At 37.3% G+C, this 72,089-nt stretch overlaps 1 protein-coding gene across 1 annotated transcript; it reads left to right on the top strand.

Moving 5' to 3' along the window:
- The first annotated feature begins 44,967 nt into the window (after window positions 1-44,967).
- Window positions 44,968-71,857, top strand: LOC127659569 (homeobox protein aristaless-like 4). Its single transcript, XM_052149443.1, has 4 exons — window positions 44,968-45,611; window positions 62,992-63,305; window positions 68,853-68,981; window positions 70,294-71,857. The coding sequence occupies exons 1-4, from the start codon at window positions 45,299-45,301 to the stop codon at window positions 70,609-70,611; spliced, it is 1,074 nt and encodes a 357-aa protein (XP_052005403.1). The 5' UTR covers window positions 44,968-45,298; the 3' UTR covers window positions 70,612-71,857.
- Window positions 71,858-72,089: the final 232 nt, after the last annotated feature.

The following is a 72,089-nucleotide window of genomic DNA, read 5'->3' as shown; positions in this document are numbered from 1 at the left end:
GGAAACACAGCCAGAACTCTCGACGCCCTATTTATCCTGGCTTTTTTGGGGTTTCTCAGATGTGCAGAATTCACATGTAATTCTACCCAATCATACACCCCACTTTTTCCGCCCTCCAGGTAGTGGATAATTACACCATCAGTTTCAACATTAAACGAAGTAAAACAGATCAAAACAAGCGTGGCTATGCTCTCTTTGCTTTTAAATTAACTTCACCCATCCAGCCTTGCAGTCACTTTCCTCATATTTAGACTACAGAAGAACACAAATCAAAGCCATTTCCAATCTGCTCTTCGTAGACAACTCCAATAATCCAGTTTCTAGACACTGGCTCCAAAAACATCTAAAAAACATCCTTATATAAGGTATCCAGGAAAATCTTCCAACCATTCCTTCCTTATCGTGCAGCAACTTAATTTCATTTAATTCATACATAAGAACCAATTTATCGCACATTAAGCAAGCACACCAGGCTCTCATCTGCTAAAATCGGTAGGTTCCTTCCAAGCTCCTGCAGGAGTCTTTCTCGTATATCCCTAAAATTTCTGCCGCAACAGTAAGCTCACCCAGGTCCCACAAGAGCCTATAACTTTCATTCCTCAGAAACCTATTATTCCGAATATTTAACTGCTGAAGCAGTAAAGTTTACCCCAGCTTCCACAGAAGCCCTCTCCCTTACTAAAACTTTTGGGGAGTAATGCTAAATTAATCCAAGTCCAATTTAAACAACCAGGTTGCTGTCTCCTTTTCACTTGAACTTGTACTTAAGTTGGATTAACAATCGTATTTGCCATTTTTTCTCACTTAACAAAGCTGACTGAAAAATCAAAAAATTTGCAAGCTCCCATGCATGCATTTTCAGCATGAATAAATAATGAGGTTAGTGCTGTGGGCTTTTTTTTTTTTCGTTTTGTTTTTTGTGGACTTTATTTATGCTGTTTTTGTCATTACTGTTAGTTAATAGTTGTGTGGTGATGTTAATTGCTTATATTTTATTCAATGATATTTGTTGAGAGTCACCATTACAAAGCTTCGTTCAAACCACTAATGTCCAGCTTCAAAAAAATGCTTTAATCAGAACTTAAATATCTCAACTGTAGGTGCTGCAATGAATCCTGGATAGCCTTGTGTGACACAATTGTGACGAAACTGGACGAGATGGATTCAGTTGCAGAAAACAGGTTTAATCACAGACTGGTCATAGTACAGAGGGCAAATCCAGAGGAGTGTAGTTGAGACGAGAGCAAAGTCCAAGCCAGGAGATCAGTATACAAAAACAAAGCACGAGAACAAACAAACAGGTAGACTAAGCGAAACACTGGTGTTAGCAAAGCAAAGATTAACAAGCAATAACCAACAAAGCTAAAGTGAAAGGGTAGGGTATAAATAGAGAATACAAACAGTACAGGTGAAACTAATACTCGGGTGATTGGGAACGAGTGTGAGAGCTGGAAGTGGCGGGGTGGATTCGGGAACTGGAGTTCGTGACAACAATATTAATGTTATTTGAACACACACATAAACTGATACATGGCCATATATGAACAGTATATACAATTATAGTTCAGATATGTGGGCATATACAATACTGTGCAAAATTTTAGGCACTTGTGAAAATGTTGAAGAGTAGGATTTTTTTTTTCCTATTAACACACTAAAGCTGAAGATTTAAATATCCATCTTAAGAAATCTGTTTTTGCGAAACAAGTACCTAATACTTTTGCACAGTACTGTATGTGCATATTGAAATTCCACTGATCAGGGAAAATATGTTACACACTGTATATGAACATTTTCGTTTTTTGTTGTATTTTGTAATACCGATAATAAACGTATATGTATCTGATAATTTTTTATATCTGTGAAAACAAAAAGTAAACTTATATACTGTGTGTTTTACATATATTACCATATAATAAGATTTCTGTATGGGCAAGTTACTTTATCTGAGTAAGCCATTTTTCCCAATCCCACAAAATATTTAGGAAAGAAAATTAGTAAAAAACTACAATATGATCATTAAATATGTAATACAACTACTAGTATATGAGTGAGACATTTTTCCATTCCATAAGAACTTGTATGAAAGAAACGCAACAAAGTGACATCTCCAAGCAGACAAATTAATGATGCGTCATGGCACTGTCATGGCGACACAAACTAACGAAAAGCAAACAAACATATGTGCAGTCTCCCAGATCATGCTGCAAGAGAGGGATAAAAAGTGCATCATCTAGGAAAGAAAAAATTCCAGCAAGAATACTACACTCTCACACAGTCTGCTCACATTAATCTGTGTTATACATATGGGACCAGCAAAAACATCGTCACCATGAGTTCATTTTGGCTTTATGCCCTCATTGTTTTGTCTGAGCTATTGCTCTGAGGCTTTATGACTTATGATCTAATTGTTATGAAAATATTGTTTATATGCAGATTTCATTTACACATTAATCAGTGTATTACTATGAGGCCACTAACTAACACATATTTGAGAATCCAGGTTAATCGATAACAACATAATAACAACCTTTCCAATTTCTATGGTCTGGATGACGAGTGAATTGAGTGGTAGGGTGAGTATGAAATGAAAGGGACGAAGAATAATGTAAAGTTGAGATCAAACTATTGGTGATCATTATTATGTGTGTGTTTTTCTAAGTGTTTGTATGTCCATTTAAAAATGGGGAAATTATACTGCTTCATTCAATGATGTGTGTGGCAAAACTGCAGACACCTAAATGTAAATTATGACAATATTAAATATGCATGTTTAATTCAAGGTTGAAATACTTCACATTCTTTATTATAAAGCCTGTTTGATTTAGTTTATTCCCTAATGTTAATTAATGCATTAACTATCAAACATGTACTAACATGTAATTAAGGTGGCTATTATTAAAGCATGAATTCATATGAATCATGTTGTAGTTAATGTTAGCTCTACATTAGTTCCTGATTATTCCATGCCTTATCTCATCATTAATTTATGTGGAAGTAACTATTAATTCAGGTATTAATGAATGATTATTCATGTATTATTTTTATAAAGTGCTAGTTAATCTGCACATAAATGTCTAATCACTACACTTTCAGCTCAGGCTATAGCTTTCTCCAGACATCAAGATAAAATTGAGAGGGCCCCCAAGTTGAGACCCTAAGGAGTAGATGAGAGTTAATGCTAGTGGCAATCTGTGCAGCGTAGAGAATGCACAGGCTGACCCATTTGCAAGTAGGGCTTCCTTTCTTTGAAAGCGAAGAGAAGCTCTATGAAAAGCATAAACAGAGAACTTCCTCCCTCACTCTGGTTTTGATTCTCAATGCAGCTAGTCCCCTGACATATGGATCAGTTTAAGGGCATACTGAAGTTAAGTGACCTCTGACACATGAATACACAAATACACACCCTTGTGGTGGCCTTATGATGGCCCTATTGTGAACAAACAGAATGGAGAAGACAGACATGTGTCCCCAGACAAGAGCTTTAAAAATTGTGTTTTGTGCTTTCGAATGCCTAAAAAATTTCAGTACTATTCAGGATAAAACCACTAGTAAGCACATAACCACAAAAAACATTTTAATACGTAGATTAGCAAATGGCCTTTATTTTCCTGTACATATAAGCAACTCAAATCGAGGTTGCTGGTTGTTTTTCAATACAAATAGAGCATTGCAGGGCAGGGACATGAATTAAAGTTCCCAAACAAATCAGACACAGGAAGTGATGGCATGGGCTTCTGGGCCAGATCATGTTTTTGGGAAAGTGAGTTAGGCAGTGAGGTTTTCTGCTGAGGGAGAAAGAGGTTTGGCAAGTGATGTTGAGGGCTCCAAGACTAAGAGGTGTGAACTCAAGACTGCAGTGCGGCCCGGCACCATTTGCTATCCCATATCCGTCATGGGAACATCATCTCTATTTTCTTTTCATTACAATACCAATCCCTCCTCAAGCCTTTCAAACAACAGTGAAATAACAGCTTATTTGTTTTGTGTGGCCTCTGCTGAGGGCGGAGGGATTGTAGCGGAGCGCTAAGGTCCTGCCGGATCCACTTTGGTGTGCTGTTGCCTCATCCCTCGCTGAAGGTGAACACAATCTTTCCTCTTAGTGTAAACTCAATCAGTGCAGAATCAGTGAACCATTACAAGATGTAATTTTTTTCCCACGTTAATAATCCAAAAAGACTGGAGACTTTCAAGGCCAAATTTATGCTGATTTAACCTCAGCTGTCCGATTTAACTTGATATGAGTGTAATTATTTTTGAAGGAAGTTAAAGAGAAAATATGTTTTTAAAGTCAACAGAAACAATGTTGGTTTCTGAGCTCTTTCTATGAAGAAAGATGACACAGCAACACCTGTCTTTTGATTTTGAGGCCATCTATATGCTAGTGGACTCTTAAAAAGTTAACCTAATAACTGTTTCTAGCAGATAAGCATGTATTTACAATCTCAGTACAGTTACTGTAAATTTACAGTTTTTCTCTTCTGGGAAAACTAACCAAAACTATTAAAGGCTGATCTTGGACTCACAGGCGTATCCAAAGCTTTTCAAATAAAATGTTCTCTAAAATGAAAATGTCCCTCCCTTTAAAGGAATATTCTATTTGTGTTCAATACAAGTTAAGCTCAATCAATAGCATTTGAGGCATAATTTTGAATAAAATTAGACTTGTCCCTCCTTTTCTTTAAAAACAGCAAAAAAGGTTGTTTAAATCACAATTTTTATAGTCATTTTTGGGTTTTAGGACTTTAATGAAGTTATAAATTTAGATATAATTTTGCCCAAAAAAAAAGGTCAGTGAGCAATTTTTATGTTAATATTATGTTAACACTAGTGCTGTCAGAATTAACGGGTTAATCGCATGGGGTTAATTAAAGTTTAACTCACTCATTTTGCTTAATCATGATTAATGCATTTACTTTTAATACAGCATAAACCAACATAAACACTGGTTTGGAGGGTGGAATCTTTGTAATGTGTCTGCCCAGAGTGATTACAGTGATGAACACACCACAACAGCGCTTCCCTGTCAGTGATAAAATGATGGAGAAAGGACCTCTTAGCGCTATTATTTGATGTACAAAACAATTATTTTCAGCACATTTTAATTACCACAGAAGCATACAATCTTAACTATCACTCTTGTTTTTCTGTTGAGTTCAAAGCGGCAATGGATGCTTGTGTTGATGCTCTGAATCGAATCATGAATGCAGCTTCACGATTGCTGTAGGAAACAGATAGCCACAGTCTGCTGGAAGATTAATATTGTGGAAGGTGAGAGTTTAAGAGATTGCAATTAATACTAATCCAATGGGGACTGAAGCCATTTTTACACAGTAAATTCTTTCAAGTCAACCTTACAATTATACTTTGGGAATAGTTTAAATTTAGATGAATTGATGCTATTTTAGTGCATTCCTGTCTTAATACTGTGGAAGGTTTTGTTTGGAAAATATTAATAATGCATTATATTGTTGCATATTGTTTTGTTTTCTTTCCTAAGATGGGACTAAAAGCATTTTGTCAGGAATATATATATATATATATATATATATGGTGTCAAATTTCAGCATTTTCAAAATAAACGATTAATCGCAATTAAAATTGTAATTGACTGACAGACCTAGTTAACACGCATATTATTTAGATCTTGTGACTACACTTTTGAAACATTGAGTATTTTAACATTTGCAGATTTGCCCCATTCAATTCCATTGTAAGTACATCCCTGTCACCCAGATTTTTGCTATTTTAAAGAAAAGGAGGCACAAGTCAAAATTTTTGTGGTTGTGATAGGGACCAAGTCAGTCACAAGGAGAGATCACACCAGGAAGCAGGAATGGTGTTCCAAAGATGGTCTTACTTCATAAGAGGTGCAAATAATTAAGTGTTTAAAAGCAAGCATAAAACCAAGGTTACATTTTTAAAAAGAGTCTAAAAACTATACCTGTTTTGGGTACTAAAAGCAGTACCTACTCTCCTTCTTCAACAATGGAGGCCAGAGTATATTGCGCTCATGTAGCACTAACAAATAACCCTGGCCATGTGCTTTAAACACACCTTGTCCATCTAGTTCTCCCCCTAGTGGCAGCTGGTTTAAATTTGGACCATACCATTTCATAAATAAAATTAACCCTCACCTTCTCATTCTTAAATGCAATATCACTGAATAAATACTTAAGAACAAGAGATAAATCTACCACCCCTGGAGTCATGAGTTTGAATACACAGCATGCTGAGTGACTCCAGCCAGGTCTCTTAAGCAACCAAATTGGCCTGTTGGTAGGGAGGGTAGAGCCACATGGGTTAACCTCCTCGTGGTCGCGATTTGGGGTTCTCGCTCTCAACGTGGCGCATGGCAATTTGTGTGTGTGGATAGTGGAGAGTAGCATGAGCCTCCACATGATAAGCCATGCGATAAGATGTGTGGATTGACTGTCTCAGAAGCGGAGGCAACTGAGACTTATCCTTCGCCACCCGGATTGAGGTGAATAACCGCGCCACCACGAGGACCTACTAAGTAGTGGGATTTGGGCATTCCAAATTGGAAAATATAGTCTAGAATAAATAGCATAAATAAGAGACAAATGAGAGGTAAAACACCAATAAATACAAAAAATTGGATGGATAAAAACTTTTACAAAAACTCCAATAAATATAGAAAACAAATGTGAATAAACAATAAATAAGTCCTTGGACACATTCATCTTCCATGAAGGAGACTGACTTACAGGCTCTAAATCACAGTGGTAATCAACATTATGCCATAAATGCTGTCGATTGAACTTAACTTGTATTGAACCTGAAATACCTACCTCTGACAAGCAATAACAGGCGGCACATGGCTTTGACGTTAACTTAAGTCTGTTGGTTAAAAAAGGGACAAACCTTTTGATATATCATGCCTTTACTTTCTGTTTCAATAGGAAATACATCGATAAAGAAAAGAAAATGTGCTTGTCAAACAATTTCATGGGGTCTTTAATTTGTTTTAGCAAAACTCATTACTTGTTTTAGATTCAATTTAAGTGATGACAAATTAATTAATGATTTGTTAATATTATATGGTTTAGATGTAGTGTAGTGAACCACAGAAGCCCAATTGAATGAAGGTGAAGGGCAGGTCTTTGTAAACTCTGTTGCACTTGACACAGTGCTGTTATGAACATGTCTCACACCACTGACCTGCTTTAGATCAGCCTGACATGATGAATAAGCAACGGCTGCCACAGAAGCCTGTCTCCTCATGTTCAGTGTGCAAGGCCTTTGGAGATCTGCACAGTGTTACAGTGAGAACTGGTTTATGATGCGTTTAACTGTGCAGGTGAATAAGGCTTGAGCAGCACTAGTCTATTGAAAGAAGATGATCGCTGGAAGTGTTTCGCAGTAGAAGCAATAACTTAAAGTGATGTCTGCTGAACATATTTCACGAGACAGACATGGGGTTTGAAAGTTATGATGAAGAACAAGCAGAGAAGCATTATAATTTAATAATCCTGTATATTGTCCTGTATTTTTCAAATTACATACATTTTTGGCTTACTACTAAATAAAATGATACATTTTCCTCAGAAAGAGAAAATTAAAATAAATGATTAAGTTCTCGATTATCTAAGTTATATTTGAAAGCTCTTTCTCTCTTACTTAGTCACAGCTGTGATAATAATAACATGACTTACATTTCTGTTTGTTTCTCACCCAAACCTATTGTATGCATTCAGAAGACTTAAAATATGATGCACAAGTAGCATGGACTGCTCCTAAGACCATCTTGTGTGCATTTTTGAGCTTTAAATTGAGTCACAATCATCTGCCATTGTTAAAAGAATCATAGCAAACCAGCAGTCTGACATCATTACCATATATGTTGTTGTTTTTTAGCAGATTGTATGACTACAATCATAACAATTGTCATCTGCCAGGAACCACTCATCATATTCTCAACATGGGAAAAAAGTACAATGAAAATAAAGAGCAGATCTGGAAAATATCTTTTCAGAAGTACCACAGGGACAAACAGAGGCTATTTACCACGCTTTTAAAACTCCCCTCAGCATGCTTAGGTTTTAATATGTAGGCAATTACCACAACAAGATTTTTGGGGCCCAGCCTTCATCCTTTCAAATCCCGCCAAACGTGAGTAGTTTTGGAATTGTGGAATGCCATCCCAACCGTGAAGCCTCTGTGCCTCTCACCCGGCACTTCGCGGAGGGCAATTTTCCTCTGGCTGAGCTTCCCAAAGCTGCCTCACCTGGAACCAATCTGTAACACAATCGAAGTGTCCTAACTTGAAAGCCTGCTCCCTTCCTTTGATAGTCTCCTCCTGGTAGTCTGCATGGCGCTTCAAATAGTCCCTTTGTAATCTTTATATGCGAAAGACAGCAAAGATGGAGAGTTAATATCTTGCCATCAAAGTGAATTATGCAAATGGTAATGCTACAAAGCCCAGACACTCTCTATTTTTCCTGTGAGAGAACAGGAAATTGGGCTGACTGTGGAAATTCTCAAATTTGTTGTCATCCACAATGTTCTCTGAAAAACATCAGGGCTTTGCCTGGTAATTGCTGAAGTTACAGTCAAGGACGAGTCTCTATGATCTTGAATGCACTTTACAGACAGGTGTCAGTGCTCACATGCTAGGCCACTTTTTTAGTTTGTCCCCCTAGATAGTCTCTGCTATTTAGCCACAAGTGAACACGTGACAAATTTCAAGACAGGCGGCAATTAAACTTTACTAGCTGTCCATTGAGGGGTCCTGGGGGATTTTTTCCTGAGTCAACATGCCAAGCCCCATTTCCTTTTCCTCTCCTCGTTTTCTCCCAGCAACCTCCCACTAGAACTGTAGGATGCAGTGCTGTGGTTTTCAGTGTTTTCTGCTTTTCGTGAGCTTGATGTCCTCAGAGAGGATTTCTCAGTCATGCTTATATGTATAAAACATTTGTGAATTAGCATAAGCACAAGGTCAATTCATAAAGCTAGATAAAAAGGTGCAGGCGATAAGAGCATCAGAAATATGTTTTGTATTTTGTGTTAATTTTGCACTTATCTCTCTCTTACATGAAAAAACATAAAAAGGAATATTCTGGATTCCAGATTCAATACAAGTTTTTGGCATAATGTTGATTAACACAAAAAATTATTTTGATTTGTCCGTTCTATTCTTTTCTAATTGTTGGAGAGTTTAAAGGTAAAAATTGTGAAACATATAATTTAGCTTAGATTATTAACTATTAACTATTAACATTTGCATTGTAAAGTTTTTTAAATTTTAAATTTATGGTCGTTTTAGGGTTTTATTGTTTACAGTGTTGTGTTGTCATGGCAATTAAGTTGTAAAAATTGGATATAACTTTACCTAGAAAAGGTTTGTAAGAGATGTTATCACATTCAAATCATGTTAACATGCATTGTGTTTACATCTTGTGGCTATACTATGAAACAGTGAGTATTTTAATGTTTATGAATTGATTACAATCACTTCCATTGTACTGTAAGTGCTTTGTTGTTGCCCAAATTTTTGCTTTTTTTTTAAACAAACGTGGTAAGCATTTAGGGGAGCATTTATGTCACGATTCCCCGTTGTCTGCTCTGTCCCCTGTCACTTGTCATCCTGAACTACACTTCCCATAATCCCCTGCCCTCATCACTGCCAGTGTCATTGTTCTCACCTGTGTGTAATTTAGTCATCAACCCTGTGTATTTAAGCCTTGTTGTTTGTTCATTCGTTGTCGGTCGTTAAATGGTCATGTCTGTTTCTGAATGTGTTCCTGCCTGTGCTCTTCATGGATGTTTCTCTTGTTTATATTTTGGTTATCCCCTGGTGGATGTCTTATTTTTGTTCCCTATGTTTTTGTATATTCTGAGTTACCCAGTTCATCTTTTGTTTTCCCATTAAACTGCATGTAGATCCTCACTCCTCGTCTGATTTGTAACAATTTAACCTTTGTGCGTCAATTAAAAGAAGTTACTCAGAGGTACTTAGAGGACAAAATGGCAACATCAAAAAACTGCCATAATAATATTATATATTAATATTATTTTCCACTTTCAATTAGTACATTTTTTAACCAACTTCTGTCCTGATCATAACTACCATATATTAATTAATTTTCAGGATTCTAACCCTATAAATGCCAGTTTGTTTACATAAAGCCACTGTTGTTTTTAAACACACACACACCGTCAATGCGCGCATCTTATCTCGTGGCTTGTTGTGCGTGTTACCGCGGAGACATAGCGCATTGTCGAGGCTCACACCATTCTCTGCAGCATCCATGCACAACTCACCACGTGCCCCACTGAGAGCGAGAACCACATTATAGCAACCGCAAGGAGGTTAACCCAATGTGACCCTACCCACTCTAGTTGGTTGGTCCGGGCCAATTGGTTGCTTAGGAAGTTGCTTAGGAATGGAGTGGTGGTGGCATAGTGGACTAAAGCACATAACTGGTAATCAGAACGTCGCTGGTTCGATCCCCACAGCCATGACCATTGTGTCCTTGAGCAAGACACTTAATCCAGGTTGATCTGGGAGATTGTCCCTGTAATAAGTGCACTGTAAGTCACTTTGGATGAAAGCGTCTGCTAAATGCATAAATGTAAATGTAAGACTGGAGTCTCTCAGCACACTTTGGATTCGAACATGCGACTCCAGGTGTGATAGTCAGCATCTTTACTTGCTGAGCTACCCAGGCGCCCAAATATTGGGAAATTTTTGTCCTTAAGGTCCTGAGTGTAACTATTTTGTGTACACAGTGCATTATAGATGCATTATAGGAACTGAGGTTGAAATATCAAAATTCCCTCAAAAAGACACCTTTGGCAAAATGTATGCCGTTGGCATTAACACGGTATCCTGGCAAGGATTAAATATGAGGGCTAATGAGAATACATGTAAAACCTTAACAAAAGTGACAATAAACTGTGTTATCAATGACTTAACCACTCACTGATGATTTACTGTAAAGTATATATGCAGTAGATAATGTGTAATTTTTCATATTTACATTCTACATTCATGGCGCTAATGTGCTAACACGATGTATGTGGTCATAATAGGCGCCCCTTTCACACTGTTATTGTAATTTATGATGACACTGATACTACTGCAAAGATGGGTGTATAAAAGAGAGTTAGGTGGCAGAATACAGACAAAAGATCGATGAAAAGAGAGGGCAGAGTTAATTGGCATTGATGTAGGTAAGTACCAGATTGTTAATAAAGTTTATGTTGACTGATCTTAACTAACTGTACAATGTAACTGAAAAATCTGTTGGCCTCAAAACTGTTGGAGCTCTGTCACATCTACCACTGAAATGGACCAATGGAAAATGTGTTTAGCTGTTTACCTGAAAGTTTGCCCTGCATGCACCTGAGAGAAGCTACATAATATATGCCAGGTAAAAATGGATCAAATTAAAGTGTATATTCTACATTTAAATGGTTTAAACACCTAAATGTTTCTCATTTTTCAAACTGGTCTTAGAAGCACCATGCATAGCATGTGCAACCACATCATTATGTTATGTACTTGTACTCAGAAATATGAAATGATTACAAGGATTTACCCTCAGTAATGGCCCGATACGAGTACTACTGAGAGTAGCATCGGTGTATCTCTAATAAATATATATGTGCGTATATACTGTATATACACAGTGTATATATATATATATATATATATATATATATATATATATATATATATATATATATATATATATACTGAGATGTCTCGAATCAGCAGTGATGCAGAGAATAAGAGATGCTCCGGACCCAAGCGCAGAGATTAAAAAAACAAGGAATTAATTTATATACAAAAATAACAAAAAAAAAACCTAAAACTCCCACAAGGGGAAACAAACATAAACAACCCGTAGGGGAAAATTAATAATCCAGGGCTGGGGCAGAAGGCAGTGGGGATCAGGACTGACTGGACTGGGTTGGGAATAACAGGATCAAAGTGAGACAGGCAAGACCAACTGGACAGCAAACACGAGGAGACTAAAATAGAGACAGGTTAGCAAGACCAGGTCAGGTGTAACTAATAAACTAATAATGGGGAAACAAGGAGGTGGGGTATGATCTAAGATAGAGAGACACGTGCCGATACAGAAACAAAACAAAGCCACGTGCTCTCACTAGACAAAACACCTGAATGGCATGAGCGCACATCACCATGGCAATATACGCTCATGCCAACCGACAAAAAATAGGATAGAATGTGTAGCAATGCCAAACAAAGCAGTGCCATGCATTCTCACGCTAAACGAATTCTGGCAAACGCCATAGGTGACAAAAACAAGACAGGAACAGACATTAACAGGAACAGAATTGCACCGTTTCGGACCACAAAGCCCTGCAGAGGATAGTGAGGACAGCTGAGAAGGTCATCGTGGTCTTTCTTCCCTCCATCAAAGACATTTACAAAAAACACTGTATCCGCAAAGCAACCAGCATTGTGGACGACCCCACACACCCCTCACACAAACTCTTTACCATCCTGCCGTCTGGCAAGAGGTACTGAAGCATTCGGGCCCTCACGGCCAGACTGTGTAACAGCTTCTTCCCCCAAGCCATCAGACTCCTCAGTACTCAGAGACTGGTTTGACACACACACACATGTGTCCTGAGTTGCACTTTAATTACTGTCACTTTATAACTGTCTGCTACCTCAATAACTGCTATGTGCATAGAACACTATCTCATAGTATGTTATGTTTACGTTTTTAGAAACTGTCATCTTTTTGCATTACTGTGTACTGGTCGGCGCTGCACTGTCTCTCACTGTGCCTATTGTCCTGTTCATTGTCAGAAATTTCTTGTACTGTCCCGTACTTTTTGCACATGTTTGCACGTGCACTTTATATAGGTATATATATATATATATAGGTATTTTATTTAGTCATGTGTAGTCTCATGTGTTCCTATGTTGTTTTTATGTAGCACCATGGTCCTGGAGGAACATTGTCTTGTTTCTCTGTGTACTGCAATAACTGTATATGGTTGAAACGACAATAAAAAAAAACACTTGACTTGACTTGACATTAACAGACAGAACATGGAGCATGAGTGTCCGGACCCCGACACAGACAGAAACCGAACAAGACAGGAAGTCATGATGCAGATACCATGCTCCCGACATAAAACAAGACAGAGTGCATAGCAGGGAATACAACCGAAACTGTGCACTCACACAAAGACAGACCATGAAAAACAAGACAGACATGGAACAATGATGCCATGGTCCTGTCAGACAAAACCCCACACTGACAGAGTTACAGGACAGTGACAATAGATAGAACAATGACTTGAAGCTGTTCCCCTCACATTCCACTGACAGAATGTTTCAGAGGAAAACAACACAGTTTTCAGTCTGTGGGTTTGTGGCCAATCGAGAGGCCTTATTTACTGTACTATCTTGGTGCATGTGATTTTAATTGAGTGATTAGTGGTTATTGAATTAGCAATTGAAGGGCAGAGTGCATAGATGTAAGGCAGAAAATAGCAGAGCGCTGAGTGCAACCTTTGTCTCTCAACCCCAGTCAAAATCGTTACCTTTGAGTTCAAGTCACAAGTCCTGATTGGCACATGGCGAGGACATGTGCCAATCACATTCCTTCTACTACACACACACATGGCCAGAATCTCACATCTAAGCATGTCTTCTGTAATTGTGTTTCACACTCACAGGTCCAATTAACTTTGCGCAATGTATCAAGTAAATAGTTGACCAATCCTTGAACTCGCTAACGATCTTAGGCTTTTTTCCACACGGTCTCACATACAAATTCTCACAAATGCAAATTATGCCATTAAGATAATCTATAAGCCTTTATATTGGAAAAGAATAAACATGTTGACTTAAGGAGATTTTAAGAATTCAGAATTTATTTTAAAAAGGCATTAAGCGGAGTTAATTAGTGTGAGCACAAGCACCAATTCATTAATAACAGAATGTGTCTAATAAAATAAAACACTGAAAGACCATATTTTCTGGCCAAAAGTATTATTACAATATACATGGCAATTATTACTGTTTTGCTAAATAATAAATGTGTACAGTGAAAACATGTGTTTCTAGATACAGTATTACCTCATTACAGTAACAGGCAGCAAATAAAGTACAGCCCATTGTGTGTGAGTTCATAGGGCTAAGGCTTGCTATTTCTGATTGGCAGTAAAAATTTAATTTCAAATTACTGCTACTGATTTGCAAGCAGGAAGTGGGAATCATTTTTATAACAGTCAGAGGAGGAAGAGAGAACTTGTGCTGGGGCACCACATATTGTTTTTGTTATTTTCCTTGTTGCTGCAGACATGCGTAGACTGAAATTAACTCAGTATAAAATGTTTGTTGTTTAATGATGAAGACGTGACACACTCAATCATGTAACAACTGCAGGTATAAGCAAACACTGCAAAAACCTATACAAACACAGAATGAAGATTCTTTCTAAAAATGTCCTTAAGGGAAAAGATAACACATCACATACATCTCATATCATAAAACAACAGTAAAAACTATACAGCAATGTTCATTCTGGCAGTTAAACACAGGATAAGCTCGAGGCAGCTTTGCAAACTCTGCTGCTGAAATGCCTCGGGTGCGTGTGCGACTGCCACATCATATTCTGTTGTTGACAGGAAAGCATGTAGCCTTCAGCAACAGCAGACCCTCACCATGGCTTCCTCTCTCTGGCTATCCCACATCTCCCGCCTCACTAACGGAACTATGCTTGCTAAAACAAATTGATTTTTCTTGCCTCTTGTGCTCCAAGGTTCCATATTAATGTGATTAATTGGTCGACATTGTTCTGGTGATGTTTGGGAATGTTGGTTATATTTCAGCATGCTTGGAGGAGGATGTGGGTTTCGGAGCTCTTTGGGGAAGCAGGGGTGAAAGGTCAACTGAATATGGTTATCAGAAACTTTCCATTCAATGATGTTCTGGAGGATGTGGTTTGATCAACTAGATTTTTTTAATTTTTTTAAGTTTGAAAAGGATATTAAATAACATTAGTACAGAAATACTTTTATTAAGAAATTAATATTTATGATATGAAATGGAAATCTGATTGCAGAATCTATCTATCTATCTATCTATCTATCTATCTATCTATCTATCTATCTATCTATCTATCTATCTATCTATCTATCTATCTATCTCACAATAATCACAACAGCTTGCTATAATTCATACAAGATCGCAAAATTAGATTTTGCTCATGCAAAAAGGTATGACTTATAGACCAACCAATCAACAAACATAATGTATAATCAATACAATAAAGAAAACTAGTTTTAGCTATAGACTCCTTTCCAACACTTTGTTTTACTGTCAGAAAGTGCACATCTGGGAACAAATTTGGTTACTCGTTCCACATTTATTTATTCAATATTAATGACTAATCAATGTCAGTAACCTTTAAGATGCTTCACTCATCTTGTTCCAAACCCTGATATTTTCTGTCTTTCATGGTACACAAAAGTTGTTTTCCTATTAAAATCATGGTTAGGTTTAGTGTAGGATTGTCATGATGACACATTTTCAGTAGTTGGTACCAATACCAGTAAAATGTCATGATTTTTTTATACCCATTCTGATACTACAGCAAAAATGAATAATATGCTATCAAACACACTGCTTTAACCTATTTAAAAAGTTGATCAAAAATTTAAATTAAATATCAATGTAAATAACTATTTCAATGTACTATCAATGTAAATAAATACTATTTCCTCCAAGTGCTTTTCAATTAAGTAAACATTGCTTTTCAGTTTTCAATAGGGCCATTACGAAACGTAAAATTATTTCCTAAACCTAGTGTTTTCCATTTTAATTTTTTCTAAATTCCATGTTTTGAAGTTTAATTCAACATCAGCATCAAAATGGTGTTTAATCAAATTAATTCATAACATTTTAACAAAATGAAAATAGAACAATTGCTTTTTTAACATACCATTCCATTTATTTTATTTTTTTTATCAAATAAAGTGCTTCTGTAAAGAACCTCACAGCCTAATTTAGTGCTGCACAACAGAGCACAACATTATAAATGAATACAAATGTTTATTCAGTACAACAGCACTCTTGCTTGTGAGATATTGCTTATTCATGTGAATATACTTTTTTAGTGACTATTATTTTTTACATCCCACTCACAATTTGAATAGAGCTTTATTTTGACATGAAGGCTTCACATTTTGTGTGTTGTTGATGGTAGCTTCACACCTCCGGATGCAGTTGTTTAAACGGCCCAGTGTGGTTATTCAAGTAAAAAATTCTGCAAATGAATTATATTAGCATACAGTGCATTCAGAAAGTACACACAGTCATTACTTTTTTTCACATTTTGTTCTGTTGCAGTCTTATGATAAAATACTTTAAAAAATTACTTTTTCACATGAATCTACACTCCATACCCCCATAATGTCAATGCAAAAACCTGATTTGTTATAACTTTGCAAATGTTTTTAAAAGAAAAAAACATAAGTATTCAGACCCTTTACTATGACACTTAAAATTTAGCTCAGGTGCATCCTATCTCTCTGGATCATCTTTTAAATGTTTCTACACTTTGACTGAAGTCCACCTGTGACAATTGATGAAAGAGCCTACAGAGAGGAGGTGCACACTCTCCTGGTGTCAGGAGCACAACCTCTCCCTCAACGTCAGTAAAACCAAGGAGCTTGTTGTGGACTTCAGGAAGAAAGACGGAGAACACAGCCCCATCACCATCAATGGAGCACCGGTGGAGAGAGTCAGCAGCTTCAAGTTCCTCGGTGTCCACATTACTGAGGAACTCACATGGTCCGTCCACACTGAGGCCGTTGTGAAGAAGGCTCACCAGCGCCTCTTCTTCCTGAGACGGCTGAGGAAGTTTGGAATGAACCACCACATCCTCACACGGTTCTACACCAGCACTGTAGAGAGCATCCTGACTGGCTGCATCACCGCCTGGTACGGCAATAGCACCGCGTACAACTGCAAAGCCCTGCAAAGGGTGGTGCTAACTGCCAGGAACATCATCGGAGGTGAGCTTCCCTCCCTCCAGGACATATACACCAGGTGTGTGAAAGAAAAAGCTCGGAGGATCATCAGAGACTCCAGTCACCCAAGTCATGGGCTGTTCTCACTGCTACCATCAGGCAGGCGGTATCGCAGCATCAGGACCCGCACCAGCCGACTACATGATAGCTTTTTCCCCAAGCAATCAGACTGTTGAACTCTTGATCTATCAGGATCAATAATTAGCACTGCACTTTATTAATCTATAATCTCACACTGGACTGTCAACATATTCTCCTCAATACAACTGCTATATATATATATATACACATATATATTTCATATACTCCCACTTATTGTATTGTATTGTATATTCTGTTCTATATTCTGCATTGTATATAATTATTGTGTTGTGTAAGTATGTGTACATCTGATTTGTAAATTGTTTTGTGTAAGTATGTGTACATTTGATATGTAAATTGTTTTGTGTAAGTATGTTGTTTATTGTAATTGGTATATGTCTCGTCACTGTCATGACTGCTATGTTGCTCGGAACTGCACACAAGAATTTCACCTACTGTTGCACTTGTGTACATGGTAGTGTGACAATAAAGTGATTTGATTTGATTTGATTTGATTTGAATTGATTATTGATTAAATTGATTATATGTGACTTGGGCAAGCTATATTAGGTCTCACAGCTGAAAATGCATATCAGAGCAAAAACCAAGCCATGAGGTCAAAGTAACTGCATGCAGAGCTCTTAGACATAATTGTGTCAAGGCACAGATCTAGGGAAGGCTACAAAACATTTTTGGCTGCATTGAAGGTTCCCATGAGCACTGTGGCCTCCATAATTCTTAAATGGAAGAAGTTTGGAACAACCAGGACTTTTCCTAGAGCCAGCCAACTTGCCAAACTGAACAATCTGGGAAGAAGGGCCTTGGTAAGAGAGTTGACCAAGAACCCAATCGTCACTCTGTTTGAGCTCCAGAGATTATGTGTGGAGATGGGAGAAATTTGCAGAAGGACAACCGTCACTGCAACACTCCACCTATCTGGGCTTTATAGTAGAGTGGCCAGATGGAACCCTCTCCTCAGTGCAAGAGACATTAAAGCACACTTGGAAGGACTCTCAGACTGTGAGAAACAAGATTCTCTGTTGTGATGAAATGAAGATTGAACTGTTTGGCATCAATTTCAAGCATAATGTCTGGAGGAAACCAGGCACCGCTCATCACCTGCACAATATCATCCCAACGTTGAAGCATGGTGGTGGTAGCATCATGCTGTGGGGTGTTTTTCAGCGGCCGGGATTGGGGGACTGGTCATGGTTGAAGGAAAGCTGATTGCAGAAAAATACAGAGATATCCTTAATGAAAACCTGGTCCAGAGTACTCAGGACCTCAATCTGGGCCAAAGGTTCACCTTCCAACAGGACAATGACCCTAAGCACATAGTCAAGACAACACAAGAGTGGTTTGGGGACAACTCTGTGAATGTTCTTGAGTGGCCCAGCCAGAGACGTGACTTGAACCCAATCGAACATCTCTGGAGAGACCTGAAAATGGCTGTACACCGATGGTCCCCATCCAACCTGACAGAGAGGATCTGCAGAGAAGAATTGCAGAAAATCCCCAAATCCAAGTGTGCAAAGCTTGTCGCATCATACCCAAAAAGACTTAAGGCTGTAGTCACTGCCAAAGGTGCTTAGGGGTCTGAATACTTATGTCAATGTGACGTTTCAGTTTATCCTTTTTAATACATTTGCTAAGTTATCAAAAATCTAGTTTTTGCTTTGTCATTATGGGGTATGGAGTGTATATTGATGTTGGGAAAAAAATTATAATTTAAAGCATTTTAGCATAAGGCTGCAAAATAACAAAATGTGAAACAATTAAGGGGATTGAATACTTTCTAAATAAGTGAATAAGTACTCTGTTCTGTCATAAGTTACAACACGCACACCGCATGTGATGCTCTTAATACTGTGATTTTAGCATGGAGCGGCTTCACACATTCACATTAAAGCACACATCACATTCAAACAGTATATTTCTGTAATTAAATTGCATCCTCTTGCAGTTAATACTTGCAGTAGGACCTATAAGAGTTTAATTAGATTAATAATGCATTGATTTTTCCACCAAATATGTCAAATTGTTGTGTGAGCATTTGAAAATAGTCTTGTGTCAGTCAGACTGCGTGCTGTATCAAATTGAGTCAGTGTTCGGTACTGCATAAACAATGGTATTGTGACATCTTTTTTTTTTTAGTAACAACTTGGTACCAAAGTACTGGTCCTTTTCACTTTCCTAGTTTAGGGTTTTGGTCAGTGGATAAACATAAAAAACAAAAAATTAAGCACAAAACGCTTGTTCAAAACCCCAATAATTCTCTTCCATGATACACAACTGAAATTTTCCTATTAAAGTCATACCGGTAGTTAGATTTAGAATTTGGGGTAAGGAGTTAGTCTTTATGGTTAGGTTTTGGTTTGGATTAGGCTAAACTTAAGAAAAATAACATTGTTTGTTGGTTCATTTTCCTCTATGGGAGTAAAAGTTGTATGTTTTTGTACAAGCCAGCTCATAAGATTTCTTATGATTTTGCCTTAACTAAATATTATTACACCTAGTCATGAGACCAGATTGCACTATCTGTCTGTCACATTATATAATCATAATGATATTGCTGGCTTTTAGGAAAACTCAACAAAATAAGTTTCACATTCAGTGAGAGGGCAGACAGAGATTCCCAGTGTTCTTTGCTACTTTGTGGATCACACACTCACAAACGACCCTTTGACCTCAACCAGTAAACAGCACTCGTAGCTGTAATTGCATTCACTTACACCTAAGCAAGATGAAGAGAGCTTTATTGAAAGCAAGCCCTCTTTTAAATACCTGCATTATTTCAGCATGCAGATGCACCAGTCAAGGATTATTTTTAGCATATCAAAAACAACATCATCGTTCACTGAAAAAAGGAAAGATAACTGTAACTTCATACATTTCAGATTCTTGTTCTTGCATGTTTAAAATTCTGGCCCAGATCCTGTTTGATGCTTCTTCTGAAAAATATACAACAAGCACTCCCTTATACCCTTAACTCAATTCAACTTAAAAAAAAAAAAAAAAAAAGGAAATTATTTGGTATGAAATAAATCAATGACTGAAATGTCTGATGATGAACTGGTTATCATTTATGTGTGTAGAATAGCATGCGTAGGATATGTGTAATCATGTGGAATTCGTGGCAGCATCAGGGTAAATGGGCAGTTTTCAAATCAACTGACATTATTACTGTCCTCCCTTCTCAGCTTTATGAATGAATGGAGCTGTGAAGAAAGGACACGTTCTTCCATGCAAGTGTCCCACTAAATTAAATAAGGAACATGACTCTGATTAGGACCCCATTTGAAAGAGCTTCTTTCTGTCCATTCCAGGACATTCTGAGATGTTAGTGGTCTGACAGACTCTCTTTGTTTCTTGCTTTGGGTGACCTCTGCCATTGGAGTTGGAGCTTTTGCAAACTTGACAGCTCTGGTAAAATCCTGGCAACCAGGCACACAATAACTGCTTGAACAGTGTGGTCTGGGAGAGATAGGCATGGGAGCTTACAAACAACATAATTTCAAAACATTCAGGGTTAACTTGATGCAGGTGCAGATGATCCATGAAGCACAGTCTAACATTTAGAGCAGAGACTGAATTTCCTGAAATCTTAAAAAATAAATAAATAATGTTATCTACATTTTTCTCTAAAAAAACAGCTCTAAGTTCTAGATACTGTGATGTTTGAAAATCCCAGGAGATCAACCTTTACAGCAATACTCAAACTAGCCCATCTGGCACCAACAATCGTGCCATAGTCAGAATCACTGAGATATCATTTATTCCGCATTATGATGGTTGATGTGGACATTAACTGAAGCTCCTGACCCATATCTGCATGATTTTATGTGCTGCACTGCTGCCACACAATTGGCCGATAATGATGGTGCCAGACGGGCTGGTTTGAGTATTTCTGTAACTGCTGATCTCCTGGGATTTTCACACACATCAGTCTCTAGATTTTACTCAGAATGGTGCCAAAAACAAATAACATCCAGTGAGTAGCAGTTCTGCTGATGGAAACGCCTTGTTGATAAGAGAGGTCAAAAGAGAATGGCCCGTCTGGTTAAGTCTATGGTAACTTAGATAACCGCTCTGTACAATATTGTGGTGAGAAGAAAAGGATCTCAGAATACTATTCTGAGATGCAGGTTTTAATGTTGTGGCTGCTCTGTGTATATTGTAGTTTGTAGTGCATATGTAGCCTATACAAAAAACATTACTAACAGTCTGATAGAGACCTGGCTGCTTTTTAAAGGTTTTATTCATAGGAACATTTTTGTCAAAATTAAATACATTTTAGCTGATTTTTGCAATTGAGTGGCTCCTCAAAAGGTATTTGGACACTTTATACATTTACAATTAATTAAAATGCTACAATTAATTTGCGGTTTCTATTAACCAACTGATCCCAAGGTAATTTTTAGTGGTGGTATGAAGTCAGTTCCCCTCAAGTTCACACAGGTGTCGTAGCAGAGTGTAGTTCTAGTGCTATCTCAATCTTTCTTAACAGTAAATGCCACTTGGTTTCATATTTTGTAAACAAATGCAATGACATCCATACATGTTTAAGTGTGGACTAAGTGTCTAAATACTTCTTTCGTTTCTGTATGTGTTACGCACACTCGTGTGCCTTGTATACCATTTTATCTGCTGAATGGCTAACTAAGTCTGAAACATGAGAGACCCAAAGAGTATCCAGACAGTGTTTTGCTTAGTCTCAGAAATTTGTGTTGACATGATGGCAAGAAGATGTCAGCTCCATTTGCAGTGGATGACCAAAAAAGACTTGTGGTCCATTTTTTGTCACCAGACAACCTTGATGTCAGACACTAAACTCCCAACAAACAACAACAATTTAATTTTGAATTGTGAAATTTAACTGCTTTTGTTTAAGAAGGCAAGAGATAAACTGCAGCTAACCATGGCCAACAGCTTCTACCATCATGAAGATTTAAAAAGTACTTTTTTTTGTCAGAAACACACCCTCTATCATTAAATCACAGGCAAAGATATCCATAAAATTTGCAGCTTGTTGGGCTTCCTACAGATCCTAAAATTGTCACTCTGTCCGAGACCAACGCCTTCATCAAGGAGGAGCTGTTTTCTCTGCTTCACTCAGTCTTATCCCAATAATACCATTGCATTTGGTCCCCTGCAAACTGAGTGATGTGGTCTAATGCTTGTTAAACTAGTGAGTGACGTGAACAACACAGTGTTAAAGTACCGCAGTGTGATTCCACTTGGCCAAATCTTCATCTCCAACCCCTCACCAAGTACTGTAACCCCTTCCATGTGGCATCACGTTTGAAATGTTTAATGTGGAAAGTCATGTAAAATGAGACTGTCATTGAAAGCTTTTAACAACTGCTTCTCTTTTTCCAAATAAATGACTCTTGTTCTTTTTGTCATGGTAATTATCCAATATAGAATAGCAGGAGCAAAAGAGGGAGTCTGCAAGCCTTCAGTGTCACTACAAATGCAAGACAGCGTCTCTTTCCAGAGTCACCACCACACAAAATCAGATTTTTAAGCTTAAGCTGAACATTGACAAGGATCCTGTTTTAGCATCAGATATTTTTTGCTCTTTTACAATTTGTTATCTTAAAAATAGGATATGGCTTAATTCATAAGAAAATATAATTTTTGTGTAGGAATGCCAAGACTTAAAATATAAACGGTAGAAACTAAGAACACAAAAAATGTAAAATTTTTGACATGGTTTATGTGAAATGATACAGATAGATAAAAAGAAAAGTAAAGTAGACTTTTCTTTTGTAAATTGTATTATAAATATAATACAATTTAATTAGAATTAAAAAAAAATTTTGTGCGTAGACTAATAACAACAATAATGCAAGACATACTACTATAATGAGGAGACTATTGAAAGAAATCCAAAAGGTAATATTGAAATGGATCCATAATATAAATGCTATTCTCCAAAACTATTGAGGTCAATGGAATACCTACTAGGGGCATGAGCAAGGAAAATACCCTAACCATCATAGATGGATTGCCAGGATTCCCTGAAAAAAATTCAATAAAATCTGATTTTAGTAAAGATTCCAAAAAATGACAGAATTTCAAAGATAGACCATACTCTGACCTCCCGCCATAAGAGTAAAGCCAGGAAGACTGAGCTAGAAATTGATACCTAATTGGCTTCACTGTTACAATGTTTTAGATAGTACATTACCATATTATAGATACATAGAGAGGTATAGAAAATAAATGTAACTGGTTGTTCTAAACATATCTAAGAGATCATTTCAAATATAAGTTTTAACTTTCCACAATTTACAGAACATATTTTTCTGGGTTGAAGAATATTTGGTGAATTTAAAGAAGAAGGAAGAATCCTTATTGTTAATTTTATAGCTTAAAAAAGGCTCTTCAATTTCAGTTTGTTTCTATAGCCTGTAATGACAGCTGTCGCAAAGGAAGACCTCTACCACATAGACCTACTCCACCAGTAACAAGCATATCTTTTAACTATCAAACCAAAGTAACAAACAAAGGCTATCATTCTTCACAAAACAGCTGCAAAAATATAAATTTTATTTACAAAAATGCAATCTCAGTACACAATACATATTATTTACAGTTTGATAAAATACTGTGCACTTGCAAAAGAAGCTTTATTCCTCTACCAGAGGAATAAATTGAACCCAGAGGCTGTTCGTTTGACTGCATTCTTTTGCCCTGACCTGTCTGTGACCATTTGCTCTCTTCCAGTATGATCCTCTTAAGCGAATGTTTAATTAAATTATGACTGAGAGCCCAGGGGGAAAGCAAGGACAAAGGGGAGACAAAAACCCCAATGATAACGTTTCCACTTGCAGCCACAGTGATGGTGGCGGTTGGGGCATAGGAAGGGCATGGAAGGGAAGAGAAAGTGTAACCTGGTGTGTATTAATGCCACAGGGCAGGTGAGTGACCTGGCGTTCGTATAAGCAACCATGTGTTTATTTGTATGTATGGGTGCACTTATGTGTCTGTTCATTGGCCTGAGGCTATGTGACTGAATTGACAGTGCTGTGCACATTCGACAAATGTTTAACTCAGTTGTACAGGGGGTGCAGGAGGTAAGATCCTGCATAAACACAGGTGTAGCACAGATCTTCTGATGGGGAAAGCTCAGGGCTCAGTTTGATACTCTCTAGCACAACCTCTTCCCCTGATTCACTCTTTAACATGAGAGATTGCTATTACTGATCTACACTGGGAAATATATTTTAAGTTGGATTTACTTAAAATATATATGAAGCATTTATGCATCACACCTTTTAAGTCAATTCAACTTATGGTCATCTTGTACTAGCTTAACTAGAAAACCTTTGTTAGATATTTGCAAATCAGTTAATTTATTTACTTAAAAAGGCATGTCAGACAAATAGGATTTAACAACTAGTAAAAAAAAATCCAATTATCTTCAATAGTATTGTTTCTACCTAATTTAATTTGCTCATAAGATAATAATGACTGAGGTCAGCCATTAAACAACTGATTCCTCAAAGAAGTGCAGATAAAACTGCTCTTCTCTTTCACACGTTTACACAAGGAAAAATAACATAGATTGAACAGGATCCAACTTCACCAAAGGGAATACAGTAATCACCCTGATGGTGACTTTACACATAATGACTAATTACAATGAATCTGTATCGAATGTACCTAAAGGCAAAGACACTAGCACAACTGACCAATGATACACATTTGTTTTCCTAATAGAAGATACAGAGACCTAAAAATAAAAGTAAATAAATATAGACCATGTCCACTGCTCTTGATCTTTGACCTCACTACGAATTTCAGTCCTTGGTCATCTGCAGCACTGTTTCAGTCTTGGGAGTCCTGGGTCTAGCCATCAGCCAGTTCAGAGGTCACAGGGATGACAGCAGGCACCTTACTGTGAGAGTGTGACCCACCTCACTAAGACAACAGCAGCCGATCTGCTAACCAACTTCCAAGAGCAGAACTGAGGATCAGGCTTCCGCTTGTGAAAACAGAGACAGGGTCACAAGATGACCTTTGGGTTCACACTGAGCTTTCATCCTTTCCAAATACACTGAAAGGGAATGCTGCCTTAGCCTTAGCCTGTTTTTCTTGCAATGGAATCATGTTTGACAATGGCAAACATAATTATTTATCCTACAACTTAATTTGCATAGACCAAAAAACCCTGTTGAGGGCAGTGGTTAAAGTTAGCATGTTCCAAATTCATGAAAATCCCTTACAAAAAACGATAAATATGAATAATCATGTGAATGTTCAAGCCTCAAAAATCCAAGTAGGTATAGCTGTAGGCCAGAGATCTCCAAATGGGGGTGGAATCTCCAAAAGAGGGCAGGGTTACTCTAGAAGGGTCCAGGGTTACTCCAAAAGAAGGTTGCGCCAACTCCAAAGGGTTTTCGCCAACTACAAAAGGGGGTGTCACTTCTACACACAGTGAGGGTTAGGGAAAGGGTTAGGTTTGTGGCTCCCTATACCTTTACTGGTGGTTTGGAGCTACCGCCCCTTTTTGGAGCACTGTCTGCAGCTATTTCCCTATTTGAAAATCACCAGCGTTGCACCTTTAACATCACATCCCTTTTGATCTCCAGCTAGCAAGATACTACTTGTGCAAACAAGTAAAAACAAAATATGCAGTTTTGGTGATAATACTGTTAGGGTCAGGTATAGGGTTTGGGTTAGGAGTATATTACATTTACATTTAGTCATTCAGCAGACGTTTTCCAAAGTGACTTACAAATGAGGAACATAGCAAACAATTTGTCATAAAAAAGTAAACAATATCTGCAGTATTGCACTGCCAAGTTCTCAAACTGGCTGGAGTAGTGTAGAAGCATACGTAGAAGGAAGAGACAGACAAGATTTTATTATATATACCATTTATATTTTATTAAGATAATAATGTTTTAACTACTAAAATAAATGTTTATTTCGAATAATGTTTACTAATGTCTTATGCTTGCGCTGTACATTGCGCAGAAGGTGCGCATGCATTCAACTGTTGTTCCAGCTTTGGCCATCGGGCAGTTTTAACTGACAAAAAATTCTGCCTCCAAGGTTAGCCTGATTAATATTATAATTTAGATGAGTCCTTCATTAAATTAAATGGACATCACATTCAGGAAATGTAATCCACCAACAGTCTCTGAAATGGTTTGCTTGGTAATTTAAACAGAACATTCACTGGCAGCCAACAGTTTGGAATAATGTACAGATTTTGCTCTTATGGAAAGAAATGGGTACTTTTATTCATCAAAGTGGCATTCAACTGATCACAATATATAGTCAGGACATTAATAATGTGAAAAATTACTAGTACAACTTGATAGCTTTGCAGATCATTGGCATTCTAGCTGTCAGTTTGTCCAGATACTCAGGTGACATTTCACCCCACACTTGTAGCACTTGCCATAGATGTGGCTGTCTTGTCGGGCACTTCTCACTCACCTTACAGTCTAGCTGATCCCACAAAAACTCAATGGGGTTAAGATCCACAACACTCTTTAGCAATTATCTGTTGTCCAATGTCTGTGTTTCTTTGCCCATTCTAACCTTTTATTTCTTTGCAATTCTTCCCATAAGAACTGCACCCCTGAGTCTTCTCTTTACTGTTGTACATGAAACTGGTGTTGAGCAGGTCAGCTGAGGACATGTGAGGTGTCTATTTCTCAAACTAGAGACTCTCCGATGTACTTATCCTCTTGTTTAGTTGTACATCTGACCTTCCACATCTCTTTCTGTTCTTGTTAGAACCAGTTGTCTTTTGTCTTTGAAGACTGTAGTGTACACTTTTGTATGAAATCTTCAGTTTTTTGGCAATTTCAAGCTTTGTATAGCCTTCATTCCTCAAAACAATGATTGACTGACGAGTTTCTAGAGAAAGCGGTTTCTTTTTTGCCATTTTTGAGCTAATATTGACCTTCAGACATGCCAGTCTATTGCATAATGTGGCAACTCAAAAACAAACACAAAAACAATGTTAATCTTAATTTATCGAACCAAATTGCTTTCAACTGTTTGTTATAATGGCAAATTATTTTCTAGGGCCAAATTAGCAATTTAGCATGATTACTCAAGGATAAGCTGTTGGAGTGTTGGCTGCTGGAAATGGGGCATGTCTAGATTTTATCAAAAATGACTTTTTTCAAATAGTGATGGTGCTGTTTTTTTACATCAGTAATATCCTGACTATACTTTGTGATAAGTTGAATGCCACTTTGGTGAATTAAATTACCAATTTTCTTCAGAAACAGCAAAATCTGTACATTATTCCAAACTTTTGGCTGCCAGTGTATAAAAATAGATTTTATCTCGAGTGTCCTCCCACAACTGTAAAATTATGTAGCCTATGTTTGTATCATTCGTGTTTTCCAAAGGATGGAAGACAAGAAGTCTTCCAAAGATTTAAAATGGTTAGATGGGCAAGATTGTGTGGTGAGAAGGTTACAAAGACAAGATAGAATATGGTTGCTTTTACAGTTTTGGGATAAAAAAATAAAAAAAATAACTCTAAAAAAGAGCCTATAGTCTAAAACTCTGGACCTCAAGTGGATTTTCCACAGCAAGCTTTCAAAGTCAAATCCATGAAAGAGTTGTTCAAGACTGAAACAGTTCACATAATATATACAGTGGGTACGGAAAGTATTCAGACCCCCTTAAATTTTTCACTCATTTTTATATTGCAGCCATTTGCTAAAATCATTTAAGTTCATTTTTTTCCTCATTATTGTACACACAGCACCCCATATTGACAGAAAAACACAGAATTGTTGACATTTTTGCACATTTATTAAAAAATTGAAACTGAAATATCACATGGTCCTAAGTATTCAGACCCTTTGTTCAGTATTTAGTAGAAGCACCCTTTTGATCTAATACAGCCATGAGTCTTTTTGGGAAAGATGCAACAAGTTTTTCACATCTGGATTTGGGTATCCTCTGCCATTCATCCTTGCAGATCCTCTCCAGTTCTGTCAGGTTGGATGGTAAACGTTGGTGGACAGCCATTTTCAGGTCTCTCCAGAGATGCTCAATTGGGTTTAAGTCAGGGCTCTGGCTGGGCCATTCAAGAACAGTCACGGAGTTGTTGTGAAGCCACTCCTTCATTATTTTTGCAGTGTGCTTAGGGTCATTGTCTTGTTGGAAGGTGAACCTTCGGCCCAGTCTGAGGTCCAGAGCACTCTGGAGAAGGTTTTCGTCCAGGATATCCCTGTACTTGGCCGCATTCATCTTTCCCTTGATTGCAACCAGTCGTCCTGTCCCTACACCCCCACAGCATGATGCTGCCACCACCATGCTTCACTGTTGAGACTGTATTGGACAGGTGATGAGCAGTGCCTGGTTTTCTCCACACATACCGCTTAGAATTAAGGCCAAAAAGTTCTATCTTGGTCTCATCAGAACAGAGAATCTTATTTATCACCATCTTGGAGTCCTTCAGGTGTTTTCATGTGTCTTGCACTGAGGAGAGGCTTCCGTCAGCCACTCTGCCATAAAGCCCCAACTGGTGGATGGCTGCAGTGATGGTTGACTTACTACAACTTTCTCCCGTCTCCCTACTGCATCTCTGGAGCTCAGCCACATGATCTTTGGGTTCTTCTTTACCTCTCACCAAGGCTCTTCTCCCCCGATTGCTCAGTTTGGCTGGACGGCCAGCTCTAGGAAGGGTTCTGGTCGTCCCAAACGTCTTCCATTTAAGGATTATGGAGACCACTGTGCTCTTATGAACCTTAACGGCAGCAGAAATTTTTTTGTAACCTTGGCCAGATCTGTGCCTTGCCACAATTCTGTCTCTGAGCTCTTCAGGCAGTTCCTTTGACCTCATGATTCTCATTTGCTCTGACATGCACTGTGAGCTGTAAGGTCTTATATAGACAGGTGTGTGGCTTTCCTAATCAAGTCCAATCAGTATAATCAAACACAGCTGGACTCAATTGAAGCTGTAGAACCATCTCAAGGATGATCAGAAGAAATGGACAGCACCTGAGTTAAATATATGAGTGTCACAGCAAAGGGTCTGAATACTTAGGACCATGTGATATTTCAGTTTTTCTTTTTTAATAAATGTGCAAAAATGTCAACAATTCTGTGTTTTTCTGTCAATATGGGGTGCTGTGTGTACAATAATGAGGAACAAAAATGAACTTAAATGATTTTAGCAAATGGCTGCATTATAACAAAGAGTGAAAAATGTAAGGGGGTCTGAATACTTTCCGTACCCACTGTATATATTTTTTTACATTAGGTTGAGTGAACTAGCCTTGGAAAGTGTGAGGGTAAGACCCCAATCATGACAGTTTAGGGCACTGAACATCTGGAGTCAAAAGCAGTGCCAGTTCTAGACTGGGATGTGTCTTAAAAACATTGGCCTTCTAGCTTGAGCCTGACACAAATGCACTTGGGTTTTAAGCATGTCGTTGTGCACCCATCATTACTTGCAGATCAATAGGAATTTTTATGAGGACAGTTTCATACCGTGATACCACTGTAATTGTAGCGTGTATTAGACTTGCGATGGTTATGAATATGGTAAATGAAAATTAAAGAAAGAAGGAAAAGAGTAATCCTGAACATAGTCAACGTTGTTCATGACTGATGTGAAGTTGTTGAAAGGCAATTCCATAATGATGCTCATGACCCAAGGACAAATTCATTCCAACCAAAAAGAAAGCCCTTTTAGTGGTCATGGAAATAGCAGGGTAATATAATTTTGTGCCAGAATTCCTCTTCTCCACATTGTGGGTTTTTATTGAGCAGATGTGAAGGAATGTCAGAGCAGCCTGGGAATTATATAATTTCTCTGTTCAATATGCTCCAATGTATAACAACTCCTTTTTTAATTTTGACAAACAGAAAATACAATTTATAAATGTGTATTTTTATTTTAGAAATTTAGAAATAGTTTAGAAATACACAAATAATAATAAATGTTTTTTAACCAAAAATGTAATATTTTACAGATATTGTACAGTCTAACATGTTACTATTCTGAATAGAGTGGAGGGGTGAGTTTGTTTTTTCCGAACAAATCTTTCCACATGGCAGCCACACATCCACAAGAGAGGGGAGATGTATTTGTTTTACTATTTATAGAAAATACAATTTTTTAGGACACATTTAGGACCTAATATTTCACAGAGAGAGGACTAGTAAACCTAATGAAACAAATTGTCATGTTATTCTTCAGTGTTCAACAGAGGCTCTTAATGATATTTTCTCTCTTGCTTGACTCTCTTGTTTTTGTCTAGTGAAAAAAAAAACATTAGGCTACTTGCATCACCTAAAAAAATCTAATTCATGTGCTGTTTTCATAGGCTCATAGGCTTCAATGGCTTCAAGCCAGTTCAACATAAATAATTCATGAGAGTAAATTAAGTTTACTGAAATATTTAGGATGATCTTGGTTCCAATAAACCAATTTTCCAATAAACCATTATTCCATCTTTTCAGACTGAAAAAAGTTTATTTACCTGATTCCCAGCTATTTGAAACAAATTCATACTTATCTGAACATTATGGGCTTGTTTTTCTTTCTTAGACAGAAGAGAATTGGCAAATTGTTTTAAACAGTAACATCCTAATATAAGCTCAATGACAACCACTTTTTGCATTATTTCATAATCCATGCTTTCAGAATGATCTTTCAACAAAAGCAAGGGTAACAAGTATAATAAAGATTTTGCCTCAAATATAAAAATAATTGCTCTGAATAGTTGACAATTTCATTGGAGATTTTCAAGATTGAAACTCTCTGGGTGAAAACTTGTTGATTCATTGCAGTTGTCAACATGTTATATGTCACATCATACCAAATGCATTTCCATTCTTCTTATTGCAGGCCAAGTGTAGAAAAAATATAAATTATAATTCTTCCTGAACCACAGCTAAATGTATAACGAGACAGCAACTCTGGCAGCTGTCTGCACTAGACATAACAACAAACAATAAATACGAAGCTTAATAAATACAGACAGCAAAAAATGACATGTAGAGTGAAAATACGTGAAATTATAAAAGCCATCAACTGTTTATCCACGAATCAGATTTCAATTAGTGTTCAGTCAATGTTACTAAAAGATACAATATTGTAAGAAAGGTAACAGATGGATTTTTAACTTTTAGTGCTCAAAATTTTTTATCATGTTTAGAGAAGGCTGGGAAAGCCACATATGACATTTTCAGACTGAAAGCAGTTTGTCGCCAAAAAATTAGTTGTCCTTGAGATTGAATCTGTTTTTAAAGAAAATTCTAAGTGTTGGTGCTGCAGTTTGCAAAGCCTTGTCTTTTGACTACCCTCATGAAGGAATACTTTACTATTATTCTGAACAAAATTTATAATATATTCCAAAACTTCAAATGTTCCAGATAACACTGGTTCTGATTGGTTATATATAACAGATAACTCATGTAATTCTGGCCCCGGACATAGTTTTTTTACTATCACAAATTCAAACATAATATAAGCAACCACAGCACCCAACACCTCACATCTGGCTTTTACCAAACGAATGAGGGAAAGAGAAAAAAAGAACAAAATTGCTGGATATTTGAGTAATTTATTCAGAATAAATTGCTACCAAAATTGCTGTCTGCAAGGCATTTGCACAGCATTATCTGCAAGAGTTTCGCTTGTATGCTCAGAATGGCCTTGGAGTGTTACTGTACATGGTACTCATGTACACTACATATCAATTTTATTTTATCCAAGAACTTTCCAAGAGACTCTTCAAAAGAGGTTAAAAAAAAGTAAATGTACCATGTGTGTTCCTACAATCTGAGATTGTAGTTTACATTTCAAGACTTTAAACAAAAATGTGTTCGTTAATATTTTAAATTATAAAACAAAAGATATACTGCTCAAAATTAAGACAAAATTATTAATAGTTAATGTGATGAATTGTGGTTACCCTGTTAGGGAACTTGAGGGAAACCACCTTCTCACCTACTGGTTTTTCCTAGTGCAAAAATACCTCAGAAATTAGATCTGAGAAAAGGTCTAGCATTATTTGTTTGATTTGGTTTTATAAAATAATAATAATAATACAGTTTGAAAGGAATAGTTCACCCAAAAATGAAAAATCCTCATCATTTACTCACCCTCATGCCATCCCAGATGTGTATGACTATCAGAACACAATCAAAGAATATTTCACGTCTGTAGGTCCATACAATGAAAGTGAATGGGTGCCAAATTTTTAATCTCCAAAATGCACATATAGCCATCATAAGTGCAATCCATACTAATCCAGTGTATTAATTTATGTCTTCTGGAGCAAAATGCTAGGTGTCTGTAAGGAACAGATCAATATTTAAAACTTTTTTTATTGAAAATTCACTAGGGTCGAGGTCATGAAGCCTCTCGCGTGACGTAAGCACGACGGCAAGTTCACACAAGAACTGAAACGTGAAATATGGAAAATATGGAAGTGCAGTGTTTTTTACAACAGAGGAGTATAGATATTCAGACTAGATGCCTCATTCGGCTGGTTTGGATACGATAACTGCGGCACCATCTTGGAATGGTCAACAAGGAGAGCTGTTTGAATGCAACTGAATGGAGTAGATGCCTCAGACCAAGCTCCTTGCTCAGACCACTGCATAAACTGCATTTGTTTGGAAACAGTATCACGGTTCATAGGAACAGCTGCTAATAAGTTATCTACGTATGAATATCTATTCAGAGGAGACTTATGCGCTTACATCAAGCGAGAGGTGGCCGAAAGTGAACATTTTTAATACAAAAAGTTATAATATTGATCTGTTTCTTACACACACCTAGCGTTTCACTTCAGAAGACATTCATCCACTGGAGTTGTATGGATTACTTTTATTATGGCTATATGTTCTTTTTGGAGCTTAAAATATTTGGCACCCATTAACTTGCATTTTATGGACCTACGTCTTTATTAAATCTTTATTTGTTTTCTGCTAAAGAAGAGAGTTATACACATCTGGCATGGCATGAGGGTGAGTAAATGATGAGAGAATTTTCAATTGTGGGTGATTTATTCCTTTAAGTCTGGTTTAGTGTCAAAATTTCAAAATACTTTTTGGGATCATTTTATACTTCAGTCTTTCAGTTTGACATTATATTAATAAATGTAATCCTCCCTGATAACAAGGCTGGTAACATATCACATCTCAGAGAAAATAAGAACCAGCATATTAACCCACATAGAAATGTACCAGGATGCTCAGAACTCTTCTGTTTTCACAGACTAAAACTCTAACCCATGGTACTGGAGTGACTGCCATGGGATAAAAATTAAATGTGAGAATGCTCACATTGCTCATAACTATGCCAAAGCATGAGAAGCATTAGTTTTTTACATAACAGTGGCCAATTGTTAAATACTGTTGGTATGTTTGGTGTTTCTAGATTATAACTGGAGTCTTTTTGTGCATCTCTGCATTTCGCAAGAGAACAGCTGACACAATGACTCATTCAAAGTCCAGAAGAACAGCTTTCCTGTGTGTTTTCCCTTGTTTCGCTATTGACAAATAATTGAGTTGACACCAATGCATGGAATGTCCCAGGTTTTCATATTGCACTGAGGACTCCTCTTCCTGCCTAATGCAGAATATGGATCATAACTGTGCTGTGTTTCTGTGGAACACTCAAAATCTACCTTTTTATCAACAATCCAGAAAACAACACATCATTCTTTTCCTGCTTCAGGATGATTCCAGCATTCTAAAGAGTATAATCATAGACTATTTAGCGGAGACCGGACACTTCTATTACAATGAATGGGAGAAATTGGAATGCCTAACAGTCAACGAATGTAGAAAGGAAGTCTCGTCTTACAGGTAAAAGAGCCAATCGCATTTTAGATTCAGACATCGCCTGTCCATCAACTCAAGTATGCACATGTGAATTAGCTGTACAAGGAGGGAAATTAGATTTTTTTTTTGGCATAATCTGAGGTAAAGCAGCACAATTTATTATACCTGCCTTGTCAGATTTTCCTGCTGATTTGAAATATGTTCTTTGATCGTAATCTTGACCAACCGTTTCAGAGATTTTTGGTCTTACCCAATTCAATTATATAGGAGCTGCACTCATATGTCGCTTGTTTACATAGAAAAAACTGCTCCAGAGCGTTCCAAATATGGCCGCCAGTGGACTGACTTGCTAGAAAGACTTTGGTATAATTCCTCTCTGTATCTCTTGTTTTTTCTAATACTGTATCTCCATCTCTTCTTTTCTTTTATTCTTTTTTCCTGCTTCTCTTTCGCTTTTTTCCTTTCGCTCTGTGCCTCCTCTTAACTGCCACACAGCTCAAGCCGGGTGTGCTCTGAATTTGATATAGTGGCATAATTCACCCAAGTGATCATATCACTAAATGAGCAATCATTAGATCAAGACCAGACTCCAGAATCAGTCACATATGGAAAGCATTTTTATTCATCTTAATAAACTTTTTTCTGTAGTTTAAATGGGTTCTGGATTCAAGCATCAGACCTCTAATGTGATGTGGTGTAAAAAACAAAAACAAAACAAAAAAAACAAACCTGGCTGTCGATAAAGGATCAGAGAATCACAATTGTACAGTTCTTGTTTTACTACAGTCCAGTATTCTATTGCACCAAAATGATATTTCACAGACAGCTCTGTTACAGCATGTGAAAGGGTTTAAAGAAAAGAAAAATGAAAGATGATACTTATCGTGTGCACATCTGAAAGCTCTTTTGTCTTAACCACAACTTTATAGAGTCTGGATCAAGAGCAAGTCAGGGCAGGGTGCTGCAGAGCTGTGTCGAGAGCGGCAGGCTGATCTGCTGCTGGGGGTGAAACTATCTCTGACCATGAGGAGGCTGGAGAGTGGTGATGAGAACAAGTTCTGATGACTCTTTCGCCTCCCTTCCTTGAGTCCTGTTTATTGAATTAAAGATCAGTACAACCGCTGCCTCTTTTCCCCCTTTCTCTGTTTAATTTGATCAGAAAATTTGATGATGTAGGCTGCCCCCAAATCATGTGAAACCAATTTTAGCTACACATAAAAATCTGGAGCAGACCTCCAAATAGACCTGGCTCATCTTCATCCAGGAGACATTCTCATGTCTGGGCATGTCTCAAAACTCTGTTGGGGCTAGGCTGAATACCCACATGCCCATGCAGAGGTCAGGAGCTGGACTAGAACTGGTGGTCTTTTATCTTAGGGTGCACAGACAGCACCACAAAACACACACACACACAGCAGAATAAACAAGCCAACAGCCAAGTGTGTGCGTCATGTTTCATATGAGGACAGCCTGACTGTGGTGGAGGCACACCATCTGGTTACCGTGGTGAGGCGATGGCAGTGATTCCTCTCCCAAGCATTCGCCTCGCCCCACACGTAGGAATCATTTTGATGGGAAAAGGATTGCCTTTCAAATGATTCCAGCTTATGATCATAGCCATTGTCCCTATGTGTCTAAAGATGTTAAATCTTGCTGCAGAGGTTGGTCTACCAGGGTGATAGGAAAACAGGTTAATAATTTTACAATTTCAAAAATGCAGTACGATTTGATTGATTTGTACCCTCTAGATTGCATTGTGGAGAAATGGAGCAGATATACAGACTACTGTACGTATGGTTGCTTTAACCCATGCAGCTCTTGGATTTAAGCTTGCTTTAACCAATGAAGCTGATTTTAACTTTAACCCTCATGTTCTGCTGAGACTGACTTTATGTTCTTAATGTTTGGGGTCCCAGAGACCTTAATGCTGTACATGTTAAAACTAATAAAATAAATTTTGAAATTATTCTTAATTTTCCCTTTTAAGTTCCTTTTATATGTTCCCCTGACTTATTTAAAATCCAGTAGGCAGATCAGAGGATCTTAGCATAAGTGATTGCATTTCCAGTGTTACAAGGGCTGTTGACTGTACATTGTGATAAAAGTGAAAATATGAATTGATATTTTTTATGGAGTGGTGGTGGTGTATTGGTCTAAACCACATAACTGGTAAACTGGTAATCAGAAGGTTGCTGGTTCGATCCCCACAGCCACCACCATTGTGTCCTTGAGTAAGGCACTTAACTCCAGGTTGCTCCGGGGGGATTGTTCCTGTAATAAGGACTCTGTATTAGAGGAATGTTTTGGGTTCAATACAAGTTCAGCTTAATCAGCAGCATTTGTGGTGTAATGCTGATTACCACAAAAACTAATTTAAACTTGTCTTTTTTCATTTTTTAGAAAAAAAAAATTATCAAAAATCGAATTGTTTTGAACCCGGAATATTCCTTTAAATTTCATCTCTCTTAAGACATAAAACATGTCAATGATTGGATTTAAAGTTTTCTTAATCTTTTGTCTGGATTTATTGCTTTAAGATCTTTCTCTGTTAAAGCTGAAATAAAAAGCCCAGAAATAGTGAAATTGAAAAATCAATAGTGAAATACTGTAAGTTTAAAATTTGTATATGATTAATTCTCCTCTTTAATTTTATCCATTATACTTTGACATAAAGAGATTAATGACACAATGATATTACAGTTGTGTTAAAAACACATTACTGTGTAGACAGTGTAACTGTGAAACCTGTGATATATAACAAATATATTACACAGCAGTACGGCAAAACATTTTTTGGCTGTTACTGTACAGCTATAATGCCGCACAAGCTATGAAAAATGGCAAAACAATCATAAAGCAAATCTGGACCATGTTCAGAATTAACATTGAGCATGAATGCATGATGTATATTGCACATCTACTGATGCAAAACTGAACTCTGGTGGGGCCTGCACTTCATCTGAACATTGTAAGACATGTCAAGTTTGTTTGAAGGGCAATTAGAGTTGTTTATTGCCTTGAAAGACCTGTTTGGATGTAGAGATGCACTTCATACTTTATGCAGCCCATTGAAATAGAACAGGGCCATAGGGGCTATTTAATTACAGTGGCATCCTATTTCCTATGCCCGGGGCTATTTTCTCAAGGACTAAGATCTGGCATAGAAGTACCAAAATAAAGAGGGGTACTGCTTTAATTTTATTAACAAAATTGATCATTAAAGCATGAAGTGACTTTTCAAATAAATGTGAAATATTGTTTCCTTGTTTTTTCCTGCTGTCTGTCTGTGCTCCGTCTGCTCTTTGAGTTATTGTGAGCCACTGTTTCTGAACAATACCGTCAATTATGACTCACTTGTCATGCTGCATTATCGCCTTCAAAAGGAAGCATCCACTAACTATGCCACAGGCCAGGAGATCCGTGTGACCAACAATGTAGTTTCATTAATAGTTTGCTTAGAATTACTTCAGTATCCTTTAAATTGGTTTTTAAGTGTACATAAATAGATGACCCCCACATTTGCTGGAATAAGCGCTGCAAAAAAAAAAAAAAGAAAACACCTCAGGCATGAAAAGAGGCCATTTGACATACAATAATCGGATCTCTCATATCAGAATGAGACAAAATGACACTAATTACAGAGGTAATGCATAAATGGTAACAATCAATCCTTGGGAAAAGTCCTTTTTATTTGACAAATAAAAAATAGGTGTAACAAATTTAGAGGAGAGTTACATTAGACAAATATCTGTGAGTACATCTGTCATAAATCTACTGCTGTAAATAGTCAAAATATGAGATGTTTAGATGAGGGTAGAGCATATCATAAAATAATCAACCCATGACATCTCAACATACAAAGCTATTTTACCTCAATGCAAACCACAAACAATATGAAACAAAACTGTTATGTTTTATATTTAAGCTGAAATCTTCTATTACACATATGGTAAAGTTTTCCTCTCTTTGTCTAAAAATACAAGATTAATAACATGGCCCAAATCTATTATTTATATATCATTACGTCACAAGGCTACCTTTTTATTTTAAAATTCTCACCTTGGCTGAGCAAACCACCTTTATCAACTTGGGTGTTTTGTTTTGTTTTTGATTAATTAAAACAGGAAAAATGTATTTTGTGGTTGCATGATTGTGAACAGTTGAAATTATGACCAGTAATCATGTTACATACTGAAAATACAGTACCCCCTAGATCACCTCAATTTTTCTGTAGATTTTGTGTGGAGAAAAATATGCTGTGATGTCCAAATATGTCTGTCTGGCAGAATAAATGTTAAATAATTTATTGTCTCAGTGATTTAAATATTTCAGTCATGATTTATTAATGGAAAGCTAAAAATATAGCATACATGGCTGACCTCACAGTGATTAAATGTATCTAATAAAAATATGGTCTCACTCCCTTTGGCAGAGCTGATAAAATGTCACACACCTCTTTGTCATAAAGTCCTCTGCAGAAAACAGAATGATTGAGGATTAAGGCTTTAATGAGAGTTTGGGCTCTGTGTGCTACCACAGGGATATGCCATTTGTTTGGTGGTATTTTGCATGTGTAAGAAGTAAAAAATAAGTTTCAAGTTTTACTATATCAGCAAATTTGATATCAGCAAACATTCCTTTTGATGCATATGCTTATGCATCTTGTTATTGAGCATATACAGTCATTTAACACTAGCAACAGATGTTGTTAATGAAAGGCAATCTGAGGAAATAAAAAATAAAAATGTGTTTTTAACAATGCTAACAATTTTTTTTTAATTAAAGCAGCAAATGTTAGCTGCAAACCTGTGCATGGACCCGTGTTACATACAAGAGGTTTAAGATGAATCTTAGTTTCATATTTCATTTAAGCAACAGAGATTTTATATGACTGTTATTTGGTTGAAATAAGGTCATTACATTATTCAAGTAAACATTTCACACATAAATCAAAGGTTTAATCATTTAGCAGATGCTTTCATCCAAAGCAATTTACAAATGAGGCAAAGCACAAGCAAATTATCACACAGGAGCCAATAATATTAGCAGCATTGCAATAATGCATTTCAAGAGTAAACCAGAGTAGATAGTAAGTATTCTATTTAGACAAACAAAACGAACACCAAACATTTTAGTTTAGATTTTGTTAGTTTTAATATTTCTGTAGGAAAAACAGTTTTAAATGATTCATGCCAGTTGTACCTACCTTACATTTTCCATTCAATGCTATTAAATTACTGTTGGAAATAAGATTTAGCCTTATATGTATTTTGTGTCATTATAATGCCATACTCAATGTACTCACTTATTAAAGACAGGTGGATGTGTTGCTTAGTATAAGCTTTCAATAGCCTTCCAGAAATATGACACTTTTTAAAAGACAAGGATGTTATTTTTCACTGCAGCCACTTACATCTGTCACATATCTTTATAGGGCTACAGCCCGATTTGATGGACCATGGTACAACACATACAGAGAGTTAGGCTGGGGTGGAAGTGAAAAGTACATCATTTTCCCTTCTTCATTTCAAATAATATATTTTATTTAGCTTAGCGTAATGCTGACAATTTACCCAAGGTTTATTTCAATTTCTTATGCTCCAAACTTACTTCAAACGTACTTCTCTGTCTGCTCGTATGAATGTAACACATCATAATAAAGTGTTTCACCGCTGTTCAAATTCACTTTGGATCGCATCATTTATATGTATAAATGTTTTCCATCTGAAAGGACTAAATATTAAATTAAACAAATGACAATTAAATGCAAAGTAATCTCTTCAGTAATCAAAATACTTTTTGAAAGTAACTGTATTCTAATGACCAATGTAAATTAAATTGTAACTATAGTGGAATATATATATATATATTTAGGGAGAGAGAGAGAGAGAGAGAGAGAGTATATACAGTATACCTGAATACACACACACACACACACACACACACACACACACACACACACACTCCTGTGTGTGCGTATATATATATATATATGCAGTAAAGAATTGTACATTTGTAGCAACTGCTCTCCAGCAAAAAGATAAGTGTTCTGCTTACAGACAGGAAAAACATACATCAGAAATAATATATATCTGATTCACTCATTTGAATACATTTCCTTACTCTGTGCAGTTAATTCCACATTTCTTAAGTGGAATTGAATAGTAATCATAACAAAGTATCAGTGTTGAGGAAAATGTTGGAAATGTAATGTAGACAAAGTTAAAATTGTGTCAAGTCCTATCCGAAATAGAGTCTAGTCATTTCCATTTTTACTTTTTATCAAATGTTTTATTTTTCCCTTAATTGAAACATGAGGAGATAAGTGTTTGTAAGATGTTACAGATTAGATGATGAATAGAAATGAAACCAGAAGTTTTTGTCACTCACATACTCTCCAATTAAAAGTGAAAACGATCACATTAATCATCCTTAAATGTTGCTTGTTTGTAAACTCTGAAATAACTGACCATCACTGGAGTGATTTATGAAAGGTGAGGGCATACAGTGCTGAGAATAATCTGTCCTGACATATGGAGACAGTGATGTATAAATTTACAGGCACCTTTTTCAGTGGACTAACTGCCCTTCATATCCAATTAGATGGAGAAAGGACTGGAAAGAGACTGTGGCTGGTTTGCATTTGTTCTGCTGTTGCATGTGCCCTACATGCAGGATTCTCATGCTGTACAGGAGAAACAGCTCAGCCAAGTGACTGCTCTCTACCACAGTGAAAGTTGAGTCACTGTAGAACAAAACTGTGTAAAAATACACATTTGACATCATGTCTTCCGATAATACCTGTCCACAGCGGCAGCCACATCCAGAAAGCCACCATGAGTAGCATCCCTGCATGCCCTCCACTTAGACCCAATATGTCTAGTTCATTTGACCAAATAGTGCTTACTGCACCCATCTATTGAGGCAGATTTTGAGAGATGCTTGACTGACTTGAGGGGACTGTAATATTCACCATCTGAGAGGTATTGATGCCAGTTTTGTTAGTGACTCTTGTGCTTTTTCTGCAGGGTATGAGATACTACATAATGTTTAAAGCATGCTAAATCTGTTGTGCTTTATTCCGCATGTAAAATATTATTAACATGAGGTGTGGACAATCTACAAAAACAAAGTAGGCCTACCTCAGTACCCGCAGAGACATGGCGTTTAGTTCCCTGAACGTTATATGTTTAACTAGGATACACTTTTTATAAGAAGAATGGTTGAGTAGATAAATGAATTAGGCTGAATACCTAGAGTTTCATAAAAGTAAACTTGGACTGGGGATTTTAGTGCATTGTTAGTTAAAATGCACGTTGCAATTAATTACATTTTCTTTTTAAAGAACACCAGCACATCATCAGTCGTTTAGACTATACACCAAAAGAGGGGTGCTCTAATGAAATAATCCTAGACACATGCATAAGTGTTGAGATTGTGACATCTGACCGCCATATATAACACGAAACATAATAGCCCAAACACGTTAAAAAATGTCAATGCGTGTACGAAAAAATGACAAGGTAAATACCAATGGAGCAGTCTGAAAACCGGGACCCAAACGTTAAACTGAGCTAATTTAATTCAATTTTGCCCTGGGTTAAAACGAATCTAATCTATGCACTTTTCCGTGAAAGCGAAATTTTGGGACAAGCCATTTGCAGTGCAAATTGTGCGCACGAACTGACCTCAGAACATTTTTAACATTTTTAAAATATGTAAAAATATATATATATACTGAAAACTATTATTGTGTGCATGTTGCACACTGCATGGTTAAACTAACATCTCTAAATTTCGTGCTTTAAATTACGCAAAATCTGACAAGTGATTTATGAATTTAAAAAAAGCCTCGCAATTATCAGCAGTGTAAAAAAAAAAAAAAAACATTAACGTGATAAAAGACATTCCTGTATCATTGCACAGGGAAAAATAAGCACATTATTGACCATTGAGAGATTCAACTGAAAACAAAAATCAAAACAATAATTATAAAAATATTTAAATAAAGTAAAATCTTTGTTTTTTCTTTAAACAGACGCATGCGTAGATCGTCACACCAGTTGAAGCTTGACTCTAGCCAGCATATGCACATTTCCTTGGTAAATCAGTGAGGAACTCGCAAACATAACAACAGCAATAATAACAATAACTACAGTAACAAAAAATATTTTGTAATTATATATATATTTAATTGGCCTTGCGATGGACTGGCGACCTGTCCAGGGTGTCCCCCGCCTTTCGCCCAATGTTAGCTGGGATAGGCTCCAGCCCCCCGCGACCCTGTACACAGGATAAGCGGTTGACGATGGATGGATGGATGGATAGGCCTATATATTTAATTTAACAGACCTATGCAAACCAATATATAATGTATTTACTTTTTGAAATCAAGAATTGAATTGTGCTGAAAAGAATGATCTCTTCTTTTGTAGAAGATATTGATATGGAAGGATTTAGGTAGAAGAGAACTTCAATAAACAGCATCAGGAATATGTGCTCTATTGATATTTAGCTAACCCTGTTTTATTACGCTTTTTATTTTCCTTACTGACGATTTCAACAAAGCTATAAAGCGCCGTCTAGTTTTCTACACTTCTGTCGATCATTTAAAATAATTAAGGCGCCCGCAAAAGGCTTAAATAATTGTTTAGATAAACCATGACAAAAAAAAATCTAAATAACATTGGTATTATCTGGCCTAATATTTCTTATAAATAATGTTTAGACCCAGAGAGCTGTAAAATAATGCACTTTTATCGAATTATTAATAGATGTGTCCCTTTGCTGTAGCAGTTTTACAAGCCATCTTATTGGACAGGGCCTTATCTTGCGTTTGCTGGATCCGTTTTTCGGATGTGCCATTCTGGAAGGTTTTTTCTTTTGCCCAAGTTTCGCCCTCTGCTTTCATATTCCGAACCAATGAAGTTGTGTTTTGGCATGTCACTATTTTTAAACCACCACCATAGTGAGTTTTTTTGGCCATGCATACAGTCATCAATACATGGACGGTGTAAAAGCAATAAATCAGATATCACACGTTGTGCTCCCCATTTAATCATCCAAGAGACTGCTTGAATAATCGGCTGTCGTTTGTGAATGCGGAACGAAATGTCGATCTCAGTCAATTTAAATGCCTATCTATGTAATTAACAAAATGTTATCCAATTCATGTTTGTTGGTTACATGCAAAATAACAGATATGACTCATAAAGGATGCTGACCATGAATAGCTTGATTTATTGGACACCTTTCTTCTCCTTCTGTGCATTAGGCTTAACATTGAAGCGGTGTTCCTGAAAAAACGTTTAACAAAGATTAAGAGTAAATCAAAGACCGAACTGGCAAATGGCTTTGATGCAAATGTTCGATTGGTGGCCACTTAAAATAAACAACTATTTTATTGAGAGAATTAGAAACAGGATTTTAGAAACAGCCTTCTTGACAACTTGTGTCTACACTTAACAAAAACGAAGAGAGGTTTTATGAGGTGGCATAAAGATTTCCTTCCGAACAAGCCCTTATTAAATACACTTGCACAATTAAATGCTGACGAAAAGTGGATGTGCTTTATATGAGAAAAGACCAAAAATGTTTGTCACCCCAACTTGCTCGTTATCATAACTAAATCTTCATAAAAGTGTTTCTGTCACTTTAAGACCAAATAAGTAATAATACACGTAATATTACATAGAATGAGCAACATGCTGCTTCAACATTAGTAAATAGAATTATTCAATAGAATGTAAAAAATATCTATTTATTTTTTATTTTTGAAGCACTGAATATTTTTGGTTGATTTCTTTGAACACCAAATTCAAAGATTGAATTGGCTGACAAAACAATGGAACATAACAGTGTTCGGACATCAATGACTTCCAGTAAATGTTAAATCAGTGTGAAGTTCTTCTCTCGTTTTTCCTATATATTTCATCTAGAATATACAGTACTATGTAAAAGTTTTAGGCACTTGTGAAAGATTTTGCATAGTGAGGATGTCTTTAAATATAATGACATAAATTGTTTTCGTTTATCACTTGATGTCATACAAATTCCAGTAAATTTTAAAAAGCTAAATCAACATTCAGTGTGACCCTTTGCCTTTAAAACAGCACCAATTCTCAGAGGTACACCTGGACACAGTTTTTCTTGGTTGTTGGCAAATAGGATGTTCTTCTATCTATTTCGGCTGTCTCAACTGCTTCTGTCTCTTTATGTAATCCCAGACTGATTCGTTATTCAGTGGGGGGCTTTGAGCAGGCCATAACATGTTGCAGGGCTCCTTGTTCTTCTATTCTAATCTTTTCTATTTGCAAAAGTAATGTTTGGGAGTCTAACATTTATATTTCCTATTGACACACTAAAGCTGAAAATATAAATAACCATTTTAAGACAAATGCTTTTGTTAAACATCTTATGTATTTTGCAAAGTACTGTATTCTGTATATATGGATTTTTAAAGTAGGTTAAATTGATATAATGAATGAATATTGAAGAATGAATAGCCTATAGATTTGAATACATGGGTTCTCTCTCAAATTACATTAAAGCTGGTTTTAAATGTAGCCTACTAAAACTGCATCTTAAATGTGATGGCAATATGTGAGAGTGGCCAAATTGAATCCCACCAAAGTGTCATCTGAGCAGAATAATAACCACAGACCTGTTGAAACGTCAATCAAAATGTACAAATATACTCAGCTGAAAACATTTTATCATCATAAAAGTAGGCTACAAGTTAAAACAATTCACTTCAAACCCGTATAGGGCTCTAGTCCGGTTCTTTGTTGTCAGTGTAAAGTCCTCGGTTAAAACCCATTGCGAATCAACCATTAAATTGCACTCTCTGTGTTGCCCTTCACATTCAATCAGTTATATGTGAATGTCCTAATTACATTAAAGTCATGTGTTAAGTCCCTCCACATATTTCCAACAAAACATTATTTCTTCTGAGCAAAGGTCTGACCTCACCCATTCATTCATTCAAATCTACATAATAACATAGGCGAGGTCTTAACTTAGAGTCCGAATGCACCGAGGAGATCTGGGCTGCATATTCAGAAGACGCGTTATTTTTTGTTACTCCTCTAACCTTACGGGTGCTTTTTAGCATTTGCTTAGCTATCCTTTTCTGGAAAACATCTGAATCCTTTTTTTTATAACCAAACCCAGCTGCCGCGCAAGTCTGTGTGTGTGTGTGCGTGTGTGTGCGTGTGTATTCGTTTGCATCAGGAAGAGGGAGAGAGTGTGAGAGTGTCTGTTCACTTTACTCTCCAGAAAGGAAAGAGAGAAAAAAGTCTAGACGTCTTTTTCGTCTCCAAACTTTTTTTTTTTTGTAGGATTGAACGCCGAGACGTGCGTTTCATTCTGCGAGATGACATCCATGGATTCATATTATAGCCCATCTGCACCGCAAGGTAGGGATCACCAAGCGAATCCGTTCACGACATTCCAGGCGAGTGACACCAAATACAGCCCCGCTTTCTTGACCAACAAAGGTCAGACGTACGGGGAAAAATCTCGGAGCACGTTCCAGCAAGAATGCCAGTCATTGGATGCCACTGCTGAGGAAGGCACCTTTAACAAATACCACCTCTTCATGCAAAGGTCCTCCTGCAAAACTCCCCCAGACAGCAGCAAACTCCAACAGGGAAGTGGACACAGCGGAGGGCTCATCGCTTGTTATGGTGAGTTTACAATAAAGTATTTGTGAAATATTCTTAGTAGTATGCGGCGAGAAGCAACTCAAGATGTCTTCCACTCTCTCGTATTATTCAGAAGTAGAGCAATAAAACAGTTCTAGATTCTAGAAAGCGCTCTGTTCTACAGGAATGACATGAATGCTTTCCTGACTCTGTGAAGACAATCTGCAAAGCCCTTGAGCAAAATGCTACAATTAGACACAGAACTGAGATCTAGCTCCCCTTATGCGGTTAATCAGAGTAAAGTCTCTGTAATATTTACAAAGCAAATGCAATGGACTTCACAACTTACTGCCAATATAACTGGCCCCGCTATCACAGTAACACAATTAGGAGGCATAACTTCCCCGATTATTACATTTTACCTTTGAAGGCTGAATTAAATTATATTTAATGCGATAATCTGAAGTACAATCCTTAATTTATTTGATCTGCATCGGACAATTAAATTAACACATTTTCGGAAGAAAAAATAACAACTCATTTATATTGTTTCACATGTTGTCGGGCAGCACATAATTTTTTTCAAATATCATTAGCCTGTTATTGTTATTGATATTTTACTTCAGCGGGGCTTTCATAGATCCGAGCCTGCAATCACTTGGTCTATAAAAGGCAAGGTTAGGGGAACATGTCGCACAACTGTACACACACAGGAAATGAAGTGATGGGCTTTTCTTTTGGAATTATATGCTATTATAACTGAAGACACTGCCGTGAGAGTCGAGCATTCACAAAGACTGATTAAAAAAACGTTATAAAAGGTTAATTACAGAAATGTCAAAATGGGATACCGAGAGACTGCACTGAAAATGTAGCTATAGTAATTAAAAACACTTCTTGAAGCAACAGTGTAAACTTAGAATATGGGCACAAACAGGTTGTAGCCTACATAGTTTTTTTTTTTTTTTTTTCAGTAACCTACCTTAAATTTACATTTCTGTTTCAAGAATAAACTCTATTGAGTCATCCCTAGGCTATAGCTATTCATTTATCACACAACATTAAAAATAAATAAATAAATAAATTCAACTCAATTCGAAAGCATTGAGGGAAATAAGGAACATTCCTTCTTTTGACATCAATCTTCACTATTTAAGCAAAAATATAGTCAAAAATATATTTTAAAATATATTTTTATCATACAAATTATAGAGAAATCCAAAAAGACGAAATGGAAAAACAAGAATTTTACTATTTCCCGATATGAAAACTAAAGGGTTTGTTGGTAACGCAGAATGACATTGAATAATGCTTCAAGGTGTTTATAAAAGTTTGTTGCGTTTGTGTTAATGCACATTTAACAAATCACGTCGTTTAAACGGACACTATTTGTTTGAGAGTTTCCCTGTATATTAAGAACACAATTCTGTGTAAATGTGGTGTGCGGCCATATATTAGCCAACCATGCTTCTCTGGAATTATAGCTAATTATGGAATTATATAGAACTAAAACAGGTTTATATGCAAGACGCCTTTCAGGTGTTACAGCACTTTTAGCAGTTTACCGCAATGCATCTTTACCATATAAACTTGTTTAAATAAAATAGCCTGAAACAATATAGCCTAGGCCTATGGGACATTAGCATTGTAGCCTATATATATATATATATATATATATATATATATATATATATATATATATAAATCACCCTGTATCTCAATTTGATATGGCATATGAAGCCTGTGGTAGGCTACAGGGTTGGTATAAAAACCGATATCGTCTCCTGTGGAAGCCGCTCGATTCACGCAAACAACAACAAAATACTGAACATCGCCGAGATGACATGAAATGAAAAGAAAGTCGTACACATGTTTTTAACAAGTGCAAACAGCGAACCTATCAAAAATCAACAAAATCACCAGCAATACTGTAAAAACGACAGTGACAGTAGCACAACGAGAGATTTGAGAATTAAGAAATTAACGGAGATCGGATTAACTTTTAACGACCAAACACAGCGCGTCATCCGGTTAATAAGAGACAGCGTTCGTGAACGAGCTGCATAATAAACGGGTGACGCAACAAGATGTTGACATATGTTAGGCTACATTAAATAGTCTAATGTTCTGTTGTGCAGATGTTATCAAATATACGTCGAGTTTCCCATGCGAATCTAAATTTATCTGACGAAAACAACGGCCACCATAGCCATAGAAGAAATTTAGTGCAAAGTAGCCTAAAATACCTGACCACTGAGATATACAAATTTTAAATTAGTCAGCAGTACCGTATTAATTTATTTTCATGCTGTTTTTTGTTTACTGAAAAAAAAATATACATCAATTAAAATAAATGAACAAATACAAACCCTCTATCGTAATAAAACACTCGTTTATGCTAAATAATATGTGACGTCTTTCTATTCAACGCAGTTTATAGCTTATGCATCCCAAATCAGAATTATAAAAGAAAAGCCTCATTGGGGAGTGTTGAAATACCTGGAACATGTATATAATGACAATATCCAGATCTTTTTTCATTTGTCAACAACTAGTAAACGGGTCTAATGCCTAATGCGTGCCTTTCGTTACATCCTGACGTTTTTCTATCCATTGTCTCAGTTCAAAGCGATAACATATTTTAAAATAACAGATGAATGAATGGATTCTTGCAACATCCTGGGCAACTGCCTTAACTCATATTTATATATATAATATATATTTTTTAAGTTAGTGAAGAGAATTATTCTTGGTCACAATTGTAACTGGTGGGAACCTTCAATGTATTGTTGTAATGTAAATTATACAGTATATATGCATTTTAATTTGTTTCATTTAATGTAGCAATACTTTGAAATCTGCAATTTAATAATGAAAAAAATCAGTCAATCAGTCGCCTGTTCAAAAATGGGACTCTGTGTTTTCCCACTGGTCACAGTTTACACCGTTTGACCGCTTACATGTTTACTTGACCTGTGAGCATGATTTATATGAGCCAGAGTAATCATATTAATAAATCAATAACAGACTCTTTATAAAACATTATATGTATGGTAGTTGAACCTGTATTATGACATGTTTTACTTGCTTCCTTTAATGGAGCTTCGACTCATCTTTCATGTTTTGCTTGTCCATTGCCCTGGTCATGTGTCCATTTGTAACACTCATGTAAAAATCTTCACATGACATCAAAACAGTCTGCACATTTATTCATTTATTATTAACAACTCTGTGTAAAATACATGGACAAATCTTAGACCCTTTAAATTTCAAACTAAATTTCAGTCATAATTGTAACCAGTGGGAATAAATGTTACATTGAAAACACATTCCATTTGATTTATTCATAAGGAGATTGAGTTTATGATTGCTGGTCTGAATTTATTATAGGCTACTAATACATTTGCAGTGGACATAATATGTATCTGTTTGACATAGTAACAAATATAACTTTATAGATCCATAATTCATTACTTAGACTTGCATTTAATTTACAAAAGCTTGTTCATAATTCATTCTGAAAAAATGAATTATGAACAAGCTTCAAACAAGCATCAAAAAGTGCAAAATGTTCTGCCAAAGGAATTTGTAAGCCAAAAATGAATTTTGTTGAGGCATATTTTGTGCATTGTGATTTTAAGTTTTTAAACTTTTAAATGGGACTGCAATTTGAATCACCACCATATTTCCCCATGGGCATGAAAAATTTAGGTTGAAGAGGGCATGTGGTCTTTTAAAAAAGCTTTTGACTAATTCCTTTTGTGGTCTGTGTCAATAACAAAAGAAGAATGACACTCTGAATGGGGAGCCCTTGATTACCTCTCCAGTGAAACCCCAATTTGACCACAGCACTGAATTAAGTGCTCCATTAGCTAAAATAGTTCTTATACAGAAGATTAATTTGGGTCAGATGAACATTGACATGGTCTCGATTTATTTTTCATTCAGAGAAAGCTCAAAACCAAAAGAAGTCCATGAAATGTCAAAAGATGACGACTTTGTAAAACTTAGTTAAAAAATGCCTTGGACAAATATTTAGATTTGACTTGCCTTTTGTAAATAACATCAAGGGCGCATGCGCTTTACCCATGCACTTACAGTCCGAAGGCCTGTTTTAGATGAAGTCATTATGAACAACGTATTGAAGGCATTCAATCCTTTTGGATACACAACATGTACCAACAGGCTAGACACTGTTCATCAGCTAGAATATTTAGTAACCTCTTTGAGTTTACATTTAATAAGAAATCATTGTAAGTTATACATGTGGCTGTAGTCTAAAGTTAATAGTTCCATATATAGTTTGCAAACTATATATCTATGGTTTAAAGTTTACATAACAGTGGATTTACTGACATCAACTCATGCCTATGATAGCTTAATCAAAAAATAAGAGGTAGTCTTGTGAAACAGACTGCTCGTGACTTTTTTTTTGTTTGTCGTTTGTATTATGTATTTCGGTAGTTGCATAAATCTCAAATACTTAAGCTTGCTCATAGTTTGTATCTACTTGCTGAGAGCAACTACAAGACACATAGCAAGTGGGGGATAGCAATATTTATAGTCTTTGATTTAATCAGATTTTGGGAGTAATCCAAAAACTACAAAGCAAATAAGACAAAACGTGTTGTTTTATCAGGACCACAAGTACATTATGGATTTTATGGACATTGTGGAAAATTATCATCATCTTAATCACTATGGTTGTGCCTGTTATAAAGTTAAAAGTCTGAATTAACTTTTAATAATTATGACTTTACAGTTGTAGAGCTGTAATTTGGTGGATATTTTTCCTTAAAGCAAACGCTCTCAATTAATCTAGCTAACTATGTTTTCATGAGCATATGGCCAGTAAGATGAGTAACTACATGAAAGGAAGTAGTTCAGTTCTGCATTTCTATAATGAGCTTTGACTTATAGGTGATAACGGAGCAAGAACATTTTCTTGTTTCAAAGCTAATGAAATACTTCAGGTTGTGTTAAAAAAACGTGAGTGATTAAAAGTGCTCTGTAAATGATCAGAATTACTTTGAGCCCTGACCTTTGTTATACACATAAATAAAAGTGGGGAAAAAAGATAAAAAGCTGTGAAATATGAGATATGTTGAAGATATGTTGATATATTTAGATATGTAAAAAAAAAAAATAACTTTAGTAATTTAGTTATAACTTACACAAGAATGTAAAAAAAAGTAGTATTACAAGGATGCAAATCTAATGATAAAATAACTACATGAATAATCACTATTAAATCAATTTCATTTTTAAATTTCACTCACATAATATTTTTTTAGTTTTTTTTGGAACAACACTTTTGAACAAAGCTACACAAACATATCCAGCATTAAGTCTAATTATTGTACCTGATTATATTGAAATATGGAAGCATCAGTGGTGTGGTGGTGACTGCAGAGGTGGGTATGCTGTGAATTTGTCAGTGCGCATGAGCCAGACGGCACCACTGGGAAGCAGGTTCAAAACAAGTTAAGCTCTATCAACACCATTTGTGGCATAATGTTGATTAGCACATAAATTAAGTTTGACTCAAAGCAAAAATCAAGGTTACAGTGAGGCACTTACAATGGAAGTGAACTGGGCCAATTTTTGGAGGGTTTAAAAAGGCAGAAATGTGAAGATTATAATTTTATAAAAGCACATATATTAATTCTTCTGTTAAAACTCATGTATTTTTTGAGCTGTAAAATTTTTTACATTTTCATTTTTAGTCATTCTAGGCTTTGTTTACATTACATTGTCATGGCAATGAAATCATACAATTGGCTATAACTTTAAACAAAAAAGGTTAGTATGTGATTTTATCACACTCAAATCATGTTAACACGCATATTGTTTACGCCTTGTGACTATATGTTTGAAAAAGTATTTTAATGTTCACAAATTCGCCCCATTCGTTTTTTTTGTTTTAAAGAAAATGAGGGGAAATTCACAATAAAATCAATATTATGCCACAAATGCTGTCGAATGAGCTTAACTTGTATTGAACCCGGAATATTCCTTCAAAGGTGCTGCAGCGTTTTTTTTTTTTTTCATATATAGGTATGCAAAAATGTTCTTACTCCTTGAAAGATATTAATGAAATAAGTGTCATTAGATTTCCCAAAATATGTCCGCGGACCCTGGACATTGACGCTTTCGACTGGTCAATAATTTTGCCTATTCTCATAGTATTGTAGTTGCAGCAAATTATTGAGACATAATGCATTTTTATGACATGTTGTTCATAACAGTTGTCAGTTGAGGGAACTGTTTTACTACTGTTGTTTTTAACAACCATTTCTGCTCTCAATAAAGCTAATTTTGGTCTCTTTGGAGTTCTGGGTTTTGAAAAGAGGGGGCGTGGCTAATCCAACAGCTCAGTGTCCTGGAAGTAGAACGGCTTTCATTCAGAAAGGAGTCATATTTGAATCCTGAAACTAATCCACCATAAATTTAGAAATCACCCTTGTCGTGCAGCTTCAAAAAGTTACAAATAAGAACAACCACTTCAATCATTCATAAACTATCATTGGACCGTGAAGTCACAGAGGTACTCTACAACCTGAGGAAAAGGCATATTGCTGTAGTCTGTTGATCTAAGGAGCGGTGACAAGGTCTTGGGATCATTTTACCAGTTAGCTCAAAATTTGGCTTTACTATTAACATTAGTCTCAGTCTCCTAAAAGCGGCAGGTCGTCAGTATGCTTTAAAGACGAGGGGTCCATAATCAAATCCAAGTAGAATCCCTCTAATGGGTCCTCAACTATGAGCGATGGAGCAGAGATGAAAGCTAATTCTTTAAGCAAATCTATGTAGATTTGTTGCATAAATTCTCCACCATTCAGTGGCACATACTGTATTTAAAATGTGAACAGGAGGAAATTAATTTATACATATGCATTACATCCTCTCTTCTTTTAGCAAAATAAAATATTATAAAGATGGTAAGACAGGAGTTTTCAGAAACTTTTTATGCCATGTTAGCTTTTGGTGATTTATTTTAACCTTTATCTTGAATTATACTTGTGATTAAAGACAATGATCCATTTTTTTTCTTTTTCTTTTTCTTTTTTTTTTTTTTGCAGCATTCCATAAAGCTCGTTAAATACAGCACTACTTCAATGTGGTTTCTAATGCCATCCAGGAGATTTCGGATTTTACTAAGGGTTTTGCAAATGCAATGTCAGCTGCTAAACAAAACTGAACAAGGAATAGAACAAGGGGAGATTTTGCAACATATAGAAAGAGGGTTTGATTTAATAACGCCTGCGTCAGACATGATCTCTGTGTTTAGAAAACAGTGATATGTATTTGCATAAGAATATTTCAAAAGAAAAGCCACAGCCGAAAGTACTTTACCCACTATATTTTATCCAAAACCACCAAATCCGATCTCTCCACAATCATAATCATGGGAAAGAAAAGTTGTGTTTGTAAAACCAGCAAACATTTTTGCATATATAGACTGACACCATCTGCTTCCTGTTTGAGAGTGCTTGTGGATTCAAACTGCTATCGACAAACATGGGTTTGAGCAACCTTATCTTAACTGTGATTTATCGTGATAGAAGGTTTAAGGAAATGCTGTGTTTTCTTGCCCAGCATGTGCTCTTTGCTGCAGCCTGCTGGGATAAATCGTCCTTCAGGGCTAGCGGTGTGTTTGGACTTCTCTGCGGATACCTATCAGATTCTCACTACTGGGCTTTTTTTTCAGCCCGCACCAGCTGAGACACAAATATCCCTCTGAAACAGCTGCTGTTTTTTGAGTTGTTTTGCATAGAATCAAATACTTTACTCTAAAGGCTAAATCTAACGCAAGAATGTGAGGTGACCCCTAAAACATAAAATGGGAAAATGAGAAGAGAGACCTTTTTGGTTTGGTCAGGTTATGCTCAGAATTGTGTCCCAATAAGCAGAGCTGCTGTTGGCACATCTGCCTTCACGTATGCGATTTGCTCTGGTTTTGCAAATGGCTGCGACTGCAGACGTTTACTAATGAGGCCCACTCTTTACTAATATCTCATTGTGTCACGATCACAATCACCAATATAAAAAAATCTTTAACCACTTCCATATGCCGCCAACCAGAGCCTGTCTTCATATCACTTCAATCTTGAGCAAATGTTGCCGTGTCCGTCTGTAAGAGCCTGAAATAATTAGATAGTGGAAGGGAAGTTCAGACTGTTGGCCTGGCTTTAGAGCACTAAGCTATCTATTACAATTCAATACATATTTTAAGGAGAGAAAACAATCCTAATTACAGATAGAAATAAAAGCTTAGATGAGCAAACAGTCTTCCCACATTTCCTTTATCCTTTGCCTTCAGTCACAATAAAGACTTACTACACATGCATATTTCATATTTCACATCATATTTGTGTGCTTTACTTTTTACACATTTTGGGGGCTTTGGCATATTTAACCATTAACCCTTCACACAGACCCCAGGTAGCCTAATTTATAGTGTTTCTTTTATTGTCTGGTGCTGACCCTCACAATCAGATTCCATAAAAAGCATAGGGTATGCCCTGCCGCTTTACAGCTAGTTAAATTACACTTTGATGTGTTCCCCGTTTTCAGCTGGTACTAAATGACTGCCCCTTGTAAAGATGTAACCCATGCTAACTCACAGGGTCGAGCACTAACATCCTACAAAGTCCGGAACCACTGGCGTCTCCTACCGCAGGCAAAGCAGCTTTTTAGAGCAAGTTGGTCTGGAACCACTGTGTTAACCATTCATGCATATTTTATGAAAATATATAGTGGTGCCCTTTCCTGACGATTTATAGGATATATCAAATGGCAACCCATTTGAAGATATTTGACTCTGGAGTCAGAGGTAAAAGTAGATGTTGTAAAATAGGTTTACAAGCCCCATTCTTGCTATGCATACAGGTGTGAATCCACTCAGGTTAAAAAGCCAATTAGTCCTTCGCCTGAACCTCACCATCTCATAACCCACAGCTGAACTACTTTTCCTGTCCTTTCACCGTCCAAAGTGACAAAATTCCTTGAATTGGCATGCCACCGCTGTTATAATACTTTATAGCCACTTTTCTACAGTTGGGCCAAATGTTTACTGTTGCCGTTCTGTACCGATCATGCCATTCTGTACCGATCCAAACTGGTTGATATGGTTATGACTTTTTCCATTGAGACTGCTAAATCAGGATTAGAATAGACTGACTGGGCAAGTGATCAGTTGTGGTTTTCCAAGTCAGTAAAGGTGTTCCTCCAGAACAGTTCAAACTTCTCTGCCCTGAGTACGGTTAGCTTACCGTGCTGAGAAATCTAAGCCAGGAGTGATTTGCAATCATATTGCTCCGAACTGTGTTGAAGTGGAAATGCTACTGCCATTACTCAACATGCTCAGCACTGTTCAGCACTGCACAATTACTAGCACTCCACCGTTTATCGATACAGAATAAACACTACAGGCAAACTTCGTAAAGGTAATGCACAGAAATACTGAGGCACTGACATATCGTTATTGCAGGCAGAAACAAAAAGTCACTTTGGGCAATATTCTAAGCATTTTACTTTAATGCAAGTTATCCAACAAATGCTGCTAAAATAATGTTCTCATTTGCATTCATTGCAAAAGAAAGAGATTATGTCTGGTCTGTGGTATAAGCTTTTCCTATAAGCCATAAACAAGCTCATGAGTCTCCAGTGTGTCTAATACAGGGTTAAATAGCAGGACCATGTTCAGCTTTGCCCTTTTGTTGCAATCTTCAACCACAACCCCTTCAGAGCTCATGTCCAAAACTTTTCCACTCTGACAGAAACGGTTTGCTGTGAGATTTCTTTAAAAAGCAGGTCATGTTACTCATCCATATGGAGAAGCAACAGGGGCAGCCAACTCTCTGTTCACCTTGAGCAACAGAGAGACCGGGTTGAACCCTTGCTGGACTACAAGACTGTCACAATACCCCAGGTCTGCCAAAAAGTCATCAGTGACACAGGGTATAAACAAGAGCCTTTGATTGGTTGGCCTTGATTTCAAACAGGCTGTCAGCTTTTCCATGTGGGGGCAAGAGGCATCTGAAGGTACAAGCTGAAAATATTTATGTTTGAGTAAATATGCTGCTCCTACTTGCTTAACACGATGTGTCAGTCCTGGGCAAGAGGCAATGTGGGAGCCATTAGACCCCCAGGCCTGGCTCCATGTCTGTCATGTCTGAGCCCACAGTGCCTGAACAAGCAGGGGGACAACCAAAAGGGTGGAAGGATATATAACCTGCAGTTCAGTCAGGATAAAGAGCATTCTCTAAGGTATACATATTGAAAAAAGCAAAAAACTGCTATTTTTACTAACTTGAAGTCAGGAGCCTCATTTAAAGGAAAGTGTATTTCAATTCATGACAAAGAAATGCTGTCTCAGATTTGCAGAGTATGAAATGTCATAATATTTTTTTCCCAGAGGGCAAGTAAATTTTTAGAATAATTGACAGCAAATAATTTTCACAAAGTCACATTCAAAGCCACATTAGTCGCTTTCCTGAAGATCAGAGTTAACATTTATGGATATTAGTCAGGGTAGATGCCATATTTAATTTTTCATATTTGAAAACGAGGCTTTGAGGAATAGACATACAATCTCTGTTCAATGGGTTCCACTATCAAAATATTCAAGATTGTCAAGTCAAGTCAATTTTATTTGTATAGTGCTAAGGTCATTGGCAGCTGGAAGAGAAGTACTTGGAGGAGGTAAAGACCGGTTGTGCTAACTTGTCCTTCCATGTAGCCCACGTTACCCAACATGGCTCTGTGAGATGGCCAACAGTGCTGAGAAAAGCATGTGTGCCAATAGCTTTTTACACATTAGCTTTTCAGTTCAAACTCGAGAAGGCTTTAATCAAAGGCCACATGAGAAAATGAACACATCTCAGCACTGCATTACTTAAAATAACTTTGTGTCTCTGTGTGCAGTGCTAAAGTAAGACATACTGCTCAGGGTCGCCTCTGGATCACATAATTAGGAATGTCCCCAAAGCAACTCTAATCCAGCTTTACACCCAATTCCTCCAAGAGTCCAAGTAGATAGATGAAAAAAGCTAAAAGTCTGCCAAAACACCTATTAATTTTGGAAAACATTATGATTTCATTGAGCATTCAGTTCCTTGTAGAATAGCTTCCACTGAGCACAGACAGGTAATGAACTGAGAGTGCAGGAGGAATGACCTAATGTACTGAAACCTTCCAATTCATTTTCAGAGTAAATTTATGACCGGCACACTGACTGGGGTTTCACAGCTGAGCTGCTGTGTGTTTCCAGTGGCTTGACGCAGAAAATTACCCCTCTAGAGTCTTGTGTAGTTGCTGGCCTAGTGCAGCCTCATTATAAGCCAATCTCCATTTTGCACCCTTGCCACAAACCGTGTGTGTGTTAGTCTTCAGATCGTGACTATGCACAGAGGCGGGAAACCTGTAATTTTCTATCAGTCTGCAATTACGGCTGCTATGTCTGTTTCACATGAGCAGCTGATTTATGAGAGGAGACTGGGCTGCCATTACTGTTGTGAAGCCACAGGCCTTAGAGACTCTCTCGTTCCTCACACTAGGGATGTTAAAAGCACCGTTACTTTGGTACCAAGTCGATAGTAAAATAAAAAAGATGACACGATACCAGTGGTTCTGCAGTACTGGTTGTACCAACTCAATTCGATAGCCGCTGCAGTGAAACCTGCTTACTTGCAAATTTAAATGTTATGCAAAGAAAAATACGCAAGTTGATTGGCTACCCAAGTACGTCAAAAAAGTTTTAAATAAGTTTACACCATTTGAGCCGATTTGCTTGACATATCACATGTGAGCAAGCTAATTGGCTAACAGATAACAAGTTCAAAGAACCCATCAGCTTGCACCATTTAGAGTTTCATTCCTGAACTTAGTCATTAAATTCCTGAAGGAAAACACTACATGTTACCCTTGAGGAAAATTTCTTTATACTCAGTCACTTAGAAAATGGCTAGAAAATGTGTAATGAACTGCACATTTTCCCTCCCCTAAGTGTTACTATACAATAAATTCCATAATGGAAGAGATTTTCTTTCTTGTAATTATAAACTTTATCAAAAAACTTGAAGTAGCTATCATATAATTTGTAAAAGCTATTATTAATTTAACATTAACACATTTTAGGTAATGCTCAAAAGATCAGTAGTTTGTGTTAATTGACAGTGGGTTGAGAGGTGTAGTCGTCAAAGCATAAGTCTTAAGATTTCTGGTTTGACCCTCACAAAAAGCAAATCAGAAGTTCATCATTGTGCCCTTCTGTAGATAAACTTGGATTGTTTATAAGTCACTTTTTCAATTAATCTACAGACTCTCTCTACACAATGGTGATAGGAGAAGAGGTACTAACAACTGTTAAGTTTAAGCTCATAGTGATGCACTGAGCTTTTATATACACTCACCTAGAATTTCATTAGGAAAACCTGTACACCTACTTCATGCAATTATCTAATCAGCAGTAGTTCAATGCTTAAATCATGCAGATACATGTCAGTAAATGTTCACATCAACCATTAGTATGGGGAAAACATTTGATCTCAGTGATTTTGACTGTGGCATGATTGTAGGAGCCAGACGGGCTGGTTCGTGTATTTTTTTATCTGCTGATCTCATGGGATTTTCATGCACATCAGTCTCTATAATTTACTCTGAATGGTGCCAAAAACAAAATACATCCAGTTAGTGGCAGTTCTGTGGATGAAAATGCCTTGCTGATGAGAGAAGTCAATGGAGAATGGCCAGACTGATTCAAGCGGACAAAAAGGCTACGGTACAATTGTAGTGAGCAGAATAACATCCCAGAATGCACATCACGTCGAACTTTGAGACAGATGGGTTACAACAGCAGAAGACCATGCCAGGCACTTTATTAGTACCATAGTGTTCCTAATAAGGTGCTCAGTGTGTGTGTGTGTGTGTGTATATATATATATATATACACACACACACACACACACACACACACACACACACACACACACACACACACACTCACCTAAAGGATTATTAGGAACACCATACTAATACTGTGTTTGACCCCCTTTCGCCTTCAGAACTGCCTTAATTCTATGTGGCAGTGATTCAACAAGTTGCTGAAAGCATTCATTAGAAATGTTGGCCCATATTGATAGGATAGCATCTTGCAGTTGATGGAGATTTGTGGGATGCACATCCAGGGCACGAAGCTCCCCTTCCACCACATCCCAAAGATGCTCTATTGGGTTGAGATCTGGTGACTGTGGGGGCCATTTTAGTACAGTGAACTCATTGTCATGTTCAAGAAACCAATTTGAAATTATTCGAGCTTTGTGACATGGTGCATTATCCTGCTGGAAGTATCCATCAGAGGATGGGTACATGGTGGCCATAAAGGGATGGACATGGTCAGAAACAATGCTCAGGTAGGCCGTGGCATTTAAACGATGCCCAATTGGCACTAAGGAGCCTAAAGTGTGCCAAGAAAACATCCCCCACACCATTACACCACCACCACCACCACCAGCCTGCACAGTGGTAACAAGGCATGATGGATCCATGTTCTCATTCTGTTTACGCCAAATTCTGACTCTACCATCTGAATGTCTCAACAGAAATCGAGACTCATCAGACCAGGCAACATATTTCCAGTCTTCAACTGTCCAATTTTGGTGAGCTCTTGCAAATTGTAGCCTCTTTTTCCTATTTGTAGTGGAGATGAGTGGTACCCGGTGGGGTCTTCTGCTGTTGTAGCCCATCCGCCTCAAGGTTGTGCGTGTTGTGGCTTCACAAATGCTTTGCTGCATACCTCGGTTGTAACGAGTGGTTATTTCAGGCAAAGTTGCTCTTCTATCAGCTTGAATCAGTCGGCCCATTCTCCTCTGACCTCTAGCATCAACAAGGCATTTTCAGCCCACAGGACTGCCGCATACTGGATGTTTTTCCCTTTTCACACCATTCTTTGTAAACCCTAGAAATGGTTGTGCGTGAAAATCCCAGTAACTGAGCAGATTGTGAAATACTCAGACCGGCCCGTCTGGCACCAACAACCATGCCACGCTCAAAATTGCTTAAATCATCTTTCTTTCCCATTCTGACATTCAGTTTGGAGTTCAGGAGATTATCTTGACCAGGACCACACCCCTAAATGCATTGAAGCAACTGCCATGTGATTGGTTGATTAGATAATTGCATTAATGAGAAATTGAACAGGTGTTCCTAATAATCCTTTAGGTGAGTGTATATATATATATATATATTAGGGCTGTCAATCGATTAAAATCTGTAATTGAATAAATTACACTGTGTCCCAGTTAATTCATCACAATTAATTGCATAAACAAATATTTGCTGAGAAAGCCCCTCATATAACAATAATTCAATATATAATGATGAAATAATTATACATGGTTATCGTTAAATATTGAAAATATTTATTTACATATAAAATACAAAATATTCAGATAATTAAAATGCATTACATTCTTATGGCAGAAGAGTTGATGAGTTAATCATTGATAAGACAATACAAAAAGCGGCTTTAGAATACAATGTATTGTTTACTACCATATTATTCAACATAAGCCAATCATTGGCATACAGTTCACAGCAATCCATTTCAAAAGGGAATTTTTCAATCAGTTTAAGATTTATTATGAGGGCTTGTTTAAGGACCCGTCAATTTACACCTGCGTCAGCCGTGCTTGTGTAGCGTCCAGGGTGCGTTGCGTCATAAACATAAAATTTTTAGGTCACTGTGTCAAGTTAAATATAGTTTAATACTTATCTTGAGATCCCCTAGTTTTGAACGCAAGAACTTAACGCATGTTTGAAGGGTTGTTTTGTTCACTATATAAACTGCACGTTGCCATACAGCTGAAGTTTCACTTACTGCTCTCTGGAGTAAACAGGTGGCACTACAAGCTTGCATTTCTCAGGAATCTTCCATATTACAGTTTGGGGGCATTATGATTCATTGTGTGAAATAATCGCAATTCGAAGTGCGCACGCACACATTCAGAAAGTATTCAAACATTCAGTATTCATTCCTATGTTGCAGCCTTATGCTAAAATACTTTAAATAATTTTTTTCACATCAATCTACACTCCACACCCCACAATGACGAAGCAAAAACCAGATTTTTGTTAACTTTGCAAATAATATATATATATTTGCAAAGTTATCATATATATGAAATATCACATTGACAAGTATTCAAACACTTAACTCATTACTTTGTTGAAGCACCTTTGGCAGAGATTACAAGTCAAGTAAATTTTATTTGTATAGCGCCTTTCACAATCGTTTCAAGGCAGCTTTACAGAAAATCATGCAATAACAGAAAATTAAACCATAACATCTATAAAAGTCTTAGAGTAATCATTGTGTAGTTCAATTAAATACTATTGTGTGCATAAAAATAAGGTATTAAATAATAATTGTATTTATAACCCCAGTGAGCAAGCTGAAGGTGACTGTGGCAAGGAACACGAAACTCCATAAGATTTTGGTTAATGGGGAAAAATAACCTTGAGAGAAACCAGGCTCACTGTGGGGGCCAGTTCCCCTCTGGCTAACATCATGAATATAATGCCAATATTACTTATGTGCAGAGCAAGACATTGTTTAAAATTATTAAACTAAGTGTTAAGGGCCAGTGTTTAAACAAATATTTTGTAAGAACTTTAAGATTAATGACTTATGTCTTTGAAGTTCATCCTGGATTAACTGCAGAAGTTCATATAGATGCAATTGTCCTTGTTAGTTGACTGATGAAGGCTTTTGTTGGCAAGTTATTGGTAGTCCATGTATTCCATTTCAAGAGTGTATTCCATCATTAGACCAAAGTGATGCAGGCCAAGATCAGTGAGGTTTCAGTGAGGTCCATCCTAAATCCAAGGTTCAGGCAATGGCATATGAAGTATCTCATGTCTTATGTTTGGAGTTGGCATTAGTTCATCCTCGGAGGTCCATCATAATAGACTGAAGTGATGTCTGGCTGTCACCGGCTGCATTACAGCCTCAAGTCTTTTTGGGTATGAAGCGACAAACTTTGTACACCTGGATTTGGGGATTGTCTGCTATTCTTCTCTGCAGATCCTCTCAAGCTCTGTCAGCTTGGATAGGGACCATCGGTACACAGCCATTTTCAGGTCTCTCCAGAGATGTTCGACTGAGTTCAAGTCAGGGCTTTGGCTGGGCCACTCAAGGACATTCACAGAGTAGTTCCTGAGCCACTCTTGCATTGTCTTGTTTGTGTGTTTAGGGTCATTGTCCTGTTGAAAGGTGAACCTTCAGCCCAGTCGGAGGCCCTGAAGGCTCTGGACCAGGTTTTCATTAAGGATATCTCTGTATTTTGCTGTGTTCAGCTTTCCTTCAACCCTGACCAGTTCCCCAGGCCCTGCCGCTCAAAAACACCCCACAGCATGATGCTACCACCACCATACTTCACCGTTGGGATGGTATTGGGCAGGTGATGAGCGGTGCCTGGTTTCCTCTAGACATGACGCTTGCAATTGAGGCCAAACAGTTCAATCTTCATTTCATCAACCCAGAGAATTTTGTTTATCACAATCTGAGAGTACTTCAGGTGATGTTTTATGTCTCTTGCACTGAGAAGAGGCTTCCGTCTGGCCACTGCTGTAAAGCCCAGATCGGTGGAGTGTTGCAATGTTGGTTGTCCTTCTGCAAGTTTCTCTCATCTCCACACATGATCTTTGGATCTCAACCAGAGTAACCATCGGATACTTGGTCTCCTCTCTTACCAAAGCCCTTCTTGCCCTATTGCTCAGTTTGTGCAGGTGGCTAGCTATAGGAAGATTCCTGGTTGTTCCAAACTTCTGTCATATAAGAATTATGGAGGCACTGTGCTCTTGGGAACCTTCAGTGCAGCCAAAAAAAATTTGTAGCCCTCCCCAGATCTGTGCCTTGACACAATCCTGTATCTGAGCTCTGCAGGCAGTTCATCTGACCTCATGGCTTGGTTTTTATCCTGATATGCATTTCCAGCTATGAGACCTTATATAAACAGGTATGTTTCTTTCCAAATCAAGTCCAATCAATTTAATTTGCCAGAGGTTGACTCCAATCAAAGTGTGAAACATCTCAAATATGATCCAGAGAAATCGGATTTCAAGTGTCATAGCAAAGGGTCTGACTACTTATTTCAATGTGATATTTCAGTTTTTTCTTTTGAATAAATTTGCAAAGTTATAAAAAATCTGGTTTTTGGTTTGTCATTATGTGGTATAAGAGATGTTTTCATATTTTGTTATGTTGCAGCCTTATGCTTTCTGAAAGCACTATATAAAGTACATGTGTTTTGCTAAAAAAAAATTAGGCATAGTCCTTGAAATTTCGAGAGCATTGTTTCTCTTATATCACTTCTGTATTAAACTGATGCAAATACTCCCTCACCTTTTCTGTTTAAAGGTAAAGACAGCACAGGGCTGACAGATTCTGAATTGACCCCAAACAGTGATCCCACAGGAATGGATGGCAGCTACCTCAGCGTAAAGGAGTCAGGAGTGAAGAGCCCCCAGGAGCTGCCAAATTCAGAACTGGCCTCTCCACTGGATAAGGGTGAAGGAGAGAGCAACAAGGGCAAGAAACGGCGCAACCGTACCACCTTCACAAGCTATCAGCTAGAGGAGCTGGAGAAAGTTTTCCAGAAAACACACTACCCTGATGTGTATGCCCGAGAACAACTCGCACTGAGGACTGACCTGACAGAAGCTCGAGTCCAGGTGAGTGAGCCCCCTTAAATTCCACATATCCATTACCGAGTTCTACCCCATGTTTTGAATGACCTTTAAATGAGGCTAGATCCACACCAAAGTCTTTACTAATTTTAATCCTGCTTAGTTTTGAGAAATGAGGGATGGGATTCATTTTAAATGAATAAGCAACACAACATTTAAAAGTTTGTAAAAGAACAATGACACAAGATGTGAAAGATTACTCAGTGCAAAGATTATTAAATGTAAATGGACAGACCAAGCTGGCTGTCACGAGAGAGAGAGAGCATAAAGGGAAAGGAGGTTTCAGAATAGACATCTGCTTTTATATACAGCCTCTACCTAAACCTCTGAGCTTAGCTGCATTACACTGAGCCTGGGTCTGGAAAACCAGAACCTCTCTTTGACCCCACCCCCATCCTTACATTTGCATATAATCCTTCCAACACTACTGCAGCATTCCTGCACTGACAGACAGACTGGGAGATCCCTTTACCCAATCCCAAATGCAGGCTTTACTTAGAAGCCTCGGATTTACACTGTTTGTCTTTCATTAATGTCCCAATCAGGAAAGAATGTGTCCCTATCTGCTCTCAAGGGTAGGTGAGAGAACCTGGCCTGAAGCTCCTTCATGTGGTGAGGTTTGCTTACAGCCTCTTTCACTGTAAAGGGCTCAGTTACTCTGGAAAAAAACTAGGCCCACACAAAATCTACTTTTTGATTGAGATTTTTTTGTTCTCATTTTTTTAAGCTGATTTTGGCAGAAAATCTGTCAAATTTTTTGCTAATATTGCACAAACAATATAGATCATATGATAAATAAAATTTTCAGTTCCCCTAACCTAGAGTTTGGTACAGCAGCATGAAAAAAATGTATTACCTAGTTGGTGAAATGTTAGCTATTTATCCAGCAACTTATCTTGCTTGTTAGCTGTCTTGTGCTACACAGGTTAATGGGTGAAATGGTTTACACACGTATCAACAAAAATGTTTGATGAAGGGTTTTTGGAAATCACCAACGATAATGATGAGATTAATCAGGTTTATCCACAACATAACATTAATATTACAACTTTCATTTGCACAGACAATGAGGTTACTTCTAACTTCAAAAGTATTGAATAATTCAGTATATTTATTATATGGTATTATTTCAGGACCTTGGGTTTTCACATGCTGTAATTTGTTGATACATGTTAAATACATGTACAGTATGAATTAATAAATTACACATTTATCAGAATGTTTGAAAAAAATATATATTTTACTAACTAAAATGACATAAAAGGACTAAAACAAATAAATATGAAAATGTATTATATTTTAAGGACATTTTCATCAGATTTTAACATCTGAATATTCAGGACACATCTGGTCAAAGGTTAAGAGGTTAAAATTAGGGATGCACCGATACCACTTTTTTGGAAAACGAGTACGAGTACTTGCATTTCAGTACTCGCCGATACCGATACAGAGTACTTAATAAAAAAAACATGATTTAAATTTACAGGTAACAGCTTTAGTCATATAATTTAACAAAAAAACAAGGGACTAGTTTGGAATTAAGAACATTTATTTAAAATGAAAAGCATGTTGTATGCAACATATTACAGAATAAATAATTATAAAAATAAATTTAAACAGTGACAGTGCAACTCAAGTATTTTTTTCAGTTTGTTGTAAACTCTGCCGCTTTGGACAACACTGTGGTATCAGTCCCCGGTATCAGGGGGCCTTTTAACGAGTACGAGTACTTTAGAAAATGTGGTATCAAGGCCGATACCAGATACCGGTATCGGTATCGGTGCATCCCTAGTTAAAATGATTTAATTTGTATGGCTAATTATTTAATTTATCACTGTAAACAAATGTGTCAAGTAAATATCAGTACTTCAGTGATGATCTGGACATAAGGGCCACCCCAAAAACAAAAGCTTAAACCACAAAAGTATAAATAATAATAATTCAATCTTGAAGTTAGAGGGGGAACATTTTTGATTTTGAAGCAGAAGAGGTGAGCTCGAGTGACAGCAGTGGCAGGCCACCAATCCTCAAAGCTACTCTTGACTTCAAAGCTGCCCTTTCCCTTTTTCTGTCTGTTTTTTTCCCCCCAGTGTTTCTGTTCTCTATCCCCTGGTGCTGGAACATAAATAAAGCTTCATAATAAGCCTCTAAGCTGCTTTAGCTGTCAACGTCTTTACCAATTACTGTGGTACTTGCATGCATGGACAACATACACATTTTTCCTTCTCTACAAAAAGCTATTTTCTAAACAGATGCTGGCCAAAATTAATATACCAATGTCAGCAGAACCAATGAAGGGAAAGAAATGGAGAAAAGAAACACAGAGAGAGAGGGACAGAGAGAGAGAGTGTGAGTGTGTGTGGGGGGGGCATTGTGCAGACCACATATGACCAAATAATTCCACAATGGTCCCTCATTCTCTTTCTGTCAGTCAGGTTCAAAGGTGGGCTTTTTTTGGAAGCCTAAACCTAGACTTTTCATATCAGTTTGAGAGAGAGACGGGAGCAGCAAGGGAATCTTTCCACCTCTCGTCTACCGGGTTGGAGGGGCAGATATGGAAAGCCAGGGGCTTAGGCGTCAGGAAATTAAACATTAAGTGAAAACAAACTCCATTTTGAATCTTTCCTTTGAAATTCCCAACATCCCTACTTAGATTTTAGAAGGGGAAGACAGTCTAAGAAAAAGATAAAAATAAACAAATGAATAAAAATAGACAATAATACATGTGCTGGTATTAAAATTTAGTTTAGCATTTTATAGGTGCCCAAACAGTGTCATTAACTAGCATGATTTCAAAACATGATGGCCATGTAACCACTCAGGGTCGCAAGCAGAGAGCTACAAAAGTGATGCAGTCTCTGAAAAATCTGTGCAATTCAGAAAACAAATGTTCATTTTTCTCCAGGCAGTTAAGCTCTACAAACATATGATGTGGAGCCAAGGGACGCTGATGTCCACCACCATATTAAGTACAAGCAGAGCTGAGGTGCTATCAGGTTACACAGAGATAGGCTGACATCTCGCTGGCAATGGATGCAAAAACCACAAACTGATTGACCAAAGACCCATACCCAGATCCAAGTTCAAGCTCCGTGACGAATGCAGATTGCAAGACAAAAGAATGTCTGCATTTGAAAAAACATTTCCACTCCACAAATCAATAAACAGATAGCTCTAAACAGAGAGGAGCAGGGATTCAAAGAATGGAATTTTGGCAGCTCTTCAGACTGCAAGCCATGAGAAATCACTATGTATTATTTGTTCTCTAATTCCCAGGTCTCCAAATAACAACTGTCTATTCAGACAAACTGAATGCATATTTCTATAGCAAGGTAAACCAAAAAAGGAAAAAATGTCCAAAGGGTGCCAGATAAAATCCAGCACTATATGTATAATTGTTGGTGAGGTAAAATATCTTCACAATTCACCTTCTCCCTTTCTAAAAGCTGATCAGCAATCTCCTTAAGTCTGCATTACATTTGCCGATTTTTTCCAGCAATTTTCAGGTGTAAGATTAATTTACATAATCGCTAGTCAGTAGGTGAGAGACCAAGCATTAGTGTCTGCCATTGGGTGGTCATGTCTCCCTGCTGAGTTAATGGTTCCATCACTTGGAAAATCACATCAAAACTTTTAGAAAAAATTGTTTTGTAGCCAGGGCGGGCTCTTGTGTTCTCATCAAATGACCAATGAGCTTCCACATTTACTTAAGAACATTTCTGTCCCCGATCGCACTCAGCCGCATACTAAAACAAATGCAGATTCTGGAGGAAGACACCAAGTGTATATGCATCTCAAGCTGTAGAGAATCTTGTTTCACCTTGGCAGAAAAACACTTCTGTGCTATGAGGAAGGCATAAAAATAAAGAGAAAGAAATTAGCCAATGTGAGAAATGGTTTGACATTTCAGTTTTTATTATTTTAATATTTCTTTGTGAACAAAAAGATGTGGCAAATTGCACTTTAGGTTTTTGCAGTAACACTTTACAATAAGGTTCTATTTGTTAACAACATTAGTTCAAATGAACTAACAATGAACAATACTTTTACAGCATTTATTCATCTTAGTTAAAGTTAATTTCAACATGTACTACTACATTTTCTAAATCAAAAGTTGTATTAGTTAATAATAGTTAATGCACTATAAAAACAAAAACATGAACTAACAATGAACAATTGTATTTTTATTAACTACCGATAACAAATATTAATAAATGCTGTGAAAAATATATTGTTAATGGTTTGTTCATAATACCTAATGCATTTACTAATGTTAACAAATGGAACCTTATTTTAGTGTTACTGTTTTTGCTTTGCCCAGTTTTTGTTTTGAATGTTTTTTGGATTAGACGTTAATTCTGAGGGTTTTAATGGAAAAGCAGCTGTAATGAACAAAGGTTTATTGATCATTTGACTTGATGTGTCATTATTAGCCTATATTGCATTATTATGCATAATACATCATGTTACAGTGAATAAACACCAAAATAAGAAACATCAAATCTTTTCCTTCATGGACAATCATTTTTCTTGGGGTTCTCCTACACCAAAATAACTAATGAAATAAGAACGAGGATCCATTACAGTCTGTATTTAAGCAAAGTAATTACTTATTTACTGAAAGCTACATATGGATATACACGTTCTACAACAAGCCTCGACGAGATAAATATACAATCGCACACATTCACAAGGTAAAGTTACTACATGAATCACAACCTAAATCCCTCTATTACAATTGTTCATGTTCACACAGTACTCTAGTTGTTATTTCGGTGAGCTTTACATGAGAGGGAATCAGAGAGAGAGAATCGGGTTGGAGTCATAATGTCTGTCTCCCATCCACCATTTTGTATCAGCCAGTATGGCATACCTTTGACTGAAGTGAGTGAGATCTCAGCAAAACAGTCTGCAAGTGTGACACCCTTGGCAAAATTTGAGTTATCTGGAGTCTCCTAGTGTGACACTGGCTTAATCCATCAAAGCAGGCGTGCATGTGGAGGAGTGACACTGTTCTCTGAGGCCTCTGGCCCTGGTGGGTTCTTGATTTCCCCTCCCTGCCTCCTGCTGCTGCTGATGGCTCTGATAGAAAAGAAACTCAGAAGAGGCCATCACAATCTGTCAACTCCCACAACATCAAACAACCAGGTCTCACTGAACTTTTCCAGGAAAAGATGCTGAAAAATAATATAGCTGAGGGGCTTCCTACATGAGCTCAAGACTTACAGCTATAATGACTGGACTGCATCTCTAGGCACCAGAAAATCTGCAACTGGACATCTGATCCCAAATGAGTCACAAAGTGATCACTGTCCAATGCGCCGTAAGGGGCAATAATGGGGAGTTTGACAAAGCGATCATATCACTTACTGTGGATAACGAATGTTTTATCACTGTCAATATATCTCCAACTAAGAAAACATTTCCTGTGCATGATGTAACACCATGAAAGGACAGTTACCATGAAGTCACTTAATCGCATTTCCACAAATGTGATATCCATATTATTAACGGTTGCTGTCTTGCTTACAGGTGTGGTTCCAAAATCGCAGAGCCAAGTGGCGGAAGAGGGAACGCTTTGGACAAATGCAGCAGGTCCGAACACATTTTTCCACCGCCTATGAACTGCCCCTTCTCACTCGACCTGAGAGCTACGCTCAGGTATAGTGATGTTTCGAGTATTAGCTTAAAAATTCAAGAAAATATTAGTAATGAACATTACTAATGCAGAATACTGAATGCTACTGACAAGCATTAGAGGTTTCAACAAAAAAAAAGTTTTGGAAGGTATAAGACCTTAAAACGCACTTTAAAAGTTACATTTCAGTCTGACTAAAACAATACCTTGTCTTTAAATTTGTCATGTAAACATTTTATATAGTCTGGTTTTTGCAAAGTTGTACTAACATACCTAGATAAAGCAATTGTACCTTAAGGTTCTAATATTGAAAGAAATGCATTCCAACTGACATGTACAGAGTACAGTGATTGTACCTTTGAGGGTACTGCCCAAGTGACAAGCTACTGGACCCCTAAAGGTACAAGTTTTGCTATTTTTTTTCTGAGAGTGACGGACCAGCAATTAGACCACAACTAACCTCAGTGTGCGCTTGCTCCGAAAGACAGAGGTAATGCACATAATGTGTATTACAGGCACTTCCTCGGCTGATGTTCATCCTTTAAAACATCAATAATCTTACAATTATTGTGTCATCTATATTTGGACAGGCAGATGAAGACTGTGGCTTGACAATGTAAAAACCTGCTGTAGCTAGAGTTTAAATGCACGTTGACGTACTTAATGTTGGGAACTGAGGAAGACACCTTTGCATCTCTACTCTCTGCCGAAGGCTCCCCCAGCCCCCAGAATCAGGTCAGACTAGGGCTGTGGCTGAGGGTGACACGCCCTCAGAGGAGAGCAAGAGAATCTCCTGGATTTATTATGAATATGTGGCCGGGTCGAAGGGCAGGAGTAGCTCTTTGGGGAGCAAGCCTGCAGCTGTGGAATGCAGCTTTGCTCACATCTGGGGCATCTCCCTGAGAGGGCTTTCATCTCCCTCCACAGCCCTCCCCTCAGACCCCCCCCCCCCCCAGTACAGCCCTATCAATTCACTCTGAGCTCCCTTCGCTCAGCAGAGGAGGTTACTCTGGAGAGGCAGGCAGGGTGTTGAAGGAGCGTACAGAGACAGGAATTCCTCCTCCGCACTAGGTAAAGCAGCTCCCACTCAGTACGGGACCAAATGAATGCCTCACAGCACTTGATAAATCTCTACATCGAGTACCACTGAGGATTCTGCAACTTTTCCAAAGCAATATTTCAAAGCAAGAGGAGTTGGACTTTAAAAATGCTCTCACGACTATATCTAAAATGAATGTTATTACCGGTACTGCTTAGATAGCAATACACATATACTTACCCATCCACACAATGCATGCATTATAACTTAACAATCTGTGTTTGTCTTTGCTACAGATTCAGAACCCTTCCTGGATAGGCAGCAGCAGTGCAGCATCCCCAGTGCCAGGCTGTGTCGTACCTTGTGACTCTGTCACTTCTTGCATGCCGCCGCATCCACACGCTGCAAGTGGAATGTCTGACTTTTTGGGAGTGCAGAGTCCTGGAGGTCACATGGGACAGACACACATGGGCAGCTTGTTTGGGAATCCAGGCATGAGCACTGGTATTAATGGGTATGAATTAAACATGGACCCTGACCGAAAGTCCTCAAGCATTGCAACGCTGCGAATGAAAGCTAAGGAACACAGCGCAGCCATCTCTTGGGCTACATGACTCCCCACAACATCAGGATATTAGCTCCCTTGACAAATAAACAGAGAAGAGAACATGAGCAAATGTGAACATCAGTTAACCACCAAGGCATGATACAAAGCATGACCTGGGGACAAGGTGTGTGTGGACTGAGAAATAATAAAGAAACTATGTGAAATTCATTTAAATTTGAGGTCAAGAGAGACAATCAGAAACGGGGGAAATTCAGAGATGCTCATAAAATTGAGAACATCTGGCTTTAAAACAAGAAAGACAAGAAAACAAACCTGACATTTAAATGCATACAAAATAATTTTAAAAATAAATGAAGAAACAAATAGAAACACAAAATATAAACCCTGCACTTATCTGCTGAACACTAGAGTCCAATTTGTAAACATGCAAATTTATCTCATCTATTACCAATCTGGATTTATTTTCATTCGCAGTATAAATCAAAACCTGTTGAATTCTTGTTCTGTCACATATTCCTTTTCCAAATATGCCATCTCTGCCAAGACAGTTTCAAGGGATGTAGTTTCTGACAGTGAAGAATTTTCCCAGGTTTATTTTTTTAAAAACCATATTGAATTGAACCATAAACGAATACAATTGATGAAGCAGGACAATGGTACATCTTCATTGCATCTTAAGGAGCATCTCATCACCCTCCCTAGGGACATTCTGAAAAAGTGACAACATGTCAATGCTTTTCAATTACTTGCATTTCAACACAAGTAAAGCTAATCCTTGCTATTAATGTAGGGATTGGGTCTTATCGACCAGATAAGATTGGGTCTTATCGACCAGAGCAACAGACTAATTTTCAGAGCCTGGAGTAGCTTTCCAAGTGCAGAATCATGAGTCTTCACATTCTCCCTTTGGCCTTTAAGAGGTTACTGAGAAGGTGAATTGACTAGTGTTCCGGTGTTCTGGGAAAGGACAATCCACACAGCTGTGCGCAGGGTAAATGCAAAACAAACATGCCTTGCACATGCTTCCCTTCAGCTGTCATGGCTCCTCTTTCAAAGTCCCATGCTGAAAAGGGTCTGGCCCTCTACCATAGCCAAACCATTGGACCTCAGTGACTCAGAGTCCATACACACCCGTGCTCTCAGGCAGTCTTTTTAATTAACACCAAGACATCTGTGGACAGGGATTCTGTGACAGAACTGATCAGCCTGTGCTTCGTGTTAGCCTATCTTTAACTATGAAGCCAGGAGGGGAGTTGATAAAGTCTAGGTTAACACAACCATAGTTCGAGTTACATCAGTACACATATACACTCATGCACCATTAAATGAGCTACTCTGCACATAACTTACAGAGCACAAAAGTCATGACATTTGCGTTATATATTATATATATATATATATATATACACACACACACACACACACACACACACACACACATAGATTAACTAAACATGTAAAAGGGCAACATTTGGACACTGTAGAGATTGTGAGAAAAGATTAGAAGGAAATGTTATTTGTAAC

This window comes from Xyrauchen texanus, chromosome 2 (assembly GCF_025860055.1).
Source record: "Xyrauchen texanus isolate HMW12.3.18 chromosome 2, RBS_HiC_50CHRs, whole genome shotgun sequence".
NCBI lineage: Eukaryota > Metazoa > Chordata > Actinopteri > Cypriniformes > Catostomidae > Xyrauchen > Xyrauchen texanus.
Note: the sequence above shows the minus strand (reverse complement) of the source record. Positions and strands in the feature narration are given on the sequence as shown.

What these genes read in the sequence shown, in the direction of transcription:
- LOC127659569 (XM_052149443.1), top strand. Translation starts at nt 45,299, where the DNA reads ATGACATCCATGGATTCATATTATAGCCCATCTGCACCGCAAGGTAGG. An exon ending in AGGGCTCATCGCTTGTTATG is followed by an intron (nt 45,612 to 62,991) that starts GTGAGTTTACAA and finishes TTCTGTTTAAAG; the next exon opens with GTAAAGACAGCACAGGGCTG. An exon ending in GACCTGAGAGCTACGCTCAG is followed by an intron (nt 68,982 to 70,293) that starts GTATAGTGATGT and finishes TCTTTGCTACAG; the next exon opens with ATTCAGAACCCTTCCTGGAT.